The sequence below is a fragment of the Dreissena polymorpha genome, chromosome 14, assembly GCF_020536995.1.
Source record: "Dreissena polymorpha isolate Duluth1 chromosome 14, UMN_Dpol_1.0, whole genome shotgun sequence".
Classification (NCBI taxonomy): Eukaryota; Metazoa; Mollusca; class Bivalvia; order Myida; family Dreissenidae; genus Dreissena; species Dreissena polymorpha.
The window spans coordinates 56072176-56126315 of record NC_068368.1 but is presented as its reverse complement, the minus strand read 5'-3'; the positions used below and the strand labels follow the sequence as shown (position 1 = coordinate 56126315).

Sequence of the window (54140 nt, the reverse complement as noted above, 5' to 3'; positions counted from 1 at the left end):
GCTAGGCATAAATGGGTTAAATTTGATAACGGTATTTTAAAGAATGTTAAATAGTATGAATAGTAGTCATATACAACTATAACGACAATATTTTTGCAATACGTAGCTAGTTGTTTTTTTTTTCCATTTTTCACTCCGCTAAATGTTGGTGTGTTGATTTTTTATACACATTGTGCCAAATTTTACAAAAAATATTTCAAATATAAACAAAATCAAGTAAAAACAAAATATAGCATATGCTTTTTTATGTTTAAGACGCATGAATACGAACATAAACATAAATAAATGAACATTGATCGACTCGAAATGTTTAAAGCGGGTATATACGATTTTGTCAAATATTTATGAATTTATATAAACTGTGCAAAAAACTTATTATATATATATTTCAATATAAATTAAAATAAAAGTTAAGAAGAACATGTGTCGAAAAATGCGAAATAAGCTAGATATTTAATACTGAAATTGAAAACGGCTGTACAGCCGAATTCGCCAGCATGTATACCATACATGTACGATGTGCATCTAAACTTAGTTTAACGGTTTATTTGAATTCCTGCAACGATATCTATTCATACGACACACGAACACTATCTCCGATCCTACTGCAAAGACGAATGCTTCTGTTATTGCAGGAAAATATGTACGTCACTATCGGCTCGGGGCGCTAATTTGCCTTTGCTTCATTTTATGAAATTCGGCTTTAATGTATAATTTTTCTTGCCTATTTTGTGTTATTGTAACATATTTTATCAATATATTACAATTAAACACATATAAAAAATCGTATATATCCGCTTTAACGTTGTGATAATTTAAATCGAAATTGAATTGATATATTGCTGAACAGTTGAGTCTGTTTAGTCTGTGAAGCACATTTGAAAATAAAATACAAGGTTGATTGTTTACTGTTCATGTTACGTCATAAAGCACGTTCGATAGTATGTATTTATTATCGGTACCATCGATTTTAAACCAATATTAAAGGGTCTCTTTCACCATTATGCGAGATGACATTATAACAAATGTCACGGATCCAAAACAGAATGGATGCATTATGTTTAGAAAAGCAAAAAATAACTCCTACTACGTAATTTGTAAAATATAGTATTCTTTTCGAATAATCATAGTTTGAAATCTGAAAAAATCTAGAGCGTTTGTAATTCTCTATCTTTGATAATTTAAAACGTGTGTGAATAACATGGCGTTTTTAAAACCTTTATTTAAAGCGGGTATATACGATTTTTTATATGTGTTTAATTGTAATATATTGATCGTTGCAGGAATTCAAATAAACCGTTAAACTAAGTTTAGATGCACATCGTACATGTATGGTATACATGCTGGCGAATTCGGCTGTACAGCCGTTTTCAATTTCAGTATTAAATATCTAGCTTATTTCGCATTTTTCGACACATGTTCTTCTTAACTTTTATTTTTATTTATATTGAAATATATATATAATAAGTTTTTTTACACAGTTTATATAAATTCATAAATATTTGACAAAATCGTATATACCCGCTTTAAGTCTGCGGATAGTAGTGATAACGTGTTAGCGTTTACAGCCTGCAGTCGCGGGTCTGACAGTCAATTTGAAAAGGGAACATTCTCAAATATTTGTTTCCTTGATAATTATATGTTGGTAGATTTTAACAGGCTTTAGCATTTTCCTAACATGCGGACAAGTGACAAGAAAAACATCTTGTCAGTTATTTTTCGAAAATGAGATTGATGTAGTTATTTTTTTCTTTCTTATTTTGATTGTTGTGGTTATTTAAGTACTGCTCAGATCAACAACTTTTTTCAATAATATACAGACATTAATCATTTAGATTTCATAACATGACCTTAACATAATATAATATTATTGTACCGCAAAATCTGTACAGTTGTATTTCGCATCCATGGATTGTGTGTGATTATAAGAGATAATTAAATTACTAGCATTTTCATTACGAATATCGTTCAATACATCTGACAATAAAATAATTTTGCGTCGGAAGACCAACATTTAATGGAGTTGTAAAAGGAAGAAATAAACGATTGACTTTTTTATGAACATGTAAAGGCGCATGTGTAATCCCATCCGTTCACAATGATTGCTACATGTAAATCGCCTAGTTCCAAATAAAATGAGACAGTGGAAATAAACGTATGAGGTACGTAGTTATATCTATTATGCCTTCGTCAGGCATGAAAAAGAGCAATCACAATATAATTACCACGCTTTGAATACGTCTTGAAGGTTAATTACTTTTATTACAATTTTATTTCAGGAACGTTATCCAGAGAATGGCGGAAAAACCGCTTTTATCATGTTTTAATAGAACACAATTATGATAGTTTACCTGATTATAAAGGGCAATGAGTCAACTACAGTGTTTATATCGGAAGTAAGCTTAATTAAATTGAAGAGCTAGTCTTTTATGTTAAAAAGAACTTTGTTATTCATACCATTAGGGTGTAATGTTTTAAGTCTATGAATTCAGTAAGTTTCTTTACACAGACGATTTATGTTGTTACTAACAACATCAATTGGCATAAAGGAAAAGTCATTTGCGCTGTGGTGATCTTCATTAAAATGTGATTCCGAAAATATTTATGTTGTATTTTACTTTTAAACAACTCACACATATCAGATTATTGCGAATGACCATTCTTGTAGGACTTTTTTGAACGGAAATGTAAATGACCAGACCCAACAGTCGATAATATGTTATTTTTTTCCTGCGGTTTTTTCTTTTAGCTATCTTAAATGATCTTTAACTAAATTCTGAATGCGATTAAATATTGTATGTCTATCGTATTATAAGATTTAAAAAATAAAAAAATAAAATGTATAGTTTTTCAGAAATCTGAAACTTCTTTAACTAATTTACAAAACATAAAAGTGAGATATTGTATACATTGTTTTAAAACCCACATACTTCAATGCTGTTAATAAGTCATCTTCATATGATAGATTATTGTCTTGTATTATGTGTGTTATCAAACATATCTAGGTCTACACTGAAGAATTTTAAAAAAAAATCACACATTATTGTATTGTTTGAAATGGGTGTAAAATTCTCAACAAAAACAATAATAATTATACTGTAAATTGGTTACAAAAAACATACTTTAAACGAATTCAATAGAGGTCATTCAAATTGGTTCTCGAATGCCAAGAACATGTTACACAATTTTGGAGTTTGTTATAATTTTGGAAATAGTTTTATTAGCGTGTTTATATGTAGACTTGTTAGAGGTTAATACTTCGTTGATTGAGGGCCAGAAGTGATAATCGGCCCGCAGAGTGAATAATCGCCCTCAGGCCTACGGCCGATTATCACTTCTGGCCCTCAAGCAACGATGGTATTAACGTCTTTAATACTTAATCCCCGTTAACTGTACTATTTATTACAGAACCAGCTTTCCGTACTTTAATTTTCATTCAATTGAACACTCAATTTATGACGTAGCTATCTCATGTGACGTAATTTCTGTAACGAAACACAGTGGGTGGACTTCATTTACGCAACTCGGCTTACGCCGTTTTAGCTGCCGGCGTGGGCCGGTCACGTGATACGGCGTAAGCCGGTTACAAGCAAATAAAGTGGAACCGGCTTATTTCAAAATGGCAGCATTTGTGGTTGGTTCATATGCTTTGGTTAAACAAATCCTCTCTTGCGACGATGACGATGATGATCTGGTTGTGTTATTAGGAATTGCGGGAATGTAAGTCTCTTAGAGTCTTATACGCCAATATTTCAATATTAATAAAGTCCATAATGCCAATTATACACTCACTGTGTCTGATAGTTACATTACAGGCATATGATAATATTTATGCAACATTAAAAAAACTGAAGATGACATTATAATTATACTAAAATATAGCACGAACTGATGTAGAAAATCGAAATAAGGACCAACTCAGATGTAGTGCCTCCAACGATATGTTCTATGATTATCTGTTGATATCTACGTAACATACATATGGGTCACAGGTGGTTAGCGTGTGGCTATGATATTAATTAGTAAAAACATCATTTTGAATGATAAATAATCATATTATAACGAAAAATTAACTTTTCTGAAAAAAAAATAATTTCACTATCAAATATATATATAACAAGGTATGCAACTCAAAATCACCCCAAAACGGGGTGCATCGCTTTGAACAGCCATATCTTCATAAATTTTGCAGCGATTTTCACGATCTCGGTCTTATTCAACGCAGAAATGAATTTCCTTTCTGGAAATATATATGTCTTGCAATATTTTAACAAATGCTGGGTCAAGTTTTAAGAAATAACACGATACACAACACGCATGACCCAGTTGACAGTGATCATGCTGTCTTTAAGACTGAAATCTTCACGGAGTAAAGGGCAACTTCCCTACAAAGTTCATGTAGTTCGATACCATAATTCAATAAAACGTATGAAAAAACATTATTACCGTTCTTGTCGTTACATTCTGCATCAAGACTAACTGTCCAGCGCCGTTTGAAACCTTTGTTTACATACATTTCAACTAACTGACATTTTAAACATACGAGTGATTTCATTGGTCCAATGCGGAGGTGTGTCTTTACGACTGGAGATTTCATTCATAAAGAATACATGATCACTGTCAACTGGGTCATGCGTGTTGTGTATCGTGTTATTTCTTAAAAGTTGACCCAGCATTTGTAAAAATATTGCAAGACATATACATTTCCAGAAAGGAAATTCATTTCTGCGTTGAATAAGACCGAGATCGTGAAAATCGCTGCACAATTGATGATGATATGGCTGTTCAAAGCGATGCACCCCGTTTTGGGGTGATTTTGAGTTGCATACCTTGTTATATATATATTTGATAGTGAAATTTTTTTTTTCAGAAAAGTTAATTTTTCGTTATAATATGATTATTTATCATTCAAAATGATGTTTTCACTAATTAATATCATAGCCACACGCTAACCACCTGTGATATGGGTTATCATTTCGTTTTAGTGAAAGAGAAGACAGGACAAAGTCGCTACAGTACTACGAGGTCACAATCCAGCAGTATCTACCAGACACCTTCAAGCAATTTTTTAAAGTGACTCCTGCATTAATTGAACATTTGTGTCAAAAACTGTCAGATTGTCCAGAATTGTCTGAAAGAGTTGTTCCAGGTGGGAGAAAGCCTATTCCACTTGAGAAGAAAGTTTTAATGACTATTAGGTACCTGGTATCACAAGAAACTGTCAGAGAGCTCAGCGATTACTTTGGTGTAACAGAACATAGTTTTTTTCGATGCAAAAGACAGTAATTTCTGCTGTAAACGATCAACTTTTTTCTAAGCTTGTCACCTGGCCTAAAGCACACTGTTATCAAGATGTTGCCCAAAGATTTGATGATATGGGCGCTTATAGTTTTCCAAATGTTCTTGGGTGTATAGACGGCTGTCACATACCAATCACAGCCCCTCATGAAAGACCCATTGGTATTTTAACCGAAAACAGTTTCATTCTGTCATTCTGCAAGGTGTTTGTGTGCATGATTTAACATTTACAGACATTAATGTGGGCTGGCCCGGCAAAGAACATGACGCTAAAGTGCTACGGAATTCAAGTCTTTGGGAATCTGGCTTTCAAAAGAGTGATAATGGTAGATATCATTTATTAGGGGATGGTGCATATCCACTAAAGCAGTGGTTATTAACGCCTTACAGAGATAGTGGACATTTATCACAACAGCAGGTTCGCTACAACATTTCCTTGTCATCAAAGCGCCAGGTCATTGAGAGTGTTTGAATTGCTGAAAGGGCGTTTTAGGAGATTGAAATATGAAATATATTGAAAAAATATGCAAGACAATTGTTGCTGCCTGTGTATTACATAACATTTGTATTATGGAACATGATGGTTTTGAAGACATCTTAAACAATGAGGATAATAATCAAGTCCAATGTAATGATCCTCAGTTTTTTATGCAAAATGATGCGGAATGTCAGCTTAAAAGAATTAATATAACAAACAGGCTACTTGTGTAAGAAAGTGATTATTCGAAACTAAAAGTACTTTTAAATATTCATGACTCAAACATTTACACTGGCGTTGTTTACATTTCTATTGATTGTCCATACATGAAACGAATAGTCAGATTAAAAAAGAAACATATAACATTTATATTTGGTTTTACTTGTTTATTTCCGAAATATTGAACATATTACGAGTATAATGCGTATATCATTATGTCATGCCTGTGACAGCAGGTTTGAAACACCTGTCTGACAAAACTTATCAATTTGTTCCTCATATATCACAGTAAAATAAAAATCATATATCAATATGTTCTTCATATATCACAGTAAAATAAAAATATCACATGTATCAATATGTACCTCATATATCACAGTAAAATAAACAAGAGAGCCAAGATGGCCCTAGTTTTCTCACCTGAGAGGAGTTGGCTCATTCAATCTTTACCTAATGTCAATCTTGACCTAGATATTGTCCAGACAAACACCATGGTCAAGTTTCATCATTATTGAATCAAAACTCTGGCTTATGGGGTGTTTTTGTGAGATTTGACCTGGTGACCTATATTTTGAGTTGACCCCCCCTCCCTTGCCAAACATTAAACTTCGCTTAGAAATATTTTTTAACCATGATTCATAAAAATTGAAACAAAATTGTGACCTCTAGAGTGTTTACAATTATTTTGGACACAATCTAAGGGCAATAATTATGGCATTACTTATGTGATTTTGCTCATTATCAAACTTGACCTATATCTTTCATAAAGAATGCTTAAGAAGTGTGAATGCTAGAGTGTTTACAAACCAAATGTTGACGGACGGACGGCAGACAAAGACCAATCCTAAAACCTCACCTGAGCAATCAGGTGAGCTAAAAAGTGTGTTACACCGCTCTCAGCCATTTTCCAACTTGTCAGAGAAATCAATAAAACCAATGTACTGACCAAGTTTCATGAAGATCGGCAAAGAAATGTGCCCTCTAGAGTGTTTACGAATAAATGTGAACGGACGGACAAGGCCCGGTCACAAAAGCTCACCTGAGCAATCAGGTGAGCTAAAAAGAACTAGAGCTTTGTCACAGACGTGACGAATACCCCCACATGTGGCATTGACACAGAATGTTTTGCATGTGTCTTCACAAAATCATAGCAGACACCATGCTCAATATTTAAAACTCACTAAGTGACCCCGTGACCTAGTTTTTGACCTGGCATGGCCCATGTTCGAACTTGACCTACACATCATCTTGATACAACTTCTGACCAATTGTGTTGAAGATCGGATGAAAACTACTTGAATTAGACAGCGAACACCATGCTTAATGTGTAAAACATTCTACCGCTAAGTGACCCATGGCTCATGTTCGAACTTTGCGTAGAGATCATCTATATAAAACTTCTGACCAAGTTTGGTGAAGATCGGAAGTAAACTACTTCAATTAGAGAGCGGACACCATGCTCGATGTTTAAAACACACTAAGTGACCCCGTGACCTGGTTTTTGACCCAGCAAGACCAATGTTCGATCTTGGTCTCAAGATCATCTAGATAAAACTTCTGACCAAACTTGGGGAAGATCGGATGAAAACTACTTAAATTAGAGAGCGGACAACCAATACCGACCGACCGACAGACAAGCTCACTCCTATATACCCCCCTAAACTTCGTTTGTGGAAGTATAAAAACAGTAATTGAAACATGTGGGCACAAAATACAGCTGCGTATGGCACTTTGCATTAATACAGCCCAAACCTCTAAACTGTAACAGAAACAACTTTTAAACTGGAGTCCTCCTTATCAGAATTTCTGGTTCCATGAAATCATTTCCTACTAACTGAACAGTCTCTAATGCTAAATTACAATGGCAGGTTATTAAAACTGTGGATGAATATATGTTCAACTGCCGCTGCACATATCCCTGATACAATCACAAAGGTAAGAAAATCAAACATTTGAAGACAATGTTAAGTTATAATAAAAATATTAAAAGATAAAGAAAAAACCCTGTCATAACACATGACTAAGAAATCATATCATATGACTAAGATGTCATCTTAGTCATATGATATGACAACTTATATATGTGATATGACTACTTAGACGTGCTATGACATCTTAGTCATGTGAAATGACATCTTAGTCATGTGATATGATAACCATTACATGTGATATGACAACTAAGTCATGTGTTATGACGTGACATGTGATATGACATCTTAGTCATATGATAAGCCGAATTCGCCGCTCTCGATTGACCGGCGAGCAGGAAAGTAAAATGGCCGACAATGGCGCAAATGTAAGTTAAGAAGAGTTTTTGTGGATTAAAATATGATAACTTAGATATGTGATATGACAACTTAGTCATGTGTTATGACAACTTACACATGTGATATGACATCTTAGACATATGATATGTTAACTTAGACATGTGATATGACAACTAAGTCATGTGTTATGACATCCAAGACATGTGATATGACATCTAAGCCATATGATAACTTAGACATGTGATATGACAACTTAGTCATGTGTTATGACAACTTACACATGTGATATGACATCTTAGACATATGATATGCTAACTTAGACATGTGATATGACAACTAAGTCATGTGTTATGACATCCTAGACATGTGATATGACATCTTAGCCATATGATAACTTAGACATGTGATATGACAACTTAGTCATGTGTTATGACAACTTACACATGTGATATGACATCTTAGACATATGATATGCTAACTTGGACATGTGATATGACAACTAAGTCATGTGTTATGACATCCAAGACATGTGATATGACATCTTAGCCATATGATAACTTAGACATGTGATATGACAACTTAGTCACGTGTTATGACAACTTACACATGTGATATGACATCTTAGACATATGATATGCTAACTTAGACATGTGATATGACAACTAAGTCATGTGTTATGACATCCTAGACATGTGATATGACATCTTAGCCATATGATAACTTAGACATGTTATATGACAACTTAGTCATGTGTTATGACAACTTACACATGTGATATGAGATCTTAAGTCATATGATATGTTTACTTAGAAATGTGATATGACAACTAAGTCATGTGTTTTGACATCTTAGACAGAAGATTTGACATCGTAGTCATATGATATGACAACTTAGACATGTGACCTGACATCTTAGTCATGTGTTATGAAATATTAGTCATATGATATGATAACTTAGTCATGTGATATGACATCTTAGATATGTGATATTACATATTAGACATGTATTATGACATGACTAAGATGTCATAACACATGGCTAAAATGTCATAACACATGTCTAAGATGTCATTTCACATGGCTAATATGTCATATCACAAGTCAAATATCTTTCTTCAATTAGGTATGTGATAACATCAACTGTTGAACAATATGTTAAACATAACATGAGAACATTTAAAGTCCTATGGCATTAGGCTGAATAAACTTAAAACAAGAAGTGATTGCGCCACCACAAATTATTATTTTTTTTAGGGTGTCTTTTTAAACGCCAATTAGTGAGTTCACAGCTTCAATATTCTGTTTGCGCAGACATCACAAATGCACGGGTCGTCCCATGTTATTATATCTTCAAGATCACAATGAGCACAGTCTGCGTGAAATACTAGCCTGCACTCTGAACATCTAATGTAGATTCTGAAATAAAACACAAACATGATAGACAGCAGGATTTTTAACAAGAGCCGTCCGCGGTTAGTGCACTCCAATTTACTCAGTGCTTGATAGTGTACTGGAAACCATTAATAACTAAGTTGCCTTCCTATTAGCTAAAGAAACTTCAGCGTACAGTTTATATAGTATTGACAGACCTGTACGCTGAAGCCAACCCCGTATCGAAAGTCAACCAGAGTCGTAACATATTTATGTCAAGCTATATTTCTACATATATTGGTAAATGAATATAAAGTACTGCATTGGGGAATATTTTAAAGTTCAAATGTTTCAAATACATATTACAATAGATTAAAATAACTCTCACATCAGTCTGAAATGTACAAATTTGACGCCATTGTCGCTTTTTCACGTGACGAGTTTTCATTTGGATACTTTCAGATCGACCTTGACATTTTTTGCTGAAATTGTAAACATTACTTTCTTTTTCTGAAATCTATTATTTGTGATTAACAACTTACGTCTGGTGGATTATAAGACTGATTTCAGTGTGAATCAGGTAGTTTTAAATAATATTTACTTTGAGTTTGTATTTACACTACAATTTGTTTACAAAACAAGCCAGAATAAGTTAAAATACCGGGAAATGTCATTCTGAATTTGAAAACACTTGAGCACACGGTATGTTACTAAAAATAGAAATAACGTCATATGACAGTGAAATCTCGGGAGATTCGCATTTCAAGAAGGTCTGTCACATCGCTGTTTTTCTCGATATCTAGATATCTTCAAAGATAGGCTGGTGACAGTTACAATGTAGCCACCCTACTATGTTTTTAATCTTGCACACTTTTATCTTTGCACTTTTATCTGTTAATCTGCACTAATATTTTATTCTTAACACAGTTTTCTTGACAGCGCCTCCCAATCATAGTCAGGATTGATTGTTCGGGAGTAACAAGTAGAAGTAGAAACATGTAAGAGCAGAATAGATAAATTTTAAATGTTTAAGATAGTATTTTGTGAAAGAATATATCAGTTCAATGTGAAAAATGTCAATCTTTCCGATCAAGTGGTTGATTTGGGCCAATAACTGCATTTAAAAGCTGTTTTTGATCGGTCTTTGTTAACTGTCAACTTTTCAGGAATTTCTGGTTGACTTTCCTAATGGGGTTGGTTCATATCTATAAAGTCCCGCCAGTCAAAAATCATAAAAAGCGACATTTAAAGTTAAGGTAGCCAGAACTACCTTCCTATGTGAGTATATGCTTTTGGAAATGGAGCATTTATTTGGCAAAATTAAATTTAGGGTTATCTGCCCTTATGAAATTGGTTCACTAAAACTATTTATCATGCATACTAAATAAGTATTTATTAATAACATGCAATGGGAAGACTTTTAGTACCTATATTGACCATCCACAAAGATCCTTGTGCGGTTGGAACTCTCTTGTGCAGTTAGACTTTCAATGCTATGTTGTGACGCTTTTGTATGGCAAAGAAATCAGGTCCACCTTCCAAAATCACTAGAACTGAAATTTGTATAAACTATTATTATTAATAAACTTTGATATTTATATTATTGTGGACCTCCAAGGATATATTATAATACCAATTTGTTATGATCTTATCATTTAAAACTAAAACATAATAACCCTTTGCATGCTGGGAAATTTGTCGTCTCCTAAAATGTCGTCTGCTGAATTTCTAAAATTAGCATTTTCTTCGATTTTTTTCAAAGAATACTATCAGAATAGCAAACAGTTTGGATCCAGATGAGACGCCACGTTCTGTGTCGTCTCATCTGGATCCAAACTGTTTGCAAAGGCCTTCAAAATTCGGTTCCCGCACTGAAAGAGTTAAGTAAATTGTTATACCTGGATATAAACATATTAGAATCGATTGGTAGCTGAGACGAACAATGATGGGACGAACTAAAATGAGGACAAATTAATATTTCTTTTCTATACTACATAAAAGCATTAAAAAACAATGCGAAATAGTGATACAATGCAGATGCTGTTAAAGCCTCGTTATATGCTTCTGATAAGTGTCATCTAACCCTGGAAAGTAGATAAATTGATGCATTTTAATCCACAAAAACTCTTCTTAACTTACATTTGCGCCATTGTCGGCCATTTTACTTTCCCGCTCGCCGGTCAATCGAGAGCGGCGAATTCGGCTTACGCCGGCTTGATTATTCGGCGCAAAATCGGATCGAAACAAGTGGTACGCCGGTTCTAGAAGTTAGCCGGCCAGCGCCGGCGTACGCCGATTTAATGAATGAAGTCCACCCAGTTTTAGCTAGACTCTTTGGATTCTAGGGACTACAATTCCTTCGTGGAGGATTTATATTAAACAGTTAAATATTTCTAAGCATCGACCGAATCCAAAACTTATTTTAGATTGCGTGTTTGTCATGCATTATTAGGAATCAATTTTTTTTAGCGCAACATATTCTATTTTTAATCATTCAACAAACAATTTTCGGCAAATAATAGAAGCAAAGTGATCTAAGGTCCATACAATTTATATAGTTTCACAACATGTACAAATTGCTACTCAATGAAGGCAGGTAGAGTAAGGGAAATGTGCGATTGAAATAATCTTATAGTGTAATTACTTTTCATGTACCATTTATTCCAAAGATGGACACCTGACATAATTAGTTTTGAAGTATCCGTTACCGCGCTATAGTAACCTTAGGTGACGATTAACCACTGTGAATAATAGCAACCTCAGATTTTGTTCAAGTTTTGTTTAACGGTATTCTGACGAAATGTTTTGTTTGATATTCAATAATGTATTCAGTGCATTCGACGTGTGTCCAGCATCCATCGAATGACGACCCGTGTGTCGTCAAATACTGCGATTTGTTAATATTTAAAAACGATATCTAATTACGGAATAGCTAAACGTGTGCACAATTTTTTTTACTGTTATTCATGTATACCATACAAGAATATGCACTACATACATCTAAAGTATGTCCATTGTGGTTTTGTAATGTTTGCAATCAAATAGGAAATATGAACCACCTTGTTCATTCAAATAAGGTCACTAAAACCGCACCTAAGAGAAGCATCAACGGATTTTAGTCAGGTTATTTGTTTTGTAGTTGTCATATATATGGTAAGACAGAAATCTTACACAAATAAGGTGGCCCTCGCAAAGCAATATACACTTGTAAATACTACACTTGGAGACTTGTCTAACGCAACACTTCCTAACATATATTGTAGATCTGTTCATGCTAGCAGAGAAGAAAGGGTCAAACTTTATGGTCAAATATGCAATAAAACGTAACAATCAGAATGATATAACACAGTGCATTACAAATGCTGAAGTTTATCCATTTGCATGCTGGGAAATTTGTCGTCTGCTAAAATGTTGTCTGCTGAATTTCTAAAATTAGCATTCTTTTATATATTTTTTTCAAAGAATACTATCAGAATAGCAAACAGTTTGGATCCTGATGAGACGCCACGTTCTGTGGCGTCTCATCTGGATTCAAACTGTTTGCAAAGGCCTTTAAAATTCGGTTCCAGCGCTGAAAGGGTTATCAAACAGTGAATAAAAAGTGGCGATCTTAGGCTAATAATTGGAAAAAATGAAGGTTAAAGTAATCTCGTCCTCATCATTATTTAACAACAGTGATTAGTGTGTACTATGATTTATATGTGAAATAATGTGTTTTTGTAATTTGATAACCCCATATTTAAACGTGTTTTAATATAAACAACTGTTCAAATACACGTGTTTGCTTGTTATCTGCAGTTTTATAATATGTATTTGATGTACTAATGGAATGGTGGCCAGGTAATATTTTACCTCTTAATTTAGATTGAACAATCGGTCATTCAAAATCACAACGAAAACATTGTCCCCATCAGAAAGTATTATATATACTTTATGTCAATATCAATATGATATGTCAGCATAAAACATGAACTTATGTTTAAGCGACATATATACGAAAATCTGTGTATAATAATTTAAGCAATTTTTAAGTTGTAAATAACTGAAATTTAAAGACGTCATAGATTTTTTTAAACTTTAATGTTATTTTAGTTAAATTTTATAACTTATTGAAGTGAGTTATGTAACAAATACACCGGTTAATAGATATCTTTCAGCATATTTCACAACATAGTTCATATCAATTTCAGCATAGGTAACTATATGGTTCACATCAACTATAATAATGAAGCGATACTATGAAACGGTATATTGAGCAGTAACAAACAAATCAGGCAAAAACCAAAGATGTTACTATGACTAAACAAAGTTCGTCAGTGTATACATTTTTTAAATGAAACATGGACGGGAAAGGAATTTAATAAAGTTCTTCAAATCAGCCGTTTAACTTTTGCTTAAAGTCCCCGTGCGCGGAATAGATCGTTATTTTGCATATAAATCCTATAGCGAGAAATAAACTTTATATAAATTCATTGAAATATATTTTTATCGAGGTTGACATCGAAAACCTGGTCAAAATCTGTTTTGAATCGATAAAGTAATATATAAATGATCATAAATACATGCAATAGGCGAAAATCATTGCAGCGTCGCGATTTATGCAAAATATATCTATATTTAGCTTTCGCTAAACATTATTAGCAAATGGAAGATAATTACGCAGATTATGCAAATACGTAGCGTTGCAACTCAGTTTCCGTCTGTAACAGATGTAATTACATTTGTTCTTACCTTCTCTCCGCTAAATTCGCCCGTATCCGAAAATTTGGTTGTTTAGGTTTGAATTAACGTGTCGAATCATGAATATTTATCATGACGTTTTCGTACTTTACCGTACTCGAACCCAATATAAAAATCGCTATATTATTTGTTTTCAACCGATTTCAACCGGATTTTCAGTGATATCCTCAATAAAAAACACGTTTTCTTACGATTCTGCCCATATATATATCTTCGGGAACGGGGACTTTAAACTAATGAAATCGTTGATTATTACCATAATTGTACGAATATATCAAGAGAAGCGTTGCGGTGTATTAAACAAAACCGCTTTATGAACAACGTTTAAAATGGATGTGTATTATAACTTATATTTATTTTATTCTTATTTCTCATTATTATAAACAGCATGTATACGCTTTCAGCATTTTGAATTTGTATGTTGATGCATTAAATTTTAAACACATTCTACAAATTAAACAAATTTAACAAATTTAACATTCTGATACTGGCTTTATCTGACTAATCACACTCGTATGATTACTTATTAACTGCAAACGTATAATTAATATAACTTGCCAACAGGTAGGATGTACAAACGTCCAGACAATTGATCTGACCTGTAATTACCTTAAACCGCACTAAAGCCTTTCATTAATTTTTTCCTAACATTGGTGAACGAAAATAATAACCAGGCAGATCACAAAATGATCAAAGAAATGGAAAACGTTATTGCTTAATTTGCATTTTTGCTTATTTATCAAGTTTGAAGAAAAACCCGATTGATACTGTTTTACTATATTCAAGCAGTAAAACGCTTTGTGATTAAAACGGCATATGTAATTTATGAGCCAGCGAGACATAATAAACGTGTAAAGATTGGTGATTAAACCAAAATTACAAGTTACAAAACCTTGTTTATCTTCATTGTAAAGTTCTCGTTATAATTAAGCTCTCGAATTTCGTACGATACTTCACTCTCGGCAAATATACAGTAACAAAGCTCAGTATCGTTGAAATTGCATTTGAGACGTTTGCTTAACATATAATATGTACATGTACTCAACGATCGAAGATTAAAAATGATGTCTGATAACAGGGACTTTATATCAAACGAGTCAGTTCTCGTAGGTTTCCTTTGCCAGGTATTGACATAACACATACTGTTTTCTTTCGTTTCATTTAAAACAAATATATAAAGAAATTAAAGACAACTTCATTCATGCTAAAATCTTCGTTGAAACACACATTAAATCAAATATGATATGCGTATTGATAGAAGTATGTCATGTAGTGATAAAGAAATATGAACAATTGCATTCGACTTATGACTTTGAAAGCTGAGTTTGCCGCCCAAACGTTAAAGTCGTTGTAAAATTCAAAAGATACATAATAACCTATCAAAAAGAGCAGACTAAAACAGATCTATGGTATATATATATATGCCGTTTTAAAAATGGGTTGAACATAAAACAATTGATATAATTTGTTATGCCGTGCAGGTAAGCCAAATGTAATCGTGGTTTAAGTTCGTCTAACAAATAAATTCCCTATTGGGCCCCATTTAGATTTAAGAGCTATTTTTCAAATACCGCATATTAATACTGTGAGTGGTTTTGATATTGGTAATCATCGCTACTGATATCAGAAAGTATGCTCTTTATGAAAGAATCTTCCGCTTATCACAGAATCTTAGGAAATAAATTTATCTGTCTTTCATTTTTATTAGTGTGAGCGTTAGCTCACACTTATGTTACAGACCATATTTTGCAAATCAGTTTGTGCTTAGAAGCCTTAAGTACGGTATGGAAAGACATCCACTGCCTGTTGCAGCAGACGACAAATGCCATTCTCCTAGCAGAGTTGTCGTTCGTGCCTCAACATAAATGTAAATGTGATGAACCGCTGTGTATTGGTACACTGCAGAGGTTTTATATGACTTATAGTGTTTAACAGCTTGTAAAATGAGATTGGCCAGTCTGGTGTTTATCATTGAAATCTGTACATATTGGCTGCTTTCAGGGAAAACGGGGCTTAATGCATGTCAGATAAGATTATCCTGTGCATACTGATTAGCCTGTGCAATGCGCACAATCTAATCAAGGACGACATTTTACAACAGCGAACACCTACTGTGCCTTCAGCGCTTTGATATTCGAATACGTTCAGGGACGTAACAAAGACTTTACCGAACAGCTGTTATGTATTTTACAGTGTACGCTTGCAAAATTAATACTACAAAAGTGTGGGTGTAGCATAGATTTCCTACGATTCAGCAAAACATAAACAAAAGGTGAGGGTCGATTGCAAAAGCCTGGTTATCTATTTAACACTTCTTTTTTAGACACAACTACAGTTTCACACTTTACCCGCATTCGCAGAGAGAAAGCAGTTATGTTTGAAGTGAGAAGATATTGTCTAAGTCTTAAATTGTGTTCTTTATTAGAATTTTCAGATTTGTTATATTATGTGTCAAGGTAATAAAACACTAAACGAAAACAGAAACAAATATGCGTTATTTTGCGATTATAATTTTATGCAAAATATTGCAATAATTTATGTCATACATGTAGTAACGTCGTCACACTGAAAAATTAATAACTCAAGCGCACTGTTTCTTATAAGCGGACCGAAGAAGTGCCGCTTTGAGACGATACATATTTCTTAAACAAATGCATCCTCTTTAAGAAATAGTTTAATTATAATGAACGAAAAAAATGCACTATTACCGCAGCACATGTGTTCATAAAAATGTTGATTCCTTAAATATTCCAGGGAAAAAAACACTGCTGCTCGGAATGGCTGTACGGTTAGCGCAGGGCTTGGTACATAGAGCAGTTTTTCAGTAACCATATGTATCCGTGATTTTGTCATATCAAAGCGAGTGATTATTCACCGATGATTGCATCATTAAATCTGGTCATCAGGAAGATGCTTGTATGATGTAATTAATAAGGTTGAAGATGATGATGACTGCATGCGTTTTAATTTATTTTTGTAACGGCGTAAAGAAAGGCTTAAAATTTGCATTGTGTTTTCTTCACGGAAGCGCCTTTTCTTTCTTGAGTAGTTTATGAAAAAAAAACGATTGGGACACCTGGCCCCGCGGCAAATTATATCCTCATTAGTTTTTCAAATTGATGTAATGTGACCCGCTTATGTTTACATTTAAACAATGTCTGGAATTACGATGTGACCGCAATGTCATAGGAACGCACACAGTTCAAAGTCAAGAAACGTTTTATGTTGAGCAAGTTCTACCACCGACTTTTCTACAGCGGTTGTAAATCCTAAATTGTGCACAATTTAAACAATACCAGTAATATGATGTTTGCCTGATTCAAACGACTATCCTGTTATATGGAATGGAAAGTCCGCCAGTCAATTCTGGATGCTTAGTCGCTATTGCTATTTGCTTAATGCCCAGTGCATAACGCTTAATAACAAATTCATGTTGACATATTTTAATTGCGTATTTGTATAAGGCAAATTCGTATTACATTCGTTACAAAAAGACTTCCGTGTGCCTTCGTGCCTTTTTCCATCACTCGATGACACATACGTGTAGCTTAATTATCCCCACGCTTTTCGGAGAAAAAGTGGGATATTGTGGTGATGTCCGTCCGTCCGTCCGTCCTGGCCACCTGCTCATCCTACACTATTAGCACTAGAACCTTGAAACTTACAAACATGATAGCTATGAGCATATGTACGACGGTGACAAAGACGGAATTTTGATCTGACCCCTGGGTCAAAAGTTATGGGGGTTGGGGCGGGGCCGGGTCAGAGATTTTCCTGCGACCGCGATTCGAAAAAGGCTCATAACTACTGTGTCCTTTCAGATATTGCTTTCGTATTTGGTATGCATGTGTATCTTGACAACATCTTTCCATGCGCATACAATTTTTGACCCCTGTGACCTTGACCTTGAACTTTGGGTCAGTTTTTAGGTTTCAAAATCTGCGACCGCGATTTGAAAAAGGTCATAACTAATGTGTCCCTTCAGATATTGCTTTCATATTTGGTATGCATGTGTATCCAGACAACACCTATCCATGCCCACACATTTTTTTACCCTTATGACCTTGACCTTGAACTTGTGGTCAGTTTTCAGGTTTCGAGATCTGCGACTGCGATTCGAAAAAGGCTCATTTCTACTATGTCCCTTCATATATTGCTTTCATATTTGGTATGCATGTATATCTGGACAACATTCTATGGGCATACACATTTTTACCTCTGTGACCTTGACCTTGAACTTGTGGCCAATTTTCAGGTTTTGAAATCTGTGACCGTGATTTGAAAAAGGCGCATAACTTCTGTATCCTTTCAGATATTGCTTTCATAATTGGTATGGTATCTGGACAACACCTTTCAATGCGCATAAAATGTTTGACTCATGTGACCTTGACCTTGAACTTGAGGTCAGCGTTCACGTTTCGTAATCTGCGACTGCGATTCGCAAAAGGCTTATACCTGCAGTATCCCTTCAGATATTGCTTTCATATTTGGTACGCATGTGTATCTGGACAAGACCTTTCCATTCGCATGAATTTTTTTACCCCTGTGACATTGACCTTGAATTTAGGGTCCGCGTTTAGATTTCTAAATCTTTAATGTGGTTATCTACCCAATCAGAAGAAGTGCAAGCATTTTCATCGGACAAAGGAATTTTTCAACAATGAAGCTTGTGTATTGAAAACACATATAGAGTTCCACAGTAGTGGCGCAGAGATGTATTTAGTAGTCAATTGTTTGTGTTAACTCATCTGTGAAATGGTTTAGCTCATCCATCTAATGTTTATACAAGGGATTATAACATATTGGTGCAAAGGGACACCTGTATATGAGAGAAGAGATAGAATGCAGTCAAGCATAAAAAGCATGAGAAACTCATGGAATAGAGCCTCAAGAATCTATAAAAGGGCTGAAACTTTCAATTCGTTCAATTACACTTTTAGACTCATTACTGAAAATTTGTCAAAATGTTCAAGTGGGAAAAATGTGAGAAACAATTTAAAGCAGGATGGACTTTGAACAGGCACATCAAAGACAGACATGAAATTCAACATTTTCATTGTTGTGTACAAGATTGCGGTAGAAAGTTTCTGAGACGCTACTATTTAGTGAACCATTTAACCTCAAAACATATTTTTTCCAAAACAAAAGCAAGAAGATTGGCTATAAGAGAGCATGTTCAGCCATCTCATAAGTCATTCCAATGAGGATGACATGTACATAATGGACGTCAGTGAAGTTGATTCAGTATTAGATTTGTTAGGAAAGCAGGATGAGGAGGAAAAATTAGGGTATAGATTTTCACTCATTTTTTATGTTATTTTACATTAACTTCTTCATTTCTACACCGAATGACTTCAAATTTATACTGAACATCTCTTATGACAATACGGTAAATCTCAACTATGCATGGCGCCATTACCAACCCTGGGGCGCCCCTGGGTCAAACATGCGGCGTGGGGAAACGCGTCGGCCTCTGCCGCGCCATTTCTAGTTGCATATGTCGTTACTTTATAAATTTGTATTACATGTTACTTGTGTAAATGAAAACGCATCCATTTAGTATCATTTTACATCAAGTTCCATTCCATTCGTTTATTGGATCTAGTAATGTCATCTCGGCAACACCTGTGTCAATTTTATTTTTCAAAGTATACTTTACCAAGATCACATATATACGTTATACAATTAAATTGACATTCGCAAATAAGAGTTTACTGTAATATATGATTTGTATTTGTGTTTTGTATTCCCTGACCGCACCATAGTGTTCGTCATCGTAATCTCGCAGCAAGTTTCAAACTGCGGTTAATAAAGAGTGTACCAACCACAACACTCGTACCCTTCTGGTAGATCTTGACCAAGTTCGCACACGCGCTTCTAGAATGGCGAGATGATGGTGCTGGTAGATGAAGTGGAGTCGAAGAGGGCAATGTTGTCGTTGCTATCGTTGTCGTTTTTGATACAACTACACATGTCAATCAAAATGAAAACCGAGCATAAATTTATATTTTACAAAATGTATTGTTATTCTCCTTGGTGTCGACACCCTTGAGACTATCGTATCAACACGAAATTCATACATGTGTTCCAAACACCAACCATTCACACGCGTCTCCCCATCGTTGTCGTAATGCGCAAGTTTTCCGTTCTTCTCATCTTGGCATACGAACCAGGCAGCGCTGTAGCCGACTGAAACCATGGAAATGTCAAATGCAGGAAAGCTACTCTAAAGACGTCTTTTGTACTAACATACATATTTATCATGTTCTTAAAAACATATTTAATTTTCGATTGCCAATCTCGTTCACTGCTGTTTTTTTCAGCTTTCAATATTTTATTTTGGCTTAGATCATGTGGTGTGTTTTAACAGGGACCTATTTGTATAGGTCCCTGATTTTAAAGACAGTCCATAATGGTTCAGGATTTAGTTGCATTTACATGAGGTGACTTCTATACCACCGTTTTGGGCATGTATTATGTTTGTAATAAAAACGTAATCAGAATAAAATATTCATGGAATACACATATCAAATTGTTTGATAATAAATAACATTCAATGCGATGTGTTCTGTAAGCTTCTTGTTCTGGTGACACACGTACGACAAAAAACTGCGCAAATAATAACTTAACGGAAATTGCTATAATATGGACTTATGGACCTGTTCCACTTTTGTATTGAAATTATTCAAAATACATTCGGCCTATAGACATTATTTTCCTTTACATATTACACCTATTTTGTAACCATCTCTACTTGATTTTCATTTAACCGATTATGTAAGACTAGTTACTGCCGGTATGGTTTTATATAGCACATATATTGATTTGCATACTTGATCATTGAGTAAAAAACATCACTATTAAAGTCGATACCTATGACGACTAACAATATCGATAACAGTGTACAGTGCACATACTTCAAATGCTGATCTAATTTACAAATGGTGCGTTTTGTGGTGTGTTATCGACTAAAGAATAGAAATAACAACAGCATATTTTAATAACCAAACTTTGCTTAATTTTATTTTCCGGTAAACAAAAATAAGTTAAATACAATGCGACTGACTTAAAATTTTGTTTGATTTCAAATTGGATATCCCTGGTTATCCCTGTAGACAGCAGTTAGTTAAAATGCAACTGGACCGTGGTATATTGTAAAATATTCATTTACTTTAAAAATACAGTTTGGATTTCACTTAGTTATCCGTGTGTTCAGACAGACATTTTAAATACAACTGGACCGTGATGTAACGTGTATATATTTTGACATTATGTACAACGTCAAAAAGATAGGGTGTCAAACTTGGTTCAAATTATTTATTTCGAAACAATAACACTATGACATTGTTGTGTTTTGTTTTCAAAGTTACCGGTATTACCATTTTTCGTTTAGAGTGTGGTCCATTTAATCACCTTTTCGGTTCGCAAAGCTGATTCATACGGATCCTACACTTATCGTTTACCATGAGTGTTAAACATTTGTTTGATTCATTACGTATGCTTAATGTAGTATTGATCCCGAATGTACAACATTGTGCACGTCGTGGGTTTTCGTCTACGTTTTATTATTGATATTTAGTGAAGCCTTTGGTTAAGTAAACAAGGAAGGACACCCAGAAGCCATAACGTGTTATATGTTGATATACAGCACAATTGTTGTTTTCATTCGCACTCCCTCTGGAGTAACTGGGTATCACTTTCGAATCTACTAGATTTATTCTCATTAAAAACGAAACAATGTAGTTTTATTCTTGTTGTGTTTGGAGTCGCACTGTACAAGTTTGTGACCTATTATCAAGTTTTATTTAAATAATTGCGTTCTTAACAATTATGAAAAAACTACGCGTGAATTAATAACAAGGGGATTTTTTTTAAATATCAGCAAAAATGTAGACTATTAAACCGTTGATGTTGTTCATAGTTTTAAATAACACAAATGGAACACGTGATGCGAAAATGAGTTTTCTGCAATTTTCGGCCAGCGTAGCTCCAGACCAGCCTGCGTAGTCTGATCGGAGCGTATACATAATTGAGTCGTGTTCTAAGAAAACTGGGCATAACTCATGTGCGTAAAGTGTCGTCCCAGATTAGCCTGTGCAATCCGCATAGGCTAATCAGGGACGACACTTTCCGCTTTTATGACATTTTTGTTTAAATTAAGTCCCTTCTTAGCAAAAATCCAACTTAGGCGGAAAGTGTCGTTCCTGATTAGCCTGTGCGGACTGCACAGGCTAATCTGGGACGACACTTTAAGCACATGCATTCAGACCAGTTTTCTCATAACGCAACTCATATGTCGTCAATCTAAAATCAATTGCAACATACTAGATAACTCAATTATGTACTTTGACAAAAGCGTATCCACTAGTGAAGTGGATGAGTTTTAAATTCAAACTTTTGAAAACTATGTAAGCCTTTCGTTTGATCGTTAATTTTCCTGTGTTCTTAGATCTTTTATGTAAAATCATTTTTGTATTGCATTGCAACTTTAAATAAAATGTAAGTGTATTTGACATGTCATTAAACTTATGTATATAAAAGGGTATTCAAAAATGAATCCATATTATATTTCTCCTTGAATTTATTAGTCTAAAACATTTCCGCAACCAACATTTTCGTAAAAGTAACACCCTTTTCCGTGTATTTATTTCTATTCGATATTATTTGGGATCCCATGTTGGTTATTTGTGTCCAAAAGTTTCTATCTTAAAATGCTAAACATGGTATCAAATGTTCCGTATAATAAAATATATTCTATGTTTGTAATAATGCATTTTTTATTTAAATGAACACTTCCTTATCGAAGGTTCGCTTTTTTTAGTTTCAAGCTTCCGGGAGCCGGTTCCGTTAGCTTCCATGTAACAAATAAGCTTCCAGGATTCCTAATGTGATACATATATTCACTGGCATTAGGACGTGCTACCTTATGTTGATTGCAAAGACACGCAGCAAATGTAGCACACTATTTAGCTGAAGAATTTCATTGAATATTCAACTTTCATTCTTCGATTCTTTATTCTTCAATATAAATTTATTAAAAAATTATCATTTTTGTACTTAGTAACAGACGAGGTGGCCGAGTGGTTAAGGCGATGGACTGCTAATCCATTGGGGTCTCCCCGCGTGGGTTCGAATCCCATCCTCGTCGATTATAGTTTTATTTAAAATTACTTAAGGCTTTAGAACTGTATATGGCATGTTGGTATTCCGTTATTTCCGTGCATATTTCCTGGTAATATAATATAATGCATCCAAACTCAAAGTTTACTGAACGTTTTAGGATTCTCAGACGTTCATAGCTGCCAATGTCCCCGATTTCGGAACCACTTATCTTCGAATTTTACTCTTTTGGTTGATTACATCGTATATGAATTGATGGTAGTTTTTTTTTAGACGTACCAAGGGGAATAATACTGTTATAAGTGCTCATGTTGTGTAATTCCCGTTTAAAAATCAGAAATATATTCATCTCCAGCTATTAATTATCTTTAAAAATAATTATAAATAAAAGGCAGATAAAAAAGCTATACAATGATCGTTCCTATGACGTATCAATGATTGAAAAAAGAAGAAAAATGAATAGGGTTAAAAAATGAATAAAGTTCAAGCTATAGTTGGAGTGGGACCCCTGTTTGCCACAAATAAATATACCATACTATTGTTGCAGTCGAAAATTTAATATGTTGCTTGAATTTATGAAACGTGTCTTATGTCATACACTCCTATCATAAACTGCTAACAGATCTGAATAAAATGTGGCACAGCATTTTTTATCATTAAATTTTTGTTGAATCTTTCCGCTATAAATCGCAACTGGACATAGTTCAGCCCTTTGAGTTATACATAATAGTAGTTTAGTATGCAACAGTTCACTGTGAGTTGCATATATTTAAGCTACTGTTGCTATCGGTTTAATCATATCATAATTCAAGTCAACTTTAAAGGTAAATTTTAACAAGTCTATTTACCTTGTGCTCACCTTTGCTCTTCTATGTTTTGTCTCCTATGTTGTCCAAATAGGTAATGTTCGTTTGGTGATTCAAATAATTATTAATTTAATAATGCCCAAAATGTTCGTTACGTAAGAGTCACGACAAAAGCTCCTATCATGGAATCATGGGAAAACACCATGGGCTCCCTTACCATTTACACCGGCTATAACTTTGGTCTGCCATTATGGTCCAGTGAAGCCACAACATTACAGCCGCGGTGGGAGGTTGGGGAATAAGTTACATGTACGGACTCAATGGGCGAGATCAAATCTCATTCCATCGCAACGTGTTTTTGCGTACTTGCTCTTGTAATAAACTGGCCGAAATTGCGCCAGTTATGATGCGAAGTTGAACACACACGATTCGATATTTAGATAATATTATGTTAGATTGCATATTATTTCCTAAATGCTGTTCCGTCTGATATACACGGGCGAGAACGCGAAACAAGATGCGAGGGTATGAGATTACAAGTGAAGAATGAAAAAAGATTAATCGGTGGAACGAGATTATAGGGCGTGACCTTCTGTTTATTTAGCGATCTCGTCAAATTTCATTCAAACCACAATGGTCTGAACAAAGACCAATGTTCTATTCCGAAACAAAAACGAACACACAAAATAAATTGTCGTGCAGCAGCCAATAATTAAACTGTCGGGAAATCGCAATATAAACAACAGAAATACTGTTTACATGTTTATAGTGTTGTTTTTAAACACACGTTTCATGCGTATAAACGACTACTTGCAACTCGGACGCAGGTGTGCAATTAAGTTTAACATATTTTCTTCCATAATTTAACAATAACACAAAATCAAGAGAAAAACGTTTTATTATTCGTTTTAGATGTACTGTAGAAGACTATTCAAAATATTCTGTATGTAGATTAAACCAGTTTTCTACACATCATTTCTATAAAATAATGCGATCAAAAATGTGGATTAGTAGTATGACACAATAAAATACCAAATGGATATACTTTTTATCTATTTATCTATATAGGGTATGTTTGTTCTAAGTTCCTATGTTGTAATCGAGAGCAGAAAGCGCGAAACAATGGCTTGGACATAACGGAACACAATACTTAACTGGTCTCTTTCAGCACTACGTCCTACCCCAGGTCAGCACATAAGGTAGTCGTGAAGACGAAGCGATGACCTGTAAATTAACTCTGACATTCACACACACACACACACACACACACTACGTCCTACATTTTAAACTCGACTGGTCGTACGTTGTACACTCATCTGTGATCAATCAAGCCGGACTTTCGGACATTTTGTACAGTTTAAGACTTCTGTGCTTTCAACGTGACTCGAGTTAAACAAACATAGAGTTTATGTAAGTGCGCATCTCGTGCTTGGATTTAAATAAAGTGCTCGTATATGCCAGTTGGCGTAATAGATATAATCCGGATTTATCCACAACTTCGGATTTATCCACAACTTCGGAAAAGCCTTATTATCTATTCCGTAGGTACGTATAACAGGGTTGCGGAATCAACGGGGTTTCAGGGGCTTACACAGAGGCTGGACAGATTGTAAACAAACCGTTAAGAACTTTATTTTTACATCTTTAGTGCATAAATGACAGTTTTTGTTGCAGTTTGTGCCGATATCATATGGTGTAAGAATAAATCCTTGAATACGTCTGAAATCGGTAACAAAATTTAACGTTGCGTGCAGCATTACGTATAGATCTACATGAATGTATTAATAACACATACAAGAACACATGCTTAAAATAAATAAAGTAATTCTGATGTTTTGCAGCACAACCAGCATAAAAAGCTGTCTTTTATCACAGGAGTTTGAAATTCTATCCATAAAGCTAATCTAATGGCTAAATAAAAAAATACCCCTATATAGTTTGAAATTCTACCCATAAAGCTAATCTAATGGCCAAATAAAAAATACCTCTATATAGTAAAAAGACTACAGGAATGAAACGCAGCAGATCCCGGACCCGCCCATTTTCCAGTAAACAAGGGACAAAACAGGGTACCCTACATCGACCCATGGTATAATAATCAAAAGGCCGGTGAAAGAAACTACGAACACTGCTTACCGTGAACTCTTAATTCACAATTATTCAACACTTTCCGCTCATCGTCGGATCCATTACGTTGTTGTTTTTTAGGCTAGATTACCGGTACGCAGTTGTTTACCACTATCGACAAAGCGGGGTTTGGGGCGGTAGTTCCCGATACTAAGGAAATATATAGGATAAAAAGGATTATTAGGTGTTGCGTTAGGTGTTAGGTATTGGGCGCTTAGCAACGATACAATTATACGCTTTTCAATTATTTTTTACGTACCGGTAACGTGCAATAGTCTCGTTTTTTATTCACTGCGAATCTGCCATGTACTTTAACATCGATAACAAAAACAAAAAGAAATATATTCTCTATTTTATATGTTATAATAAATATTCCTATAAATTAATAGAATGTGTTTGTTTTTATTTGTCAGTTAACTAAAATGTTTATTTTATTCGAAGAAGTTGTTGTTGATGTTGTATTGACGTAAACAAAAGACACGTAACCCAATGATCATGAAGCGGGAAATTTGAAAATTGGAAAATTTCCTAGCGAGTGGTATTTTATCATGGCCAGTCATCTAAGCATAGCAATATGGTATGTTTTCTATGTGTTTTATGTCAAGTTAGGTGTAAAACTGACCACTTCTGTGTGAAACACAAAGATATGTCATAATTGGATCACACTCAATTACTTAATTCCGGGGGGGGGCGAGAATGGCCACCTTTTTTAGCGCTCCCATGTATATGAATAGCTTCCTTTTAAGACGAAAGAGGCCTCATTTTCTTATATGGGTGCCTGATTTTCATATTTGGCATACGATATGAATCGCCCAACTTTCGGACTCGGACTGGCTGCGACCTTGGTAGTCTTCTAGAACCACCGACCTTCCGCCGCTAGTCACATGGATGTCTTCATAGACCACTCCGGCTTGGCACATATTACTTGACTGTATTAACTTTCCTTATGATATGTCACGAATTTGATGATTAGTGACTGGGAAATGATATAGTTATTTTTAAGTAAATAGTCTCTATAGACTATATAGGCTAACTCTTGTGATATTATTATTGTCATATATTGTCTCTTTCGGAGGATATAATTCCAAGCACGATCGGACATTTCCCTAGAACCGCTGATCGTTCAGCTTGGTTACACCAGCACTTAAACCAGATAGACACAATCGTAAGGTCTACATCATCGGACATTGTACTAATTAATTAAGCAACATGTATGTTTAAATGCATAAAGTAACGACACAACTAAACTGCCGTAGACAGCTGATAACTAACTGCTGAGGTCAATCATTATAGCCTTTACTGGGATCAAGTCAGGTTCCAAGCAGTTTGACGATTTAACCATAATTCTTCTGAATTAAGATAACTTGGAAAAAAAAACTTAAAAAATAAATCTTAAGACATTTTAGCAGACGACATATAGTTGATTAACACACGTATGACGACACACTGTGATATATGTATAAATATTACGATGGGAATAAAAACGGGACGATTGCACGTTACCGGTAGGTAAAAAAGAATGGAAAAGCGTATAATTGTATCGTTGCTAAGCGCCCAATACCTAACACCTAACGCAATACCTAATAATTCTTTTTATCCTACATATTTCCTTAGTATCGGGAGCTACCGCCCCCAAACCCCGCTTTGTCGATAGTGGTAAACAACTGCGTACCGGTAGAGTGCAATCTAGCCTAAAAAACAACAACAACACGCAATGGATCCGACGATGAGCGGAAAGTGTTGAATAATTGTGAATTAAGAAGAAGGTAGTTCACGGTAAGCAGTGTTCGATGTAGGGTACACTGTTTTTCCGGTAATTTCCCTTGTTTACTGGAAAATGGGTGGGTCCGGGGTTAGTTGCAATAATTCAACTCTCAGCTTAGGCTGAGAGTTGCAATGCGCTCTCTCTTGTCCATGGGTGCAAAATGTTATCAACAATTCAAAAGTTAATGAACACTGAAACTACAAGAGCTTATTAAAATTTACCTATCTTAATCACAAACTCATCCAAATGGTACCATTAAAGCAAGAAATAATTTATTTGTATTGACTAAGGTTTTGTTTTGTACACTGTATGATGTATCCGCCAAATTGGAAAATTGACCCAATATAGGTCAGGTCGCATTACACCAATATTTTGTATGTCGCGTTATGTGTCGAGCCACAAAGTCTATAACGATGTGGTATTCGATACAGAATACACTGTTTCAAATTTTAACATAACAATGTCAGCGAGCAAAGTGTGTTGAAACATCGTCGTGTTTTTATTTGGATGCATGCAAAGGATAACATCCGTAGGTTTCCATTCAGGTAAATTTAACATGGTTATGAAGTCTATTCATTATTTTCCTCAAGTTGTCTCGAACGACATCTGTAACTCTGTTTAGTGAAGCGCACGGATTCCGTGCGCTGAACTGCACCCATGTGTATGAAGGAGTGCATATGGACTCCCAGAGCCGCCATAGCAAAAATTATCAAAGGTTCTGGGAGTCCGTTTATATGGACTAGTCCGGAGTCTGCTGCGTTTTATTCCTGTAGTCTTTATACTATATAGGGGTACTTTTTTATTTAGCCATTAGATTAGCTTTATGGATAGAATTTCAAACTCCTGTGCTATTATGCACCAGTTGAAATTTAAAAAGTATTGTTTCACCGGTGTGTTAGCATACATTAACGTTTAATTGGGAACCCCACAAAGTCGCGTGATCCTGCACCCTGGTAACACGGACTCATTTTTTGTAGCATTATCAGTTTCATTTATGTAATGACAGATGATTTCAAATCAATCAGCTTGATTTTTCCCCTAAGCTTACACGGTTTGTTTTTCAACATCTAGTACACCCCCGGAGTAAGCATATAATTTTGATTGCCCACAGTTCTTAAGTACATACGGCTGAATCATGTCGCTGGTTGAGATAGCGGACGGTGCCGGAGAGACAGTTCATCTCACAGAGACAGATGGCTGTAGAACCTGCACATTTGGAAGGGAGCCTTCGGAGCAGGGGCGGCTAATGAGGAACATCTGTAATCTGGAGTGCAGACCGGACGATATCTTCATACTAGCATCCCCAAAGTCAGGTACAATAAATCCATACCAGCCAAGTTAGAGGACTCCCAATAGATCAAAATTTCTGTGAGCCAACCAGTTGCCATTTTTTGGCTTGATACATGTTTTAAAGAACCAACATGTTTCCAATCTGGAAGTGTAAAATTAATCTTGCCATAATTAATTAGTAAAATAAAGATAGATTGAACTTTAATAAGCTCAATACATTGTTAGCTGTGATTGAACCTAATTAGTGCCATTTAACTCTATAACCATGGGATTGACGTTCCCACACGATAGGTTTTTCGAATGTTACATGTTAAGTTATGAACTACCGTAGTTTTATTTACCTTGACAAATTGCCAGTATTTGCCTGAATTGGGTATTCGGTCTGTTGAAAAACATAGCCGCAGGGAGACTGTGTAGTTTTCCATTTATGAAAAATTCAGAGGCTTTCAAACACTATAGAAGTGTCACCGGACATACATTTGTATAATGTATCGTAGATTTACGTGTAGATGTATATAAATTATTTTACGATTCTTTGTTAAGGTAACGGCATTCTTAATTGAGTATAGTTATCGTATTACTCGATCTGCAGCATTTCCCTTGAGTTATTTTAGTGAATTACAATTAGACATTAGTACGAATCCCCATTTGTTCACGTTTACTAATGCTCACAAATTACTCTTGCATTATCACATACACTAGTTCTTAGTTGATTTTATAGTTAACCTATCAAATAGCTGATATTTAAATGTTTTAACCAATGAAATGTGTCGTTGCGACATGGAGGTGACAAAAAGGCGCATTTTAGATCATTCCGTGATCAGATATTTGACGGAGCTCGTAATTAATAAATATATATTTGAAATATATTTGGTTCGTTGCAGGTAAATATCTTTATCATTATTTCTAAGATTACTTTTCACAAGTAACTGTTTAATATTTTGTATTTCATTTTGCTTATGTATGTGCGTGTTTTGTCTGATATAATATTGTATTGTTTATTTAATATAATATTTTATTGCTATTTTAATGTTGTAATGTTTTACTTTGCTCACCATATCTGTTGGTAAACCATATCTGTTGGTAAACCATATCTGTTGGTAAACCATATCTGTGTGTAAACCATTTATTATATTGCTTATCCTTGTTATTTATAATATTGATGATTCCGTGATCAGCTATTTGACGGAGCACGTAAATAAATATATATTTTAAATATATTTGGTTCGTTGCAGGGTTGTTTATGTAACCACCCTGGTTATCAGGTATTGGGAATCGGCTGCAACCCACCGCCAATAATTAGTAAAAACCCATACGGTGACAATGGCGCCCAAAGTTTATGAAAGAAGTGACGAAGTACTATAAACAGACAGATAAGTACACGTCTTTTGCTTGAGCGAGGCCGGTGAGACTGCGACTACAGCTGGTGCGACTGCAAACCAGCGATAATCACATCGTGGACATCGTGGACATAGAGGTGGCCATAAAGGACACGACCTACTGACACGTTTTTACAACGTCTCAGTAAATATCTTCGACTATCGTCAACATATGGTTTGGATGGTGACAGAGTACACGACTTCTACAACCGACCGTTCTAGGACTCCCAGCGCAACATTCCGACACCCGACGTATCCAGGGAGGAGGATTCCTACCTAGAAACAGACGGACGTTCTTCGCTCCAGGATAACGCGAGTGCGTGTCGTTCTTCCCCAGGGACATACATATTCAATTGTGCGCATAAACATTCGAACGGACAGACTTATACATTCTGCGGATGACAGGGAGGATTCGCTGCGGATCTAGTTGGACACTTATCATTGAACTTTAAAAGTTACATTTTGGATGTTTCTTTGATTTTTATTTAAAGTAAAGTTCCACAGATTGGTGAGCTACTCTTTTCTATTTTATTAAATTTTAATTTGATTCTGATAGCATGCACATACATGTCATAAGTTATTTCATATATTACTAGTCAACTCAATCATTGATTTTTGGTTTAGTATACAAAAATATCTGTTTTTTTTTTTAATCCAGCCATTATTTAAAGTCGTGAGTGATTTGTCCAATTGTATAATGTAAATGATCTTCCATTATAAATCGAAATTAGTCAGCCAAATATATACATATATATATCTATAGGTTTCTAATACACAAGTATGTTTTCGCTTAACCGTCAATTTCCTCGTGCATTGCATGCCTAGTTGTTTACTTACATACACCGTTACAGGTAAAGGTAGACACTGAGCGATTCAAGGAGTATTACGTAGTAGTGCATGTGTACCGACTAGAGGATACTTTAAAGTATAAATCAATGTAGTATACCATAGAATTTAGTATACAAACATTATTGTGGATATAGCCTTAATAACAACAAATTTACAGGATTTAGTTCACAGTAAGCACTTTAAACAAATTGATAGATTTGTGGATAAGTGTCAAGCTGATAATCCGATAAACTTACTGCATTTGACTGCTTTATCATTGATTCATTGGATTGAGATAATTTTAATTGTGCAAGTTTTCTTTTAAAATTGGATAGTAAAGCTATCTATGTTTATTATATATAGATAACGTTATATACGTTATAGAAATACATGTAGATATATAGTTGCATATATTTACGCTAAAGATAGAGATATATGGAAAACTAAGTTGTAATTGACGTAAGTGATTGAATTCAATTTCATGTAGATATATAGTTGCATATATTTACGTTATAGATATAACTATATCTAAAACTACTTTGTCATTGACGTAAGTGATTGAACATTTTTAAGTGCAGATGTTTTTGCCATTGGATAGTTAAGGTAGCTGATAGTAGGCTAGTATATAAAGTAGTTTTACAGTGAGTGATTTCATCCTGAGACTATTAGAGCTGCAACGATTCGATCCGATGCATCCAAAATCGGATCGAAATGCGTCGATTCGATTACGATTCTATTCGATTCTTTAACATATAGACATATATATATATACATAGATACGTAAAGTTCGCTGTATTCTGACTATTTGATACGGAAAGGTGTAGGTTTTGTCTTTACCTGTTATTACGACGCGTGCGTTTGGCTGCTTATTACTTTAGTCATCCAATCAATAAGCGCGTTACGGTCTACTTTCGGAAAAAGCGTCAAAATGGCTGATCGAGTCGTATCCGACTAATTGAAATTATCAGATGCGCATAAGAAGCTAAAATAAAAAAAAAGTGGCAGTATTTTGGGTTTCTGGATGGTAGCCCTCCCGATAAAGCAAAGTGTAAACTGTGCTTCACGGATGCAAACATAACGTTGATTTAGCAAGACTAAGAGTAAGCACAAGTGCAACTACTCAAGTCGCCAGCCAGAAATGTAGTTCTGTTTCTGTTGGGAATTTGTTAAGTTTATAAGAGAATGTGCTTTGTCCTACAGGTAACAGGTGATGCTGTCACGGCACAATGGTAGACATGCTTGTAGCGGTTTTGGATATTAAGTATAATAGTGATAGTATTATCACTAAACTGCTTCCAGATGTTCTTATGATTATTTATTTAATTTTATATTATTTTGTATTCAACACAATCTTCTAGTCAGAAGTTTTTATATTAAAATTGAGTCCTAATTTGCAATTTTTTATGTGTTTTATTGAAATATTGACATAGTTTGAAAGACAATTTGCAGTTTCTTGCAAAATATTCCTTACAAATGTAAATTAAACACACTTTCAACAGTGTTTAAAACACTGTTGAACCAACCAAACTATATCAAACAAACACACAATTTGGCAAATGCCCAAGATATCTAGGTATGCGACACTTTTGAACATAAATGTTTATTTTGAGGCAGAAGAATGAATATATGATAAAACTAGGTTTGAAGATGAATCGAATCGAAGAAATCGGTATCGGAGTGTCTGAAATCGAATCTAATCGAGCTGTTGGTGAATCGTTGCAGGTCTAGAGACTATAGTAGATTGTGTCCGGTCGTAGTAGACTCCACTATCGCGAATATTTATTTACGCTTGATAATAATTGATGGTCATTTGTTGATTGCAGTTAGACTATTGTTGATACTTAAATGTGAATTGACATTTGAAATTAACGCGTTTAACGGATGAGTTAGCGGAATACTATAGAATATTCTGATAATAGAATCGATGCGTTGATGTGGTAAGGGAAGTAATTGAACTTATTACTGAACAAATTTATCTTAAACGCTGTCCATTGATTTCTCGGTAAAGGGGATTACTCAGATCAAAACGTATTAAATTTAAAGGGGGTGTAATTAGCTATCCTGAAACTGTATTAAAGGGATAACACTAGCGAATTTCAAAGTGTTTTGTTTATTTTTCAGCTACATTGTCATTTCGACAATATTAATTATTATCATTTTAACAACGAGTTAATAATCATTAATATATTTAGTGTGTGATTGTATACACCACTACTATATTAAGAGTGTGCTTGATATACAAGATTGAGTTTGAATCACGGGTTATTTTGCATGTGCTTTATACACTTTATCATTTCTCTCTCTATACTTGTATATATGTGTGTGTGATCTAGGACTGTAACATTAGTTCGTTTGAATATTTGAAAAGAACACATTATTTAGTGTTCTGTAATAAAATGGCTAACGGCGGATCAAACTACAATCTTCGAGATATTACAAAGAGGACGAAACTGAATTTGTCAGATTCAGGAAAGAGTTTGTCAGAAGAAGATAGGTTACGTCGCAGAATAGAGGAATTAGAAAAACAGAGACGGACAGAAGAGGAGCTAACTACATTCCAACAGAAACGGGATGAATTGATACAACTTCGAAGAGCAGCGTCATCAATACAGATAGATGCTGAAACAAACAATGCTATATCGGACAGCGGTACAGATGAATATTTTGATATTTCAGCTGAAACCAGTAAGCTACAAGACAAACTGGCTCAGCAACAAGAAGAACAGCAGTACCTTGGAGAAAAAGAGAATATCTCGGCTACTCCGAAAGGGCGACTACCAAAAGTGAAGTCACGCTCGGACGAAATTACGCGTAGAGAAGAACGTGACCCGAAGACAGAAGAAATGCATCTGCAATGGGATCTACGTAGAAAAACAGAAGAGATAGACATACTAAACAAGCGACTTCTGAGCAGCGAGAAGAAAATTTCACTGCTACAACTCGAGTTGCAGGAGAGCAAGCTGAAGAATTTCGAAGAAACAGAAAAGAGAGAGTTGATGTTAAAGAGACACGAAGAACAGTTGATAAAATTGCAATAGAAAATAGATGACAGAATTGGTGATCTGGAAGAACGAGAGCAAAAGCTGGCGGACCGTTCTAAAAGATTAGAAGAGCGAGAACAACAACTCCATGATGCAAACAGACCCTTCAGTCGCTGCAAAGAAAGAGATAAACTTGATCTGAAAATTCGACATCTTGAACAACAAAAGGCCAGACTGGAAGCTGTATTCTTAGAGGAGGGGCAGGATACAATACGAAAACATACGATTACCAACCACAACACGAGGGAATGGGATGACAAAGTACACATAACACCATTTTCAGGAAAGGAACCTGTTCCAAAGAATGAAGCATCATTTGAAGAATTCAAGCTGGAGTTCGAAAGCATTAGACAGATATATTCGGAGCCAATACTCAAGCAATCCTTACGAAAAGCTCTTCGAGACCAGGCCAGAAAATGCATGCTGCATTTATCAACGAATGCATCTATTGATGACATTATACACAGTTTGGAACAAAAATTAGGTATTGTAGCTAGTGAAGATTGCATTCTATCGAGATTTCTACTAGCAGAACAGAAAACCGAAGAATGCAAAGTAGAATGGGGTTAAAGGTTAGAAGACATGCTACTCCAGGTAGGACGCAGAACACATATGAAAGAACCAGAGAGAAATAAGAAACTAAAGAATAGATTATGGAGAGGGCTCAAAAACAACGAGTTGAGACATGCAACATGTGTATATTTTGAAAGTGACATGACCTATGAAGAGCTTCGGAATAAAATTAGAGCTGAGGAATATGAAATGAAGTGAGAAAGAGAACAAACATCTAACAGGAATAGAAATGTTAAATTGCATCAGACATCAGTGGAGCCACACGAGACAGAAGTGATGATGAAAGTGATGCAACGACTTGATGACCTAGAAAGAAAACTTGATGACTTCAAGAATCTTCAGACACAGTATGATGTCATTGAATCAAGACCACAAAGAGGTGGAATGCGACAAAACACGAGACACCGGACTGGTTATAGAAACCGCGGGATAAGCTTTTACCAAGGTAACAGAATTGCAGAAGATCAAGCACAACCCGAAGTAAACACCCAACAACCTTTAAACTATAAACTGTCACCATTAAGGATCAAATTTGTGACAGCACAATTATCGATCCTAAAACATCCTTATTTGACAGACTAGTCGGACACTCGAATGCGTCTGAAATTGAATTTAATGTTAAGCAAACTATGGCTCTAATTGACAGTGGAGCCATGGTTACAACAGTAAGCCAAGCATTCTTTGAACAGCTTGTACCAAAACCAGTGTTACGTACACTAGAATAGCTACAGCTCTCCGTTAAGGGGGCAGATGATAAGGAGATTCCTTATATAGGGTACATTGAAGCCTGTATAAGGGTCCCAAAAGTAACAAATGAATCATTTCCGGCTCCTGTGCATGTAGTATATAATACTGACTTTAATTCAGACGAACCCGTCATAATTGGGACGAATGTAATTAGATACATGTCAGATAAATCCAATTTGTCGGAAGAGTGGAAAACCGCTCTTCTGACAATATCAACTCAGGAATCCGGTGGTACGGTAAAAACTACGGGAAAATCTGTTAGTATCCTGCCTTTCGAAACTGTTACCGTTTCAGGTATAATGAGAAAGACCTCTAACTGTAATAGCGCTGTCACAGAACAATCGTCTGGCACCGACTAGGCTAGGAATATGTCAAAGGGTAGTCAATTTGAACATACCCGTTACAACTGTGATGGTTCCTGTCCGCATTTTTAACATGTCTGCGAAAACAATTTACTTACCTCCAAATTCTGTTGTCTGTGATTTACATGACGTCACTGTATTGAGATTATGGACGCCTGAAAATTCTCAGACTACCGAAAAGCATAGTCTATCAGATCATACTGAAAATCATTTAAAGAAGCATTTTCTTTAAAATATCAGAGTAAATCTTGATCATTTGGAAACTGATAAAAAATGTTACTCTAGAGAACTTCTTTTGGAAGTGGCGAAACGTTTTCTCGCAGGGTCCACTCGATATAGGCAAGACCAAAATTGTCAAACATGAAATAAAACTCGAAAATCCAGAGCCATCTAAAGAGCCATATCGACGTGTCCCCCCATGGCCTTATTGATGAAGTTCGTGAACATTTACATGAAATGTTGTCGATGGATGTCATCACACATTCTCAGAGTTCTTTTTCGTCCAATGTGGTCATTGTACGTAAATAGGACGGATCTATACGCTTCTGTATCGACTATAGAAAGTTAAATGCACAAACGCATAAAGATGCATACCCAATACCCAGAATTGACGATACTATCCACCTGCTTTTCGGGTCTAAGTACTTCACCAAATTTTACCTGAAATCCGGATACTGGCAGGTGGAGGTGGCCGAAAATGACAAACAGAAAACGGCTTTTCAAGTAGGAAACTTGGGTTTCTATCAGTACACCTGGATGCCATTCGGCCTCTGTAACGCCCCAGCAACCTTTCAAAGGTTGATGGGACGTTGCATGGGGTAAGTGAACCTTAAGGAGTGCCTCATCTATTTAGATGACACAATTGTGTTTTCTCCCACTTTTAAATCACATATAGAAAGAATAGAAGCTGTTTTTAAACAAAAAGATGCTCATAACCTGAAGCTCAAAGCTTCTAAATGTGAGTTTTTTTAGAAGAGGTGAGCTATCTTGGCCACATTGTGATGAAAGATGGTATCAAAACTGATCCCGCCAAAACCCAAGTTATAACAAAATGGCCTATCCCGACATCAGTAAAAGCAGTTCGTAGCTTCTTGGGTTTTGCTAGGTACTACAGGAAGTTCATAAAACATTTTGCACAGGTTGCACGCCCATTAAACGATCTGCTGATTGGCGGTTCTGGATCAAAATCCAAGAAAGTGGTCACTTCCAAGTTCCTGTGGGGAGAACCACAGCAACGCGCATTTAACACTCTTATCGAGAAGTTGAGCACGACACTGGTGTTAGCCTATGCTGACTACACCAAACCATTCAAGGTACACACTGATGCCTCCGCCGCTGGTCTTGTTGCAGTTTTGTACCAAAACCAGGATGGCGTTGACAGAGTTGTAGCATTTGCGAGCCGAAGTCTGAGGGCACCCGAACGGAATTACTACTCAAGTAAACTGGAATTTTTGGCTCTTAAATGGGCTGTTACTGAGAAATTCCATGATTACTTGTATGGTGTCCCGTTCTAGGCCTTCACAGACAATAACCCACTTACCTATGTCTTGACAACTGCGAAACTTGACGCTTGTGGACGCTGGGTAAACGGTCAAGAATCGGACCCTGTTTTATCAAAAGTGCGGCAGTTTGTGGCTTTGGGAAATCTACCTGATCCAACTCAGAAACGATCTCTAGACCCTGAGGTTCAGAAATTCGTCAAAATATTCACTAAACTAAAACTTCAGGATTGTATTTTGTATCATTCATGTTTAGTTAATGGTGAAGCTAAAAATCAACTTGTGCTACCTAAGTCAGCGCAATTTGCCATTTTCAAGGCCTTACATGATGACCTTGGTCATCAAGGTCGTGACCGAAAGTTGTGTCTCTTTCGAGATAGATTTTATTGGCCAGGAATGGTCAAAGATGTCACACAGTGGGTGAAGGGGTGTAATCGTTGCATCCGGCGTAAAACTATACCACAACGAGCAACAGGTTTAATTAAAACTTGCTCGTCTTCCCCAATGGAATTGGTATGAATTGATTATCTTTTCTTAGAAATGTCTAAGGGAGGATTTGAGAACGTTTTGGTTATTACCGACCATTTTTCTCGGTACGCACAGGCAATACCGACGAAAAACCAAACCGCCCGAACCACGGCACATGCACTTTTCTATAACTTTTTTGTGCATTATGGATTTCCAGAAAAATTGCTCAGTGATCGTGGTCAAAATTTCCTGTCAAAGGTCATACAACGACTCTGTAAAATTGCAGGCATCCGGCGAACACACACAACACCTTACCACCCGCAGGGTAACGGTCAATGTGAGCGTTTTAACCAAACCTTGCTGGGAACGCTGCCCAATGAAAGGAAGAGTGACTAAAAAGCAGCCATTCCTTCCTTGGTGCATGCGTACAACTGTACAGCGCACGAATCCACGAGCTTTTCCCCGTATAGGCTTATGTTCGGTAGAACGCCACGATTAGCCGTTGATTCAGTATTAGGCCTGCAGGGACAATCTGTAAGTGGCACTTGTCCAACAGACTATATGCAGCAGATTGAAAGAAATCTGCAAGAATCCTATAAATTGGCAAACAAGGTAGCTTTTCGCGGTGGCGACAAAGCTAAATATTATTACTACGGGAAAGTGCGGGAAATGAAAATTGTTGTAGGAAACAGAGTCCTCATTAAAAATTTGGAGTTGAAAGGAAGACATAAGCTTTCAGATATTTGGAGCGAACATGTGTATCGCATAATTGATCAACCGGCCCCCTTATACCTGTTTTAAGGTACAAAAAGTAGACAAATCCGGGGTAATCAAAACGTTACACCGAAACAATATCTTAACGTTGAAAAACCTACCAATAACAAATGAAATTTCCTTCTGAATCTGACATGAATTGCAGTATATTATCTGAGAGTGAAATATCTGGAGTATATAGATCACCGCACAGACGAGCACCTGGCGAATTTGGTGTACTTCCGAGACGGTCAAATCGCTCACGAAAACCGCCAGTATGGTAGGTTTCCGGTGCTTTTGTTACATAGACCGTGTTTCTGCCTTGTGATTTTATATTGTATATTAAGTAACCGTTTAAAAAATTATAAACATTTATGTACTGTGTATTTTCTTATATATGGTACACATAATGACTATTATTGTACACATATTGTGGCGTTTATTGATTTGTTTTGTTATAAACAATGCTTTATTAATATTAATTATATGCATGTACATGTATGTAGTGACTCGAATAATGTTAAGTGGTGTATACAATCACATAACGGGATAAATACTTATCTAACAAAATCATAAGCTACTACATCAATTGTTTTATAAAGAATTTTCGCAGGGAATGTCGAGGACGACATTTACCGAAGGAGGGAAATGTGTCACCGGACATACATTTGTATAATGTATCGTAGATTTACGTGTAGATGTATATAAATTATTTTACGATTCTTTGTTAAGGAAACGGCATTCTTAATTGAGTATAGTTATCGTATTACTCGATCTGCAGCAGTTCCCTTGAGTTATTTTAGTGAATTACAATTATACATTAGTACGAATCCCCATTTGTTCACGTTAACTAATGCTCACAAATTACTCTTGCATTATAACATACACTAGTTCTGAGTTGATTTTATAGTTAACATTTCAAATAGCTGATAATTAAACGTTTTAACCAATGAAATCCGTCGTTGCGACATGGAGGTGATAAAAAGGCGCATTTTAGATCATTCCGTGATCAGCTATTTGACGGAGCTCGTAATTAATAAATATATATTTGAAATATATTTGGTTCGTTGCAGGTAGATATCTTTATCATTGTTTCTAAGATTACTTTTAACAAGTAACTGTTTAATATTTTGAATTGCATTTTGCTTATGTATGTGCGTGTTTTGTCTGATATAATATTGTATTGATTATTTAATATAATATTTTATTGCTATTTTAATGTTGTAATGTTTTACTTTGCTCACCATATCTGTTGGTAAACCATATCTGTTGGTAAACCATATCTGTGTGTAAATCATTTATTATATTGCTTATCCTTGTTATTTATAATATTGATGATTCCGTGATCAGCTATTTGACGGAGCACGTTAATAAATATATATTTGAAATATATTTGGTTCGTTGCAGGGTTGTTTATGTAACCACCCTGGCTATCACGTATTGGGAATTTGCTGCAACCCACCGCCAATAATTAGTACAAACCCATACGGTGACAGAAGTGATGTTTATTAACAAAACATCATGAAACATTACTAACTGTTTTATTATTTCAAACTGCTCAGCTATTAGGTCCTTTAAAGGGGCCTTTTTACTTTTTGGTAAATTGACAAAATTCTTAAAAGGTGTTTCAGATTCACAAAATTTCGTTTAAGTTGTCATATTGTGAGGAAACAGTAATACCAAACATTTACCAGGCTCTACAATATCCATTATATGCATCTTTTGACGATTTAAAAACCTAAAAAATATAAAGCGTTATAACGAGAAACGATTTAATAATTTTGAGAATTATGTTATTATATTTTGGGAAACTACGAGACGAGGCGTGCTTACCGTAATTACTCTATGTTTTCGTGTCCGAAAACTTAGATACGAAAAATATTCACAAAATACAGGTGTCCGAAAACTTAGAGTCGAAAATTGAAGTGTCCGAAAATAGCGTCAATTGTATCAACGACTACCGATAATAGCACGCGCTTGTAAAATACCACGCCTTATAGTATAAATTACAATTATATATTTTTGCGCTGCATTTTAAATAATTTTAAATGCTTAAATTATTTGACAGAAAGTCACTACAATGTTGTTCTTTGACCAACGAGTTCAAAGATCAGCATGTGATGTACCGTTACTCGCTATTATGAACCTGTAATTAACGCAGTAAAACATGCAAACTTTGTATTCTTTGTTTGTTCATTTCCGATAGTTGTTGTCTAATACCTTCCATTGTTCGTAAAACTTGCAATAGGGTGCATTACACATTGAAGCGTTTAGTATTTGTCACAGTTATTTTACTGAGAAGAGGTTGTAGTAGTAGTACCATTGCGGTAAATAATTGAACTGTTAATTTGCACTACCCCTGGTTATTGTCATAACGATTATGCTGTGGGGCAAAACCATTGTTTAATACCGGTTTACAAGGTTATTTACCCAATGACGCAAATGTAAAGGTCCGTTGCCCTCATGCATGCATCCGCCATGTATTATGATGTTAATCTGGTTGTAAAACCCTATGATCGAAGTTATCGAAAACAGGACCGAAATTTGGGAAAATAGCTCTGTAAAATATACTGTCCGAAAACTTAGAGACATTAATTATGGACGAAAACGCGTGTGTCCGAGAATTTAGAGTCACGAAAGATAATTATTTTTGCTAAAAAAGGGGTGTCCGAAAACTTAGAGTGTCCGATAACATAGAGTAATTACGGTATATAAAGTATATAACACCTCCCTCATTGTATGAGCGCGGATGGCCGAGTGGTCTAAGCGGTAGACTTTTACTCCAGGACTTCAGGGGTCAGTGGTTCGAGCCCAGTTGAGGGTGCCTTTTTTATTTGTCGAAATTTTAATCTAGTTTTTTAACTGGAGCTTTTTAGATTCAATGTTTACATTTATCAATATCAAGCATTTAACGACAAACTTCAATACATTTCAAAATCTGCGAAAAGGCCCCTTTACAAAATATTGCGTTCATTCCTTTTTGTTGATTACAATTTTGTCAAACTGTAAACCAGTCCCTGTAATACAAACTTCTCTTTGTCTGTCTGGCTGGCTACATTTTTCATCCAAAAGTAATTAAATTGATAATAGTAGTAATATATTAATAAAATAGTTAGTAATAAAATTTTATGATCATGTTGTTGTTTTTTTTTATAACAAAGGCTTAGATTGAATCTGGTTCATGTGGCCATTTGGTGTTTATCTAACCAAGTCTATGCGAATTTTGAATATTGGTCACGTGTGTCGAACAACTAGCTTACCGAGTCAAATATAAGAAAATAATCATTTATACAACTCTTAACGTCAAATTTTTCATGAAATCGGTCAGATATTTGTTTTACGGATGTAGTAAACCCATATATAGAAGGTATAGCTAAAGGTCCGTTGCTAAAACAGCTGTTCATGCATGGAAATCGACATTGCCATCGTCAATAAACATTTCAAGCTTTTATTGAAATCATGTGTTTTACATTAAACACGTGTAAAGTGTACAGTGTTGGTTTTGAAAACATGGATTTGTAGCAGTTAGCGTGGCTCCTGTTAGACCGGGTGTCCATATAAATAATTCATATAAAAACATAAGAATACATCCTTTAACTTCAATATACACGGTCAGTGCAACACGAAACATAGATGTCTAATATTCAGAATGTAGAAATCATACGGAATCAGACAATGTTTTGTCAACGGACATCCATATCCCTCTTGTTCCTTAGAGACATTCTATAATATAATGTATAATATAAACCTAACCCTAAGTATTACGACATGCGCCTGTGTTCAGCGTCACTATTATGACGAACTCTAGTTTCATTAGTGCTTATTACATTGTACGTATACAGGTACGCACTGGACATGGGAGATCATAAGCATGATGATAAACGGACGAGCGGAAACCATCCCCAAACCTAAGATTGACAATATGCTTGAAAATCAGCCCCATGATAGCTTGGCCGCGATTCCTAACCCCCGCGTGCTCAACTCGCACCTGAGCATTGATTGGTTGCCCAGACAAATGTTGGAAAAGCAGTGCCGCATTGTCTTCATATTACGCAACCCCAAGGACATGGCCGTGTCCTTTTACAACCACGTGAAAGGCATCAAAAGCTACCACTATCAAGGACAGTGGAAAGACTTCTTTCCATTTATACTTAAAGGAGAGAGTGCGTATACTTATATTTAGTAACAGTTAAATCCATAATAACATGTATGCAAATTAAACAGAACATCGTGAACTTTTTTTCGTAATTATTTGCAGAACACTCTATGAGCACATAAAGGCCCAATGTGTTTTACGTTTCAGTGGAGTACGGGAGCTGGTTTACCTATGTTAGAGAATGGGAACGGTTCATACACGACAACCCAAACTACCCAATACATCTGATGTTTTATGAGCAGTTAATTAAGGTAATATATATATATATATATATATATATATATATATATATATATATATATATATATATATATATATATAGGGGTCGATTTTGTTTTGAAGATCTTTATATTCGATTAGAACCATTAATAATGTGCTTATTTAAATGTATATCAGAAGGCTTCTACTAGCTCAGGTAGAGCGCTGGACTACATATTCGATGATCTCGATGGTGTATTCTTCCGCCTAAATAACTTGTGTTGGGAATGTTCATGAAATGCTGTCTACGGCTGTTCCGCCCTCCACCAGTCTTCAGTTGATTCAAGACGGGTAGTTGTCATTTACTGGTATTAGTACGCACTTAAATCCTCTCAAAAATTATACCAAACGCGGTCAATAACTTACATAAAGTCGATGAAGTTAATCGCGTCAATTTAGCTCTGAATTCAGTCTTCTGTACCGTCAGCAGTTCCTCTGACTTACTCTTCAGTCGGTTTAGGACTATGTGTAGCATTACTTTGCAGGGATGGCTAATTCGGCTGATGGTGCGGTAAAGCTCGCACAACTTGAGGTTGCCTTCTTTTCGGCAGATTGATGACCAGACACCAGGTTTACTGCAGTATTTGGTCCAGCTGTTCAGGACTTGGGTATTCTCGGTCAGGAGGTTCCAGTCAGCGTCTACTATAACACTGTTCATGGGCCGAATATTCGCGCGGTGCATTGAGTGCGCTGTATGCCTTATTACGGCGGAATTTGATCATATGTTTGTCAATCTTGATAAATTGCTCATCCATCCTAACATATGCGACTTCTTTCATCTTCTTCTTCGTCTTCCTGTTCGCTTTCTTGTAATCTGTTCTAGAGCCTTGCCGTGTTTGGCACACTGCTCATAACTCATATCTCTTTTTTTGTCGCAGTGGTCAATGATCTCCGTCTCACGCATTGATTGTTCTTGCTTCTCTCTCCTAAGAACTTCATCGGCCGACGTCAGGAGGTCTTCATGGATTTTGTTTGTGATAGTGTAGATGTTATTGTATTGAATGTTCAGTGCTTCAAACTTGCCACATATCTGTGTTTGAAATGCCCCTCCTATATATGGATCTTCAGTTTTTCGTGATAAAATCTAATGCGAGGGTTCTCGGCGATACGCTTGTTCTTTGCAATTAATATTTCATGTTCAACATATTTTCGAATGTTACCGGTATTTGATTTTCGTTTAAACACTATTTATTTAGTTCAATAGAACGTACATATAAGCAATACAATACAAACATACATATTATTTTCGAACAATACACAAGGCAGGAGGAAAGTGCAGTATTGCTTAATATAAAGGCTGTCGGATACAATTTGACAGAATTGAGAAAAAAGCTCGATGCTTATGCTATGTCTCTCTTCTGTCTGTTAGAAGCGCTGCTGTTATGGTGTAAACAACCAAACGTGTAACAACAACTTATAAAAATGACAACATTTTGAAACATATAGTTCAGTGATGGTATTTGAATACCGTTTAGAAATGGAGAAAATATATATGTTGTAATACAAATCATATTACAGGGTAGTATAGATACCAAAAAATGTAATAAGTTGAGAAGGAAATGGAAGGAAGTGTAAGAGTAGAGTTCGAGTAAGAGAAGTTGCGATAAGAAAAGAAGTAGTTGCGGGACAGGGAATCGTTAGCAGAAATGGTTTGTTCCTGAGATGGAGTAGGATTAGAATCTATGACTATCTCGGATGAAAGACTGAACATGTTTGAAAATAAATGAATTTACTTCGTATGATCCGTCTTTAACACCAAAGAGAAGTAGTTGCAGAGTTATTGGTTGAAAACTGGGCAGATTGTCAAAAAGGATAACTCTTTTCACAGTATAAATGGGACAATTGAAGAAGAAATGATATGTTTCTTCAATCTCACCACAGTGACAATATGGACTTTGTACAATATTTTTTGCGTGCAAATGTTCATTTAAGCTGTTACAATGCCTTCGTAAAAGTGCATGTAGAATATTAGACTGCCGCTCTCCATTGTAGTAATGCTGGGGAATTATTTTGTTTATCTTTGTTTAGATTTGCTTTGAAAGCTGAGAGAGAGGGAGCTGTTCTTACAGATTCAGGTAAATTGTTCCAAGTTAATAGTTGATGGTAGGAAAGATCGTGAAAAAAGTTGTGACTTACATTGAATGCTGCGAATATTGTGAGAATTGCGAAGTGAATAAGCCGAACTGTCTCCAACGCTAGAGGGGATTAGGGTACACAAAAAGGGGGGGGGGGGGTGATAAAGAATTATACATTTTATAGAAATTGGTAAGTTAATGTTTTGTTCTCTTATTTTTTAATGGTTCGAGAGCCGTTTCATTATATAGATTCTGCAAAGATGCTGAACCTGTTCCTCCGCTGATTATTCTTGCTGCGTCGTGTTGAATCTTTTCAAGTTCAATTTCATCTTGTGTAGTAATGTTGGCCCACACTACATCAGCATATTCGAGAATTGGTCTGATAAATGTTGTTTATATCAATAGAAGGGACTTTCTTTCGAGCGTAAACTTGAACGTTCGCATTTAATTAATTCTCTGACATGCTTTCTTCTTGATTGATTCAATATGATCGTGCCAGGAACATGAATCTGAAAAAATTAAGCCGATATGTTTATGAGACGAAACCTCAGTGATTTGGCAGTCGTTGAGAAAAAGAGGGGGATGGATTGGGAGGTTGGCTTTTCTAGACATTACTAAGGATTCGGTTTTGGATGGATTGAAGGTAACCAACCACTTATCAGCTCAATAATGGATTTTTGCAAGATCAGAGTATTGATGGTTAGCTGCATCAATCGGGTTGTCGACGATTATATATAGCGCAGTATCGTCTGCAAATAGGCGAATTGGACAGTGAATATCTCGTACAATATCGTTGATGTATATAAGAAAGAGGAGGGGCCCTAATATAGACCCTTGAGAAACACCAGCATTTATGGGTAATGGGTCAGATTGGCAGCCGGAGATTACAACTCACTGGATCTTCTCCTGTAGGTAGTCTTTTAACCAAGATAGAGGATTTCCAGAGATACCACATAGTCGGAGCTTGTGAATAATTCCTTCGTGCCATACTCTATCATTTTCTGTATACTAGTGTGTGTTTTCTAGATGGTGCGCCAGTAACTTTGATAAACTATATGTTCTTCCCTATTCCGTGTTCACGTATTCTGTATACCACAGGACTATGAGTTGGAGCTGCGCCGTCTGGCGACCTTTTTGGGCCTGGACCTGGACAGTGGGCTTCTAGCAGAGATAGCGGACAAATGCCGCTTCCACAACATGCAAAAGGACAAGGCTCTACCTGCAGAACTACAAAAAACTTTAATAAAACAAAACTTTAGTTTCTTCAGGAAAGGTAATACGCCTATTACATAATTTCAGAATAAATTTTATCTATCATAACTTATTTCTAATATTAAGATATGTATTTACCCCAATACCTTTATATTTAATTTAATCGAAGACTTGTTTAATCATTTCGTTGATCGACGGTTAAATGCATATGTGAAATAAGCAACACGTAGCATTACAACTCCTGGCATGGTTTTACTGTTTTAGGTAAGATTGGCGACTGGAAGAACTGGTTCACCGTGGCCCAGAGCGAGGAGTTTGACCGCGTGTACGAAGAGAACATGAAAGCCTCCAGTCTCACGTTTCAGTACAACTGACTACTTATATTCAAAGTCACGGAACTTACATGTATCTATTCATAACAATCACTACGCAGAGTCGTCTTGCCATGCTCTCACGTACAATTTGATCCAGCTTCGCTGGTTCAATTCAAATCTTTGCGCGGAGGTTGTATTCATAATATTCGTAATAGTCATTGGAATGTAAACGGGTATTGTTTAACAGCTATTTGTAATAAATTGAATAACCTGTAGCATTCGTTGCGTTGTCAATATCAATGATGGAGTTTAACCCCACAAACAATGTTAAATGGTGGAAAACAATACACGTTCGTTGTGATGAAACACATCAAAGTCTGTAATTGAAGAAAGATTCATCAAAATGATATTCGCAAAAATATTAACTTAATAATCAACAGGTCGAGCACAGTTAAATCACTTATAATAGTATATGTTGCAATATGAGTATGTAAATTTGCCAGCTATAATAGATTGTGAATTGTTGTTAATAACCATGATAAGTTTAACTTAAATAAGCTTATTTTTTTATTCTTTTCTTTACAATTGCGAAATTCGTATATCGTTTGTTGAATCGACTACAGTAGAATAAATGAACTACATATGAACAATGCTGTAATATTTTGAAGTTATACGTCACCTCTACAAACAAAAAGAGTCGGCATAACTTATCAGTAATGGCAAACATCAAGATGACGCTTTGTGTGCCCCGCTAGAGTTGATTTCTGTCCACAGTGTCTCTCTATTCACACTAAAGCTACATTTTAATGTCTGCACATGTAATAGATTTCCAGAAATTTTGCTTTAAAACACAATGTCAAACTCGTGATTAAAAAAGCAACAACACATTTTGAGGTGTAAACAATTTTCTCTCGTATTTTCACCCTTAAAAATCCAAAGGTCGAAAATGCACTAATAAGGTTTATAACACGTATTAAAATTAAAGATATTCTCATAAATAATTTAATAATTAACGACATCTGAACTAACCATTAATAACGTATTCACGTGATTTCTGGATCGTCAAAAGATATGGTTATAATATGGTACACTATCTTGAGCATAATGATTATTTTGTCTATTTAAAAACAAATGATTCTCTGGAAAAAAACCCATCTACAACAACATTTAACAGATACGCGAGCAGTATATTGAAAAGAAGTCTCTACGCATTAATAGCGTAACAAACATTTGTCTTAAGTATTCGTCAAACAAACACTAAATCACAAATATATTTTTTTTTAATTTTAAGTACAAGTTTGCCTAAAAGCTATATTTAAAATGATATTGAACAGATCTCAACCTTTTCTGTGTTAAATACAGAAACCAGATGCTTATCTGTACTGACGTAATACAAGTAAAAGGTCTCAATTAAAACAGAGCGCATAATTGGATGCTTCAAAAGTAACTAGCCTTGTCCGCGTACTGGCTTGCATGTGCATTCAATAGCCTATGTGTACACACATTAACGGTTATTAAACCCTCACACAATGATACAAGATGGTGCGTCATGCACAATACCCTGATGGCTATTTGATCGGAGGTATATATAATTTAAATGGTAAAGTCCAACTTTGATCGTTTGAATCATAAACTTTAACAAGGGATAACTTGTCCCCCACAATGTGAAATATAGCAATTGAAGCGACTTTTCAAAACTTATATACCGTATATATTGAAATAACCATATATGTCGTTAAGTAAGGAATGTCATAACTACCAAGTTGTTTTAAGCATTTCGCAAATACCGACATGGTATCTATCAGTATGATATTTTGGCGACAAGTTGAGTGGTTTTGGTTGAGTTATTTAGGGTTTGTACATTAACCCATTGTAGTGAAAAACCGATTTTACTGGTGATATGAAGTGGCGACAAAAAAGTAGCGTATGCTAATCTTTACTGTTACATGGGAACTGTTGATAAAATCTTTACAGTCACATTGTTCAAGTAGTTATGCAAGATTTTCATATGTGTTAAATCGTAATTATATGTTAAAATAACACAAAATAGGCAAGAAAAAAAAATATATTGAATACGAATTTCATAAAATGCAGCAAAGTCATATTTGCGCCCCGAGCCGATTGTGACGAAGACGAAGATATTTCGTACATATTTTCCTACAATAACCGAAGCATTCGTCTTTTTATAAGGATCATAGGTAGTGTTTGTGTGTCGTATGAATATATATCGTTGCAGGAAATTGAAATAATCCGTATAACTAAATTTAGATTAACATCTAACATGCATGATATACATACTGGCGAATTCGACTGAACAGACATTTTCGATTTCAGAATAAAATATCTGGCTTATTTCGCATTTTTCGACACATGTTCTTCTTAACTTTTATTATGCCCCCCTTCGAAGAAGAGGGGGTATATTGATTTGCTCATGTCGGTCGGTCGGTCGGTCCGTCCACCAGGTAGTTTCCGGATGATAACTCAAGAACGCTTGGGGCTAGGATCATGAAACTTCATAGGTACATTGATCATGACTCGCAGATGACCCCTATTGATTTTGAGGTCACTAGGTCGAAGGTCACGGTCACGGTGACCCGAAATAGTAAAATGGTTTCCGGATGATAACTCAAGAATGCATACGCCTAGGATCATGAAACTTCATGGGTAGATTGATCAAGACTCGCAGATGACCCCTATTGATTTTGAGGTCACTAGGTCAAAGGTCAAGGTCACGGTGACCCGAAATAGTAAACTGGTTTTCGGATGATAACTCAAGAACGCATATGCCTATGATCATGAAACTTCATAGGTAGATTGATCATGACTCGCAGATGACCCCTATTGATTTTGAGGTCACAAGGTCAAAGGTCAAGGTCACGGTGACCCGAAATAGTAAAATGATTTTCGGATGATAACTCAAGAACGCTTTTGCCTAGGATCATGACACTTCATAGGTACATTGATCGTGACTCGCAGATGACCCCTATTGATTTTCAAGTCACTAGGTCAAAGGTCAAGGTCACAGTGACAAAAAACGTATTCACACAATGGCTGCCACTACAACGGACAGCCCATATGGGGGGGGGGGGAGGGGCATGCATGTTTTACAAACAGCCCTTGTTGAATTTATAATGAAATATATGTATAATAAGGTTTTTACACATGAATAAACATTCATAAATATTTGACAAAATCGTGCATACGTACTTCACTATCTTATAACTTCCATTAATTTTGTTTTGAATAATAATTTATCAATTTCATTAGTGAATTCATATATAACAAACAGTGAATTCATATATAACCAACAGTGTATTCATATTTAACAAACAGTGAATTCATATATAACCTACAGTGAATTCATATATAACCAACAATGAATTCATATATAACCAACAGTGAATTCATATTTAACCAACAGTGAATTCATATTTAACCAACAGTGAATTCATATTTAAACAACAGTAAATTCATATATAACCAACAGTGAATTCATATATAACCAACAGTGAATTCATATATAACCAACAGTGAATTCATATATAAACAACATTGAATTCATATATAACCAACAGTGAATTCATATATAACCAACAGTGAATTCATATATAAACAACCGTGAATTCATATTTAACCAACTGTGAATTCATATATAACCAACAGTGAATTCATATATAACCAACAGTGAATTCATATATAACCAACAGTGAATTCATATTTAACCAACAGTGAATTCATATTTAACCAACAGTGAATTCATATATAACCAACAGTGAATTCATATTTAACCAACAGTGAATTCATATTTAACTAACAGTGAATTCATATATAACCATCAGTGAATTCATATTTAACCAACAATGAATTCATATATAACCAACAGTGAGTTCATATTAAACCAACAGTGAATTCATATATAACCAACAGTGAATTCATATATAACAAACAGTGAATTCATATTTAACCAACAGTGAATTCATATTTAACCAAAAGTGAATTCATATTTAACCAACAGAGAATTTAAAGGTCACTGTTGATTGAACTTGTTAACAAATTAATTTTACTCTATATGTGAATATATTGATGCATAACATTTTTGAACGTGTTTTATTAATTTGATTGACCCTGCACTTGTCTATCAACAAAAATATAATCAACGTTAAAATTGCGTGTTGTCAAAATGTATTACAATGCCGGGAGCGTTGAAAAACTGTCCATTACTATTGCGTTCGTTGTATGGGGTAATGTGACATGCAGTGCTTTTTATTTAGCAAGCTGACACCAGGTGTTTTGTAGGACTTTCCTTATCCCAATGCCTCTGGTTTCCTCTACTTTTTGTTTACGCCAGAAAATATGAAACCCAAGGCTGGAGTATTTTCTTCTTATTCGGTTCTTTATGGCAATCTTCATGTGTTTGCAAAATTATATGCGTTGTACACGGAATCGACGTCCGTAACGACAATAGTTCCTATGATAGAATCATGGGAAAAACAAAAGTTCAAAATGTTCCATCTATCATTTGCGTCGGCCGCCTCCAGACATTATGGCCCAGTGAAGTCAGAACATTATCATTGCCGAGGTCTGTAAGAGAAGTTACATTTGGCGGGTCATGTTAGTCTTTAAAGGTTCAAACGTCTACTGAATCAATGAATATAAAGGAGGAAGTGTGTATATGAGGCACAACTTCTATCGTTTCGTTTGACTTGACCTATGACTCGCCTCAAAACAGATAAGAAGCGACTGGAAGTTGTACTCTCCCAAAAAGGTAAACATCCCAGCACAATTATGAAACGACAAATATGGTGTCTGAAACATCTGTGTTTCTGAGGACAGTTCCTGCCTGTGGCTTGCTCGATGCAGTTTAGAAGCAGTCTACAGAGGTGCTCGCTGTACATAGCAAGGATTAAGAAATACTGCAGAGCAGAAGACGCATATACTTGAGCCGTCTATGGATGCATAGGTTGGTATGGCATATAGCTCGCCTAAATGGAAAAAAAGCTGCAAGAAGGTATGCTTATCCTACAGGAAATATCTGTATGTGCCATTCAATGTGAGGACACCAGGATGTATGAGCCCAGTGATAAGGGGCAAAGTTCTAAAACATCTCAAGTGTACATAAAGATTTACAATGTGTGTGCAGTCGGTAACTTAATGCGCAGATTTATTCTGGTGCAGAAATAAAGATGTTTATATCAAGAACCATCCGACGCTTAAATAGGCTTCATTAAAGTTCTAGGATATTTTTACGCAGATAGCTCATGAACAAGACGATCTTTGAGGTTTAAAAACAGCACTTGTGGGTATAAAATTCGAAACACAGCTTCAAAGAGGAGGTCTACGGTGCTATTAGATGTACAGTTCAATAACAAAACGCTACTGAAAAATATGACATTTACGGTTCACTTTTAACGGCATGTCTTTGTTTGGTTAATCGTAATACTATTGAGTTACGTTTTTTTTTCATCAATATTAGTTGTTCGAACAACTTAAATTCATCCTGGGTGCTAACTTACAGCAAAAAAACAACATTTTGTATGTTTTTTATTATTTAAAAAAGTGCGTCATGAAACTAGATATATCCTTTAATATCCTTTAAACTGCGGTGATAAGAACTGTCAAGTGTACAATCTTTCATCATTGTTTCTTCATTTAACATGGTTATCTCGTTCCCTGTCAACACGTTTCCGCGTTCTTGCTCAAATACCCGTAAAACGCAGCGAGAAATAGCGAAAGTAACGATGCAACGTTACTAACACACGATGCAAGATGTGGATACGACAATGTGAGCTTGCGAGATTACTTTCAAATCAATTGTTCGGATTTTTCCGTCAGATATACAAAGAGAGAACGCGAAACACGATGTGAGGGTACGATATTACGATACAAGAACGCAAAGACTATTCGGAGGCACGGGATTTATGATTCGATATTCTGATGTTTTCCTCGACCTCTTCAATTGTCCTAGACACTGCCATGGTCTGTACGATAGTCTCATGTTCACTTCCAAAAGCAATATTGAGCACACTAATTAAAGAGTTTCAAAGTTTTAAGTGACTTTTTTTCAAAACGGATAGGGATGGGCATCTCAGTTTTTACATATGTTATTTCTTGATGTAACAATACACACAATTAAGAAAAAAGGCTTTATTTGTGTTTAGAAGTAATTGTAGTTGACTGTAAAAGATTCAAACGATCAAAAGATTGTTCATGTAGATTTAACAAGTTTTCTACGCATTTTTTTTATACATGCGTGCAGAAACGAAGATATGTAATATAGCACTATAGAAACAAATTACCCAGTGAATATATTTTAAAGTTTCTTCCGTGTGATGTTTGCTTTTTGGAGTAAACTTTGAGCTTCTAATTCCATGGCGTTGTTCAGAATTATAACAGTCGTATCCGTTTTATATTTGGAGTCTATTTGCGTATGTTTGTTTGAAGTGCCTGTGTTGTAATCGAGGTGTTAAAAGCGACTTGACAATAACGGAACACCGTAATGAACTGCTCCCTCACATTAAGCGAAGCGTATCGCTGATTGTTAAACACTCCGGTCTACATTTTTAAATAAGTGAATGGTAGTACACTGTGAACTCGCCTGTCGTTGAGATATGTATTAAAGGGGCCTTCTCACGTTTTGGTAAATTGAGAAAATTTAAAATGTTTAAGATTCGCAAATATTCGTTGTAGTTATGATAGTTGTGACGAAACAGTAATCCTGAACATTTACCATGCTCTAAAATATTCATTATATGCATCTTTTGTCGATTTAAAAGAATGCAAATTATAAAGCGTTTAATGCGACACGATTGAATCATTTGGTGAGTTCTGTTGTTGTCGTTATATTTTGTGATACTACGTTGATTGCTTATATAAAGTATAAAATACACCACGCATTGTATGAGCAGGAATTTCCGAATCGTGTAAGCGATTGATTTTTACTCCAGGTGTCAGTGCTTCGAGCTCAGTTTAGGGTTACTTTTTTTTCTTTCTTTCAT

General features: G+C 35.5%; 2 protein-coding genes, 1 long non-coding RNA gene and 1 other non-coding gene across 7 annotated transcripts; 3 read left to right on the top strand and 1 right to left on the bottom strand.

Moving 5' to 3' along the window:
- Window positions 1-3500: 3500 nt before the first annotated feature.
- On the top strand, window positions 3501-5414 carry LOC127856936 (uncharacterized). Its single transcript, XM_052393157.1, has 2 exons — window positions 3501-3720; window positions 4986-5414. Exons 1-2 carry the CDS (start codon window positions 3620-3622, stop codon window positions 5284-5286), a joined length of 402 nt encoding a protein of 133 aa, XP_052249117.1. The 5' UTR covers window positions 3501-3619; the 3' UTR covers window positions 5287-5414.
- A 727-nt stretch (window positions 5415-6141) lies between these two features.
- Window positions 6142-11815, bottom strand: LOC127856940 (uncharacterized). Its single transcript, XR_008038242.1, has 3 exons — window positions 11772-11815; window positions 11060-11185; window positions 6142-9677 (listed from the first exon to the last, which is right to left on the bottom strand). It is a non-coding gene; the product is annotated as an uncharacterized LOC127856940 (long non-coding RNA).
- An 11623-nt stretch (window positions 11816-23438) lies between these two features.
- Window positions 23439-23520, top strand: Trnas-gcu (transfer RNA serine (anticodon GCU)). Its single transcript has one exon. It is a non-coding gene; the product is annotated as a tRNA-Ser (tRNA).
- A 2049-nt stretch (window positions 23521-25569) lies between these two features.
- Window positions 25570-47420, top strand: LOC127856930 (sulfotransferase 1C4-like). 4 transcript variants are annotated; one of them, XM_052393149.1, is made up of 6 exons: window positions 25570-25708; window positions 29302-29503; window positions 42973-43293; window positions 43434-43537; window positions 46718-46892; window positions 47096-47420. In XM_052393149.1, exons 2-6 carry the CDS (start codon window positions 29326-29328, stop codon window positions 47203-47205), a joined length of 888 nt encoding a protein of 295 aa, XP_052249109.1. In that variant the 5' UTR covers window positions 25570-25708; window positions 29302-29325; the 3' UTR covers window positions 47206-47420. The 4 variants fall into 4 exon arrangements, with proteins under 4 accessions (XP_052249109.1, XP_052249110.1, XP_052249107.1 ...); XM_052393150.1 differs by lacking the exon at window positions 25570-25708 and adding an exon at window positions 25715-25843; XM_052393147.1 differs by lacking the exon at window positions 25570-25708 and adding an exon at window positions 28114-28201.
- The last annotated feature ends 6720 nt before the right edge of the window (window positions 47421-54140 follow it).

Bases quoted from the DNA above. Each gene is read 5' to 3' on its own strand.
- LOC127856936 (XM_052393157.1), top strand. From the start codon at position 3,620: ATGGCAGCATTTGTGGTTGGTTCATATGCTTTGGTTAAACAAATCCTC. The intron at 3,721-4,985 runs GTAAGTCTCTTA...ATTTCGTTTTAG, and splicing joins TTATTAGGAATTGCGGGAAT to TGAAAGAGAAGACAGGACAA.
- LOC127856930 (XM_052393149.1), top strand. From the start codon at position 29,326: ATGTCGCTGGTTGAGATAGCGGACGGTGCCGGAGAGACAGTTCATCTC. The intron at 43,294-43,433 runs GTGCGTATACTT...TTTACGTTTCAG, and splicing joins ATTTATACTTAAAGGAGAGA to TGGAGTACGGGAGCTGGTTT. The intron at 46,893-47,095 runs GTAATACGCCTA...TTACTGTTTTAG, and splicing joins CTTTAGTTTCTTCAGGAAAG to GTAAGATTGGCGACTGGAAG.